Source organism: Catharus ustulatus, chromosome 14 (assembly GCF_009819885.2).
Source record: "Catharus ustulatus isolate bCatUst1 chromosome 14, bCatUst1.pri.v2, whole genome shotgun sequence".
Lineage (NCBI taxonomy): Eukaryota > Metazoa > Chordata > Aves > Passeriformes > Turdidae > Catharus > Catharus ustulatus.
In genome coordinates, this window is record NC_046234.1 from 7,080,238 (window position 1) to 7,147,999 (window position 67,762).

The 67,762-nt window shown below is 47.0% G+C and overlaps 3 protein-coding genes across 6 annotated transcripts; 1 reads left to right on the forward strand and 2 right to left on the reverse strand.

Annotated features, from left to right (window-relative positions):
* Nucleotides 1-885: 885 nt before the first annotated feature.
* On the reverse strand, nucleotides 886-8,211 carry LOC117002996 (G-protein coupled receptor 12-like). Of its 4 annotated transcripts, none has more exons than XM_042779729.1 (3): nucleotides 6,928-8,211; nucleotides 4,260-4,486; nucleotides 886-3,401 (listed from the first exon to the last, which is right to left on the reverse strand). In XM_042779729.1, the coding sequence occupies exon 3, from the start codon at nucleotides 3,397-3,399 to the stop codon at nucleotides 2,350-2,352; it is 1,050 nt and encodes a 349-aa protein (XP_042635663.1). In that variant the 5' UTR covers nucleotides 3,400-3,401; nucleotides 4,260-4,486; nucleotides 6,928-8,211; the 3' UTR covers nucleotides 886-2,349. The 4 variants fall into 4 exon arrangements, with proteins under 4 accessions (XP_042635663.1, XP_042635661.1, XP_042635662.1 ...); XM_042779727.1 differs by lacking the exon at nucleotides 6,928-8,211 and adding an exon at nucleotides 5,445-6,249; XM_042779728.1 differs by lacking the exon at nucleotides 6,928-8,211 and adding an exon at nucleotides 4,633-5,420.
* Nucleotides 8,212-16,916: 8,705 nt separating this feature from the next.
* Nucleotides 16,917-44,610, reverse strand: LOC117002943 (ubiquitin carboxyl-terminal hydrolase 12-like). The gene is made up of 9 exons (XM_033072491.1): nucleotides 44,519-44,610; nucleotides 31,850-31,930; nucleotides 28,414-28,627; nucleotides 27,426-27,652; nucleotides 26,173-26,249; nucleotides 25,333-25,416; nucleotides 24,360-24,557; nucleotides 22,529-22,607; nucleotides 16,917-19,262 (listed from the first exon to the last, which is right to left on the reverse strand). Exons 1-9 carry the CDS (start codon nucleotides 44,564-44,566, stop codon nucleotides 19,161-19,163), a joined length of 1,110 nt encoding a protein of 369 aa, XP_032928382.1. The 5' UTR covers nucleotides 44,567-44,610; the 3' UTR covers nucleotides 16,917-19,160.
* Nucleotides 44,611-49,948: 5,338 nt separating this feature from the next.
* Nucleotides 49,949-60,418, forward strand: LOC117003050 (ras-like protein family member 11A-like). The gene is made up of 4 exons (XM_033072674.1): nucleotides 49,949-50,758; nucleotides 52,051-52,107; nucleotides 54,320-54,402; nucleotides 58,210-60,418. Exons 1-4 carry the CDS (start codon nucleotides 50,614-50,616, stop codon nucleotides 58,675-58,677), a joined length of 753 nt encoding a protein of 250 aa, XP_032928565.1. The 5' UTR covers nucleotides 49,949-50,613; the 3' UTR covers nucleotides 58,678-60,418.
* The last annotated feature ends 7,344 nt before the right edge of the window (nucleotides 60,419-67,762 follow it).

Sequence of the window (67,762 nt, forward strand, 5' to 3'; positions counted from 1 at the left end):
AGAAATTTTTCATTGATCCTTATTCGGCTTTGGCAAAATTTATCAGTGTATCCCTCAAACTGAGACACTTTTTACCGAAGCAACTAAACTCTACAAAGAACATTGTTAGAAGCTCTTCAGCAATAGGGAATTGACTGGAAAGCCAAGAAAATGCAACTTTTTTTCGTGTCAAGGTTCCTCTAGAGCTGATTAGTTGAACTACCTTTCATCTAAAGATACAAAATGAGCTGCCCAGAGAAACAAGTCCTTCTAGCTAGGGTGGTTGTATAAAAACATTTCAAGTGTTCACAATGTTTCAAAAAGGGTTGAAGCTGTTGAATTTTTACACCGAGGAACTGCAGGGACCTGGCTGCACTTAAGAAACCAGAAGAAATAGAATGAGTAAAGTGTTTGTATAAACATTAGTTTTTCTTACATATATATTTACTTTAAAACTTACATTGATTCCACATTGTGCCAACTGCCCATTCTCCAAGGTATTCACCAGAGAAAGGAAATTTTAAAAAACCAAACCAAATCCCACAAAACATTAAAATGCAAAGACTGGCCACCTCTCACAGGTAGACAATAAGTCCAAGCCCCAGGCACACTTGGGAGATTCAGAACTTTCTCATGTGCACTTAGCTCCGAGGAGCAAGAGATTCATTGCACAGATCCAGGGGCAAAACCCACCTGGATCTGTGCATCCATAAAGTGACTTTGTACCCCCTGCAGCCACCCAGAGCAAGAACATTTCTTCCACTATCACAGACTCACAGAATGTTATGGGTTGGGAGGGACCTTAAAGTTCATCCAGTGCCACCCCTGCCATGGCAGGGACACCTCCGCTGTCCAATCCCCATCCAGCCTGGCCTTGGACACTGCCAGGGATTCAGGGACAGCCGCAGCTGCTCTGGGCACCTGTGCCAGGGAACAATTCCTGCCCAAAATCCCATCCAGCCCTGCCCTCTGGCAGTGGGAAGTCATTCCTGCACACCCCTGCCAAACTCCCTCTCCAACTCCACAACAATTTCTCCGGAATATTCGGATACCAGACTCAGCTGCTGGAGGGTCCCCCATGCCAGGACCCCGGGCAGCGCCCTCCTGTGCCCCGGGTGTCCCAGCCCAGCCCTGCCACCTCTCTAGGGGTGGCTTGGCTTCTCCTTGCTTCATCAGTGAACGCACGATTCCCCCTCCCGGCCAAAAGCAAGCACAGGACCAAGGACACTTCATCATGGGCTCACAGCACCACAGAGCACAGCACAGCAGCGTCGGGACCTGGCGGGTACAGCGGCTGCATCAGCAGTGACACGTGTGGTGACAGAGGCTTCCCCTCGGGGCCTCCAGCAAGCCGGGACCCCTCTTTGGATGAAAATCCCACCCCTTGTAAACAACTCGTGTGTGAGAGGGGACGGCAGCACCCCAAGGAGAGCCCTCCCAGCCTTTGGGGTGCTGGCCAGCTGCCCTCACCACCCCCACACCTCCAGCCCTGCCCCAGCCACATTTTTGGGGGGGTTTTGGGAAGGAGGGAATGGATTCCCTGGGTACCCCCATCCCTGCGACAGCCCCAGCATGCCTCACCTAAAGTGTCTTTCACCCCGCGGTGCTTCTGGGGCCGGGGAGGCACAGGGAGTGCCCGTGTCCCTTCTACCATGTCCCTGCTGCCGTGTCCCTGCTGCCGTGTCCCTGCTGCCGTGTCCCTCCTGCCATGTCCCTGCTGCCATGTCCCTTCTGCCGTGTCCCTGCTGCCGTGTCCCTGCTGCCCTGTCCCTGCTGCCGTGTCCCTTCTACCGTGTCCCCCCGGCCGGAGCTCTCCTCCCCGCGCCCCCCCCGTTATTGCATAGCATCGCAGGCCCTGATTTCAGGGATGGGCACAGCCACCCCACGCGTGGGGACCAGCCCCGCCGGGGGTGCGACACCTCTGTCCCCACCCCCCGCTCCTGTGGCCTTCCCATGGATGTGCCCCCGAGGCGTGGGAGCACCCGGATGGGGCCCGCTGCTCCCCTGGCTCCTTACCCCGAGAGCAGACAAACGCCATCGTGCGAGGATCCTTTTCCTTTTTTTTTTTTTTTTTTTTTTTATTTCATTTTTTTTTTTTTTTTTTTTTGGTGTTTTGTGTTTTTAAATAAAAAATAAAATGTGTAAGAAAATAACATTTCTAAAGGAAACCATTATCATTCTACTCTCTCTCTTTCTTTTTCCCTTTTGCTCTTTTTTTTTTTTCTTTCTCTCTTTTTGGCCATCTTTCCATGGAACGAGATGTGCTGACCGGGGAGGGGGAATCCTCCCGGTAGGAAACAATAACGACAGAGGGGAAAAAGAGAAGGAGGAGGAGAGCCAGGAGAGCACCTCTGGCTCCGTGCTCAGTCCTCACACGTCGCTGGATGTCCTTGGTCTGGAGGAGAACGTGGAAGGGATGCACCCGCAGCAGGCCAGCCACAGCGACTTCTGGATGTCCGGGTTTCTGAAGGCGTAAATGATGGGGTTGATGAGCGAGTTGCAGGTGGCGGGCAGCGCCAGCGAGTAGGTGTAGACCGCGGGGTAGCTGGAATCGGCCACCAGGGAATAGATGGCGAAGGGGATCCAGCACAGGGCGAAGGTGCCGAGGATGAGCGACAGCGTGGAGAGCCCTTTGCGGGTGGAGGTGGCCTGCGCCGTGGCGATGAACTGGTGCTGCACGGCGATCTGCTGGGCGTGCCGGAAGGCGATCTTGCAGATCTGCAGGTAGAGCTGCATCATGAGGGCGAAGAGCAGCAGGAAGGTGACGGCCAGCACGGCCGCGTTGTCCTTGGTGACGGGCCGCAGGATGCTGCAGGAGCTCTGGTCCCGCAGGCAGTTCCAGCCCAGGAGGGGCAGCAGCCCCACGCCCAGGCACAGCAGCCACATCAGCAGCACCATGGCGCAGGTGAAGCCCAGCGTGCGCTCGCTGTGGTAGGTGAGCGCGTTGTACAGCGACAGGTAGCGGTCCACGGTGATGGCCAGCAGGCTGCAGACCGAGGCGGAGAAGGCGGCCAGCAGCAGCCCCGCGGCCGCCAGCTCCGCCGCCTCGCTGGGCGGCCGCAGCAGGTAGCGCACGGCGAAGTTGGCCACCAGCCCCAGCCCGGCCAGCAGGTCGGCCAGCGCCAGGCTGCCGATCAGCAGGAACATGGGAGCCCGCAGGCTCGGCGTGTAGAACAGCACGGCCAGCACCAGCGCGTTCTCGCCCGCCACCGCCGTGCCCGTGGCGCACAGCGCGATGTCCCAGGGGCTCACGGAGCCCGCGGCCGCGGCCCCGCCGCCCGGTGCCGCCGTGCCCGGCCCGGCCGCCGCCGCCGAGGGCCAGGCTGGGGGCTCCGAGGCGTTGCCGAGCCCCGGGAGCCGCTGCTGCTGCTGCTGCTGCGGCGGCCACGGCTCCCCCATGGCGGCGGGGCCGTGCAGCATCGCTGGGGAGAGAGGGAGAAGGGGGCGGTGAGAGACCGACCCCGAGCCCCCCGAGAGCCGCCAGCACCGCGCTCAGCCCGGGCAGCGCCGCGCCGAGCCCGCACCTCGATCCTCCTCTCGGTGGGGGAGATCCTCACCTCGATCCTCCTCTCGGCGTTGGGGACAGACCCCGAGCCCGCACCGCATCCCGGAGCCCCGGGACACCGCTCCCCTCACCCGGCCGCCCCCGCCCGCCGCATCCCCGCCCGCTCCCCCCCAGCCCCACTGCAGCTTCCCCGGGATGGAGCCCCCATCCCCCCCGCCCCACACGCACCCCTGGCCCCGCTATCCCCCGCCGGGCTGAGGCCGAGCACAACTCATGGCCCCGCTGCCCGCAGCCGTCTCCATGCGCTGGGCTCCATGCAGGGTCCGCAGGCACTGCGCACCCGGTGAGGAACCGGCCGCCCCCTCCTCCTCCTCCCCCGGGCACGGCCACCTTTGCTACCTATTTATAGCGCAACCCCTCAGCCCCCCCCCTCCCGCAGCCCTTTCTTTTTTGCGTGCAGTGAGTAAAAATAAACACTATTAATAGGCCAGCGCCTGTATGCGGAGCCGCTGATGGAAGGAGAAGGCAGCGACAAGGGACAGCCTACGTTAAGTTTCTCCTTCCTCCCTGCCTCTCCCTCCTTTGGAAAAAGGCTGGTGCAAGATGCTCCCAGCCGGCGGCAGCACCCTGCCCTGCCTGGCGGAGCAAATGCCCCGCCCGGGGTGCGCAGCCGAGGTGTGAAGGTCGGGGCTGTGCCCGCAGCCCGCTGCCATCCCCCGCCGCCACCATCGCCCCTTCCCGCATGCAGCCGCGACGCCGGGGCTTGTTGTTTTACCTGGTTTTAATGCTCGAGGATCAGCTTGCTCCCCCCACCCCGTTTTTTATTTTTTTCCTCGCCGGTCCTTCCAGCCCTTGGTGCGAATCCTCATTCCTCGGCGAGCATCGCTAATAGCGTTGGCAGAGAGCTGGCATCGACTTGCACTTAATATTCCTGCCCCATTGGATCTGCTGATAAATCTCAACTCTGACGTCAAAGTCTTCACTTATATTCATGATCCAAGTCTGTGAATCAGAGCCGCTGTGATCAGAATAACAACAAGGCTGGCTCCCCGCTCCACATCCCCGTGCGCACCCGCGGGCACGCGGGGGGTGCGCGCACCCGCCCCGCCGCCCGTTCATTCATGAGCTCTCCCGCCACCCCGACGCACCTCCCCAAGGTCGGGGCTCGCTGCACCTGCGTCCTGCGGATGCAGCTTGGGCATCAGCCAGGCCCCGGCTCCTCGCAGGGTTTATTTTTACCGCTTGTGCCGAGGGACGCGGGGATGCGAAGGGAGGGCGGCGATCCGGCGTGGCGCGGCTCCGCTGCCGCGCTCCTCAAGGACAATGTCCAGGACAGCGGCACCGCTGCCCTGCGCCTCCGGGAGGCTGCTCGGGGATCCTGTGCAGCCAGGCTGGGTCAGGGACATCCCTCCACAGGGGAACACCGCGCCCCAGAGCCTTCGCCCCACACGGGTTCCCTCCAGCCAGTGAAAAGCTGGGATGAGGAGGATCTCGCTGGGATTGGAACCTGCCCAAGGACGCTGAGCATGAGGGTCTGTCACCCACCCATCCATCCCCAGAGCTTCCTCCCCGACTGCTTGGGAAAGGAGCAGCCTGGAAAGGAACAAATCCCAAAGACACGATTATTTTTTCCCAGCTATAAATGGCTCCGTGATTCATCTTGGGAGCAGGATCATCAAAGCAGGGATGCTCAGCTCCTGGATCCACAGGATTTCAGCTACACCTTCTCTCCTTTTTGCTACTGGTTTCATAACCCTCCAGCTTCCCTCTTTCATCCCCCTCTCTCTCTCTGCTTTGCGGTGCAGCCGGCTCAGCGCTGGGAAGGATTCCCAGCTCCTGATGTGTAGAGATATTTAGTCGAATATCAGTGATTTTGGCTGAACCCAACCGCCCCAATTTGGAGCATTTGGGTCTCTAACCAGGCCAAGCCCCATCCCAGAGGACTGGAATCGTCATTTACCTGGGGGCGCCGTGAGCAGAGTGACAGCAGAGCATCACAAGGGGCGGAGGAAAGCCGAGCGAGGAGCTGAATGAATCCGCTCCCGCTCCCGGTAATTACGCACCGCCCGGGAGTGGGGAGGAGGGTGAGGAGCTGTGCCCGCTCCTCTCCGTGCCAGCAGGAGCGGTGGAGGCAGAGGGGATGTGCCGGCCGTGCCTGGCCGTCCGTGGGGTCAGAGCCCACCCAGGAGCAGCCACGAGCGGCTGCGGGGCTGGGCAGGGATGTCCCTGCTGTCCCTGCTGTCCCTGCTGTCCCCAGCACCGGGTACCAGGCGCAGCGAGCTGAGCGAGGATGGGCACACTCGGCAGTGACCCGGTCTGGCCCTTGTCACCTGGAGCTGCCCCTTGTCACCTTGCAGGGACACGCACGCTCCAGAGGGTCCCAGCTGATCCCAAACTCCGTGGCTCGCTGCAGTTGCCTTGGCCCTCCTGCTCCATCCAGCATCCCACCCTCCCTTCGCTCTCCCTGCAGAGACTCTCCCAAACACCCGGTGCTCCCTGAGCAGCTCCTTCCTTCCCACCTTCAGTTCCTCTCCTCGACATCCCACCACAAGTTTGCCACAGTCCCAGGATGTTTTTCCTGTGTCCTACAGAAATACCAGTCCCTGGTAGGTGTTATCCAGAAGTGCCCCCCTTCCATACACGCATCCCAGTGGATTTCAGCTGCTTGTCCTCCTGCCCAGGAGGAGCAGCCCCATATCTCTCCAATGAGGTTTTTCTGGGGTTTCACCTCTGCAAGGGGGTGCATTGCATGGCAAAGGACCCCAAGAATGCTGAGATTTTCTGGTGACAAATCTTTTAAACCAGGGCTTGCTGTCCCCAGAGCAGCCCTGTTGCACGTGAGAGGATGGGCCACTGCACACCCAGTTTCCAGTGCTTGAGAATCTACTTTTTGAAGTTGTGTTCAATGTTCTGAGCTCCCTGAGAAGCTGCAAGACCATTCTGGCAATATTCATGTATTAGATCTGCTTTATCTGTATTTAAATTACAGACTCAATAGAGAGGAGCAAAGATCAAAGCTTAAGCAAAGACACAGACCTGATGCTGTAATTACAGAGCAAGAGGCCACCAACCTCACCTGGGAATGCTGTTCGGCACGGGAAAAGCCTCCCACCTTCATTCCTCATCATCCTCCTTGGATTTTGGCCCTTGGGAGGAAGTTCAGTGCTGAACAAGGCAGGATTTCCTACGGCACTGCCCTGTGGGAATGCCAGGTGCTCCCAGCCCACAGCAGGGCTCCACCTGGGGCTCATCCTGCCTTAGAATTTGTGCTTTTTTGGGTAAAACAGCTTAAAACCAGGGTGGCAATCACTAATGACGTGGCTGTCCCAGGCCCAGCCTGCTGGGAACAAACTGGAACAGGGGCACACTGCTGGTCCAGAGCAATAACCACAACTCCAATTCTCCATCACTTTTACCTGCAGGAGTATCAAAATCAGCTTTACCTCTTTTCTTCGGGGAAACGTCATCACCTCCCGGCATCCCATCAGCTTTCCCCAGCGCTGTGGGAGCATCCTGTGGCTGGGCTGACAAATCCATGAGCTCAGCGCCTCGTGACCCCCGAGCCGGGCTCAGAGCCCCGCTGCCGGAACATTCCCCCGCATTCCGTTTATCCCGGTGTCTTTTCCGCAGCGAGCGGATCCAGCCCCGTTCCGCTGTTCCCTGTTACTCCAACGGTGCTCGAGGAGCTCTGAGGAGGAGAAGCACAGCTATAATTAGCAGTGCTGACTAATCAGGGTGCCAAACGAGCGCTCAGCCTCCCCAAAACGGGGCCGTCGGGGGCTGTGCGCCGCCGGGGAGAGCGTGAAGCCCTACATTCCACAGCTTTGCATAATTCCTGGTGGAAACGAGGCCATTTTCTCGCTGCTGCCACTGGAAAGATGGAAATTCTCCCATCTGCAGCATCCCGGCCTGGTGGGGGGGAAGGTGGGTTTGGGATGGTTGAGGTGCTGATGCCAAAGGCACTGGAGGAGCTGGAGGGTGGCAGGCAGGAGTGTGGCTGGTAAAATCATCCAGCTCTGTGGAAAAACAGCGGGTTTGCCCGAAAAGCCTCTCCCCAGGTAGCTGGAATGGGCCCCTTCAGGTGCTGGCTCGCAGGGTGAGCTGTGCCATCACCGCAGCAATCCGTGTTACCTCTCCGAGCCACGGGCGGGTCTTTGGCACCAGGGAACACCTGAACACCTTCCTGCCCCGGGTGAGCTCTCCCTGCCTTGTCCAGCCTGGGGACGGTGGGGACACCGTGTCTCACTGCCCTGCTGCTGTTACACCTGCAGGGAACGTTTCTGACTTGTGGGGACAATGCCTGGCTGTGCCAGGAGGGAAGGAACGATTCCAAGGCTCGCTCTGACTTCTCCTCCACCAAACAAACACTCAGGCCAAGCCAGGGGGAGGATTTTTGCTCCTTCCATCAGTGATATCATCACCACACGAATGGTTTTGCTCCAAGTCCTTTCCTGAGCCAGAGGGACACGTTTTGGAGCACCTTTGCTGGCACATGCTGTGTCACCATATGTCACTGAGCAAGGCTTCTGGGAAAAGGTTGGGGTTTTTTTCCAAATTAAAGGGGTTTGCACTGTGTTTTACTCCTTCTCCCAAGCTGTATGTGCTGCTCTGGCTGAGTGCCTCATCAGGAGTGACTGTGTTTCCCTAAATTGCCATTCAGCCACAGGGAACACTGGCAGCCTGCAGAATATGAGGCAAAATATTCGAGCATGTGAGTGTGATACTTAATAATTAACAATAACCCAATTTACCTGACGAGGCACAGAGGTAAGGAAGGTTTTCTGGGGGTTTGGATGGGGAAAAACAGGAAAGATCCTTAAAAAAAATAGAAAAGCTGGAGGTTTTGCATCCAAGTGCTGGGCAGCCATCCCTCCCTGCTGTGCCCCTGCCACCTGCTGCCACCAAGGTGAGTTTTCCAAAACCAGGCTTGGAGAGAGCTGCTCTGGAGCACCAAACTCTGGAGCCACAGCACAGAAGCAGCTCTGAGCAGGATGGTCTTGGCTTTGTGTAGAAAGTCCCTGGCTGCCCTGAGCACCAACAGGAGCCCACAGTGTGCCAGCAGGGATGGATCTGCTGCTCTGTTCCATCCCTGAACCCCCTGCTGATCCCTCCTGGGGCATTGGCACAGGGGGAACACGAGGCAGATGGGGGAAAACACCCTGTGGTGGCACTGAAAGCACCTCCAGCCCCCCCAGCTCCTTTCCTGCTGAGCAGGAAGGATGTTGGGTTCCACAAATCCTGGGGAACAAATTCCCAGCTTTGAAGTGCAGCTCGACACCCCCACACTGGTCCTTTCTATTTATTGATTTTAACTCGGGCTCCTGACATTTAAACAGGATCCTGTGTGGAGTCACAGCACCAGCACACTCCCGGGAATCAGGCTGGGGAACCACAATGCCTGGATCCAGAGCCCTGGTCTCCAGCACAGGCTGGGTCAGGACATCACCCAGACAAGGTCACAGCTGATTGCTGGCAGTGAAATCATTTGTATAAAGCAAGTGCTTGGCTTGGAAAAAAATCTGAGTGGGGCTTGCCAGCAACGTGGTCACATCCCAACCCTCAGCCTGAGTTGTGCCCACCTGCATTTTGGGGTGTGGAAGTGTTTTTCCCTTCTGGCCATTGCAATTTCTCCTTCAGCACCGCTGTCCAGAGCTGTGTCAGCACTCAGGGATTCCCCAGGATAAAAGAGACATTTCCAGGAGTGTGAACACCCAGCCAGGGCGTGTAAAAATCCTGGGAATTTGCCTGCTCCATCCTCCAGGCTGGGGTTTGAAACAGGGAGGTTCTCTGGTCCCACAGGAATTCCCTCTGCCCTGGGGATTTCACCCCAGAGCTGTGCTGGGCCTCTCCCCCGGTGATGCTGCGCTGAGAAACATCCTCCCCCCGAGACCCCCAAGGATGAATTCATGGCAAAAACGCACTTGGAGGAGGGAATGGAAAAGCAGCAACAGGGAAAAGCCTCCCAATACTTTCAAACTGCCAGATTCAAAGGGTTTGGGGGAGATGAAGGCAGCAGGATGGATGGGGAGGATGAGACCCAGGACTGCACCTTCCCACCCAGTTTTGAGCTGTTTCCCTGGGGTTTTCTGAATTATTTTTTTCCTCCTGAAAGGTCAGTTCTCTTGTCAGAGCTCGAAGTCACAAGCACCGTGCCTGACATGAGTGTAATCGTGTTTGATGAGTCACTTGTTTAACAGGAAGAGGCTCTGGTTGCTATAGGGATGGCAGCACAGGGAGGGGATCCCTCCCCTACCCTGATCAAACAGAAAAACGCAAAATTCCGGGCCAAATTCCCCTTTGCTGTGACTTTGTGACACAGTTTGCTGTCCTGGCTGCAAGGATGGCCGGGCAGGTCCCCGAGCATGGGACATCCTGGAGTTTGGGGACATCACAGGGCTGGGAGATGAGGGAGGGCTCTGGATGAGCTCACGGGGAGCTCCAGGGGTTTTGGGGTGACCCTGCTGAGCTCCCCCTCCCTCCTCAAGGCTTTCCCTCCATCCCAGAGAATCACAGCGCTCACAGGTGAGATCCCCGCTGGGCTGGAGCAGCTGTGGCTTTGTCACCTTTGGAAATGAGGCCACCGGGTCACCGCGGACACTCGGCAGTGTCCCCGTGCCCGCTCTGGTCCCTGCCAGCCTTTATCCCCCGGGCTTTCAGCACCCCCGGGCTGCTCTGTCACTCCCTGCACCCCTCATTTCCCCTTCCCCTCTCCCGTGTGTTATTCCCAGATCCAGAGGAGGCTCCTGGCCACTTTTCAGGGGCGTGGTGGGGGAATTCTGCAGGTCCATCCCTGCAGACCCTCGGGAGATGCTGCTCTCCCCCGGTTCTTCATTAGGGACCCGCTAATTACCCCGCCTTTGTTCCCTGAAGCCGTTTCAGCGCTTTGTGCACACGGAGCTCAGTTCAGCTCCGCTGTTCCTGACAGGGATGCACTTTTCCCACTCGCACTTTTTCCTGTGGATCAGGAAAATTTGGTGCCTCTTCGTGACGGGGAGGAGAGAGGGATGGAACTTCCAGCCTTCAGCTGTGATCTGCAAAATTGTTTGTATTCAATCCCTCCCGCACGAGGGGGTTTAAGAGATCCTTACTGAGCTCCCCGCAGCCCTGGGTTTCAGAGAGGAGCATCTTCTCCCCTCCATAAATCCACCGGGGAAAATAAAAGGTGGGAAAAATAAGAAGATGGCACTGGGAGAGACCCAGACCTCTGTGGGGACATCACGGTTTTGGGAGCTCTGATGCCACAGTGGCATTGCCAGTACTGGGGAAGGCTCTGTCCCACATCTCCGTCCTCTCCAGGCCACCACGGCCCTGCCAAACCCAACCTGGCAAATCCCCCAAGCGTTTTGGGAGCTCCTCACACCACCAACACCACACCCATGGAGGAGAATTCCCTCTGCTCCGTGAATCCCCACGTGCTCCATGGGGTGTCTGTGCCCCATGGGTGCCTGAGTTCCCCAAACCCTGCACTGCCGGGTCCATGTACCCCAAACTCTGCCCTGTCGGGTCCCCACATCCCAAACCCTGCACTGCTGGATCCCTGCATCCCAAACCCTGCCCTGCTGGGTCCCTGCATCCCAAACCCTGCCCTGTCGGGTCCCTGCATCCCAAACCCTGCCCTGTCGGGTCCATGCATCCTAAACCCTGCCCCGCTGGGTCCCTGCACCCCAAACCCTGCCTCGTTGAGTCTCTTCTCCTCAAATACCACCTTGTTGAGTACCAACCCCCCAGCCCCTGCCTCCCTGGCCCCCAAATCCTGCCCTGCTCTTTCCTTGCACTCCAAAGTGCACAACCCCAACCTTGGGCAAGGGAGAGATTCTCAATGCCCACCCAACTAAATCATGCCAGCCCTGTGCTTAATTAAATCCGAGCCGAAATCATCCATCTGGGGATAATCCGAGGCCAGGTGGCTCCTTCAGCGAGGGAAAAAGATCTCGTTTTTCCCATCAGGTGTTTCTTGAGGCGCACAAGAGGTTCTTTAAATAGCGCAGCACAAGAGGCAGTTCTGGGGTGGGGTTGCTGAAGGTCGGCTCCGCACACGGATTCACGCCGGGACACCGCGGGCACGGCTATTTTTAGCTGCGTGGCTTTTAAAGACAACAAAACCCCATCCAGGAAAAACATCGCGGGGATATCGGGAAAAATAAACCGAGTCCAAATTCCCGGTCCTTGGGAGCATCCCTGAATCCTGCAGGGACCCGACCCCCCAGCCCTGGCTCACCGCAAATTTAGGGGAAGATCAGGGATTTCTCCCCAGAGCACGGGGTGTTGGCATTTCCTGACTCTTTAAACCAGAACCAGGGAGATCAGAGCATCCTCAGCGCACGGCTGGGTGCTGTGCCATTAATTAGTGCCTCAGCTCAATTAGCGGTGGGAAGGGCAGGCAATGGGGTTGGTTTGCACTCAGGGCAGGTGGGGACACGGCTGTCCCCGAGCCCAACCCCCCCAGAGCCTGGCCCGGCCCTCGGGGGCTGTTTTGGGCTTGGAGCATCCCCATGGGCTGGGCTCTGTCCCCGAGCTGTCCCTGTGAGCACCTTCCTGCTGTCACTCCCCTTGGAGCAGGCAAATCCAGGGGGGTGTTTCCCCCTCTGATCACCGCATTTTCATCCTCAAAAACCTTTCAAAGTGTCCCAGGGCCACGCAGGGGGTGTGGCAGTGCCTCCCCTGTGCCCTGCAGTGTGATGGGTGCTGCTGCCTCTGCTGCCCAGGCAGGAGGGACTGCCAGGAGAAATGACCCCAAATCAGGGGGTCTGGGCTACCAGGAGTGCCCTGGCAAGGGGTAAACCCTGTGGGGAGCAGGGCTGTGTCTGGGTAGGGCAATCTGCTCAGCAGGATCCATAAAGGAGAGTTTGTGCACAACAAAGCTGCTGGAAAACTCAGCCAGCCCATCCCACCCTGGGCTGCTCTGCACGGCTTTTGAGACAGCCCGAGTCGAGCTGGAGTGAGGGAAATGGGGAAAAGAAGCAGCCCGGCTTCTCCCAGCACTGAGGGAGAGGAGATGCCCCTGCAGCAGGGCTGGGGTGTGCAGCTGAGGAGAGCAGCAGCTCCAATCCATCGAGGATGCACAGGGAGAACTCCCTCAACATCTCCAGATCAGGCTGGGGATGGATGGGGTGAAACCCGAAGCAGGGGGATCCATCCATGGAATGGTTGGGTGGGGCTGCAGCAGCCTGGGACAGCCAAAGGTATCCCTGATGATCTTTAAGGTCCCTTCCAGAGCATTCCCTGACGATAATCAGTGCGGAGATGGAGGAGGGCTCTGTGGGCACCCAGAGTTTTGGGGATCCCTCGGAGCAGAGCCCTCCCAGCAGATTCACCAGCCCTGTTCTTCTTTTCAGTGCTGAGATAAAATTATCCAGAAGCAGCCGGCTCTCCAGGAGCTGTCACTCAGCATCCCGCAGCGTCTGCTGTTCTCGGGAATGTGACTAACAGGCAAACGGCTGAACACGCCCGGGGAAGGTGCAGGAAGAGTGAATATTTGCTTTCCTCCCTGGGGAGGAAAAAGAACCCAAAAAACAACTCCAGGAGCCACTTGGCAGCCTCAGGGAGCAGAAGACACGCGGCACAACTCGAGAGGGATGAGGGAGCCACCTCCCAGTCAGCCACGGCTCCTCCCAGCCCGGGATACTGGGAGCACTGGGAATGGGATCACCCAGATCCGGGAGTCCCGGGACAAAAAGTGCCCCCAAGCTCTTGTTTTTCCCTTCTCGTTCTCCCACCGCTCCCAGCTCCTCGGAGATGCTCCTGCTGCCGCTGCCTCCCTTTTGTCACCTCTCTGCTGTCACATCTCCTCCCCTGCTCCAGTTCCTGCCCCGCAGCCCAGGAGCGCATCTCGCTCCTTCCCGGAGTTATTTCGGACAGCTTGGAGCGATTTTGGAGATATTTTTAGGAGATAACGCGGCTGCCAGCTCTCCTGGGAACCCTCCTGCCCCCGAGTCACTGCTCTCGGAGCACTTGGCTCCAACTAGGTGGAAACAGCGTGGAGAAATTGGTTTTCCCAAATTCAGCAACCTCCTCCTGCTGCAAACTTTTATAAAACCAAAGCTTGGCTTTTCTGCTGGGACTGAGGTTCAAGAAATTCCATTTAAACCCGGGTTTAGGTTCAGTTTTAAACCATCCATGAGAAACCAGGGGGAAAAAAATGTGTTAAATTTCCATTCATTTCTTCACTTTACTACTCCCTAGGGGTGAATTAATGAAAATAATTCTATTCTGCTCTGTCTGCTGGCTTCAGACATCCCTTAATTCCCCTTCCTGATCCTCACCAAGCCACATTTGTCCCCACATCTCCCCTGAGCACCTGGCAGGAGGCTCTGGAAGGAGATGAGCACCCTCAGCACCCTGGAGGTGTCAGGGCTGTCCCTCCACCCCCATCAGCAGCAGGACCCAGCTCTGTTTGGCTCTTCTGTGCTGAAATGATGGCAGAGAATTCTAAAGGAATCAACTGGATTTTTTCCAGACTCATGGCCTTTTGCTTGGAGAAATATTGTGACTCAAAATCTGAAAATGAACAGTTTAACGTTCAAAAAAAGAAAAAAAATGAAAATAAGAGGACTTGGGGAGAATGGCCAAGAAAAACCCTTTTCCCTGATCACCCCCATGTGCTGCCTCCTCCACTTCCCTGGGAATTTGCTGAGGAGGAGGTGAGGGTGGGAGAAAAATGACCTGGAACAGTTTCCAAATGGAGCAAAATACTGAAGTGTTTTACCTCAGCTTGTCCAGGTGATGGGAAAGGGAGGATTTTACAGGTGTGGGTTGGACCTCCATGGGACTCACCACCCAGGGATTCTGTGGGATGCAGGGATGGAATTTCCCACCTGCCCCAGTCCCCACGAGCTGCAAGGACACTGCTGTGCAGCTGATGCTTCCAAAACACCCAGAGAATTTCAAATCATCCAAAAGAATTAACAGACCCAAAGTGGGGGGGATGCAAAGGAGCCCAAACAGAGAGGTCAGAGCAGGTCTGAAATCTGAGTTGGAATCAGCATGAGATTCCTGGCCAAACATATTTTCCTGCTGGCTTTAAAAGGGGTTTATCCCACAAACATCTCTGAGATACCAACCCTGTGGTGCCAAGTGCCTCTGGACAGAGCAGGGCCTGAAACAGATGGGATTTGCCTTCCTTTGGGGCATCCATCCCATCCCCATCCCCATCCCATCCCCTCAGCACTTCCCTGCTTTTCCACTGCCTGGCACTGATTTGCTGGAGTAGTTGTGGCTGCTCCTCAGAGAAGGAAACAAAAGCACTTCAGTGCTAATTAGGGCACTTCATCACCACCAAACTCAGCTCCTGCTGAACTCCACCTGTGATTTCATGGACACACAGAGTTCAGCTGGCCTCAGTCTCCCATGGGCTGGCAGCAGGCTCAGTGCAGTTCTTGGTGGCTTGTCCCTTCCAATTCAGGCCTTAAATCCAAGTAAATCTCTCTTTTCTGCATCATAATTCTTCACACAACACCTTCTGCTAAAGCAGCTCGCTCCAGTTAAAAACCACCTGGAAAATAAAATGAACTCAGGCAGATCTGGGGTGTTCCTGACTCCAAACACAGCTCCCAACCCCATCCTTGCCCTTCCCCTGCCCTCACACTGCCTGGGACTTGGAAATCACCAGGGAAAACCCAGCTGGGACTAGCTGAATATTTTTAATTGATTTTACACGAGCTGAAGTGTTGCAACCACTGCAATGTTTTGTATTTGTGTTTGTTATTTGTATTTAGAAGCTTTTAAACCAACTGGCAACCACTAAATGTGCTCATTATTAGCAACTCAAATATTGAACAGGCTGCTGCTACTGCTGTGTAATTAATTCATCCTTCCCTTCCCAGCTTTCCCTCTCCTGTGGGTGCAGAAACATCCCCCACACTCCAGCAGATCCCAACAAGCACCAGCAGGGAGGGAAGGGACCTAAAGGATCATCCCAATCCACCCTTGCCATGCAGGGACACTTTCCACCACCCCAGGCTGCTCCAAGCCCCATCCAGCCTGGCCTTGGACACTTCAGGGATCCAGGGACAGCCACAGCTGCTCTGGGCACCCTGTGCCAGGGCCTCTCCACCCTCACAGGCAACAATTCCTGCCCAAAATCCCATCTAAACTGCCCCAGTGTCACTTTGAGGCCATTAATTCTGACACAAACCATGTGTACAGGTCACAGCCTTTCCCTTTGCAGCTCTGCAGAACAAAAGGACAGGGTGACCCTGGCACCACCCCAGTGGCACTGCCTCATTTCCAACCTCCCCTACCCTGAGCTCTCCCTCCCAGACATCTCATCCCACCACAAAAATTCCAGGCCTGGCTTTGCAGGAGCAGGAGGGAAGCAGAGCAGAAGCAGCCCCGAGGTTCATTAGTGCAGTGAGAGCAAACAGCAGCAGGACTTTACATGTTGGGAATTAATTACATTTCAGGGATTGTTTCCTTTTGCAAAATGCCCACAATGGGAAGGTCTCACTTATCTCAGGGGCCTTTGTCAGTCCCTTTTCCTTGCTGAAACAATCCCATGGGATTTGTTTTAAATGTCTCCTAAACTGAGCTGGCACAGGAACTTCACAAGCTCCTGTGGCAACCAGAACATGCTGAGCACAAGCAGCAGGTCAGAGAGCACCTCTGTGCTGCAGAGCCTCTGCACAAACACTGCAGGAGCCGTGGAATCTGAACCAAAATATTTCACAGAGCAATAATAACCATGGGATGGTCTCCACCCTCGCTCCAGCAGAGGTTCTGGAGCTGACCAAGCCAGCTCCCAAATGCCCTAGTGGCACTCTAAGCTCAAACCATTTTGCTTCCAGCCCTTCTAGATTTGGTTGTTTTCTCCCAATTTCCAGGGAATGCTCTTCCTGCAAGTCCAACTCATGTTCAGCAGAGTTAAAATTAGCTGAATTTATTTATTTCTTGCTAAGGTGTGACCCAATGTGGTTTTACAGAGTAGCTGCCATCTTCCAATCTCCCTTGCTCCTCCTGCATTGTACTCCCATAAATTCCCACTCCCAGGAGCACAACTGATCCCATTTTCCCTGTGCAAAGGTGAACTGCAGTGAACACAAAGAAATGAAAACCTGTCCTGCAATGAACCCTAACAGCTCCAAGCACAGGCTCCTGTTTTTGCTTTTAAATGTCTCTGTTCCAAATCAGTCAGATGGTATTTGCAACAAAGTCTTAGGGAGCTCAACACAGAGGGGGGAAGAGGGAGAAGAAATCCCAGGGACAGGAGCAGCAGAGCTCCAGGGGTGATGGAGGGACAGAGACCCTGGGTGACCTCTCCTTGCTGTACCAGCACAGCACTCACAGTCTCTGACACTGAATTATTAAATTCTCCTGCTCTGCCCCATTTCTGCACAGGTCACAGGGATGCAGACACAGCAGGATCAGATCCTCAGCCAGCCAGCAGGGTGGGAGAAGTTAAGGAGTGAAATCCAAGGAAAAGCCTCTGGGCACTCTGTGGGTTTGATCATAACAACCTTTATTGGAGACAGGTGGGGTCATTTATTATACAGAAGTAACATCACACCATTCTCTTCCCATTTAATTCCTTTTAGTCTCCTTATAAATCTGTAGCAAAAGTGCACTTTGAACAGTTTTTAATCTATAGTATATATCTTTCAATATTATCTCTCAGTCAGGTATTTCATTTGTAAAAAGGTATCACCAGATATACAAAATACATGTCTAGTGTACTACATTACTTTTTGTATTTACTGTTTAGATTATTTTTAACTCAGTGCTCTCTTTTTTTTTTTCATTTTTTGCAAGACTCAGTGATGACAGTCTTCTGGTGGCATCACCAGGAGAGGACTCACAGCTTGTGTGTGGAGAAGGGGAGAAGACTCTTAGCCAGGAACAATTGTCACACAACAGGAACAAGATGACAAGAACATTTGCTGCTCTGTTGAATGTGTCTCTTAAAATGACAGTACTCTGTATAATAAAAAAGAATTACAAAACCCAATGTCCATATTTTATCCTCTGGAAGAGATGTGCCAGGAGAATGGAAGCTGTACCCAGCTGGAATACAATGGCAATGGTTCATTTGCATTTTGAAGGCAGGAGTTAATTGCTCAACATCACCTTTGTGGTCATGAGAGGAAGGAACAGACACAGGCAGCACGAGGAACTGGGAGATGTTGCTTTCCTGAGGACAGAGTTTTGGTAAAATATTGAATATCCTGCACAAGCCACAGAATTGCATAAGTTAAAGATCCTCAAGAACAACAAGCACAGGGGACAGATGAGGGGCTGTGCTGGGGACAGCCACACTGAGGACACACAGCTCAGGGACCCAGCAGAACACTCACTGCCACTGGGAGGCTGGAGCCAGCTGTCACAGGCTTTGGCACAGCAACAGGATTTCTCCAAAAGAAACTTGCACAAGATTTTCTGAGATTTCTCACCAACTTCCTTAGTCCTTTCTTCCTAGTTATCCTTGAGATTAGAATATTTAAACACATAACAGATAATTGCTTCATTTCAGTCTTCAACAGACCAAGAATTTCCCCTGGGAAGCAAGGCCTAGAGAGGTAAAACAATCAGAAGCATTTTAAGAGGTGTTTTGATTCCCAGATGGAGACAAACATCACCAGCAATGACTGCAACACTGACCAGGTAATGGCTGCTGGGTTGGCTGGTTTTCCTTCTCACCTTCATTACCCTGAAGACTCAGAACTCCTGGATTAGATCCCTAAAAACCCCTTCCCTCAGTTACCCCTTCCCAGTTAGTGCTGTTTCTGTGGATTAGCATAGATTCAAAATGCAACTTGCATCAGATTGCTTGGAATTGAGTGAAATGTGGAACAGATCCTGCTTCAGAATGAGGGCACTTTTGGTTTATGCAACAGCTCCAAGAAAGGCTGGAATTCCCAACTTTTCTACAGCAGAGATGGTCTTTGACAGGTCAGGGCTGCTCTGCTCCCCTGGAACCTGCAGCAAAGGGGCCTGGAGGCAAAACTGCTGCTTGCAAAGCAAAATGCACAGCAGGAGAGGCTGGGTGTGCAGACAGTTCTCTGCCTTCTGCAGGAGAAACACAACAGCACAGAGTACAAAAAGAAGCAGTGCTGTCAGTGCTCTCTAAACCCAGGAGATGCAGAATGGGGAGGTTTACAATGCTGCAGAGAGAGGGGTTTGTCTGCTTTTTCTTTATAAAAATTACAGACTTGACATTTCCAATATGTCTTAGCTTTGTACTGCTTCTCAAGTCTGAGTCACCAAAAATATCCAGCAACCAGCTGCTGCTCATATCCTAAAATATGCCTTCAGCTGACACTGAATATTGAAATCATTCTGCTAAAATACAGAAAAATGATGGCAGAAACCAAGGTATAGCCTCAGGCCAACTTCAATGGTAAAAATCCTACAATGCTACTTTGAAATCTCTTCTTGAGTTCATGAACAAATAAGCAGCCGGGTTTCAAGTAGAGGTAACACAGATTTTGGAAGATAGCACTTAAAAAAAAAAAAAAAAAAAAAAAAAAAAAAAAAAAAAGGCCCAGAAAGGAAACTGGAACAAAAGCTCTTCTTGTTAGGGCAGTTCAGCACTAATCCTCCAACAGGGGCAGGGGGGAGCTCTCTCCTCCCCCTGCACCTGGCCTGGTCCTGCAGCAGCACCGAGGAACTGCACAAACTCTGCTGGCACAAACGGGTTCCACTCGGGCAAAGCTTGATCCCTTTTTCCTTGTGTCCATGTTCTGGCTCAGTCCCTGGACTGGTAGAAGAGGATATATCCAGATTCAGAGTTTTTGGAAATGTCTGATGTTAACCCATAGAATTCTTCAATAGCCTGGGCGTCAATTTTCTGAAAATGAAGGGAAGTTTTAATTAGCTGCAATCACCACCACCCCAAAAGCCTTTTCCCAGACAAAGCATTATTCCCAGCTCTTGGAGGTGATCTGGAAAGCCAAGCAGTGTTGACACAATGACACTTCATCATTCAATCCAACAAAACATTTTTTCCCCACTTAATAACTCCTGGACTATTGAAAAAACCAGGAGATCAGAGTGAAATAATAAACTTCTCAGAAGGGGTGCAGTCCTAAGCTGGATCCATGAAAATGTATCCTTAAAGGACTACAGGACATTTTTATATTTGCTTTTCTCCCACTGGTGGTGCCTTGCTTGAATATTTTATAATTAAATTATTTTATAACTGAAAAAAATAAAAGCAGTCATTAATCAGGCAAGAAGGTTTTTGTACAGCTGCAATTACACGTTGTGCAGATTGAAAATTCAGCTAAAATACCTCCAGATTTCCAAGTTATTGTGACCCTTTTAAGGAGAAAAGTGCTGCAAGTGCTTCATGAGTTCTGTGGGTCTCATTAATGATGATCTTTGGTCATAAGACAGCTTTCCTACCAAAGTCTTCTGGAACATTACCACAGGGTTAAGAAAATGATGATTTGCTGTACTAATAGAATTAAAATCTGCTATGTGCACAAAAGCTGCTTTGCTCTCACAGTGCAAGCAGCAACTGGAGGGAATTTTAAAGGGTTTTTAGAGATTCCTGATGTCCTGATCCAGATCCTGAGCACAACTGGCCTCCCATCAGTGAGCTGGATCCTGCAGCCCAGAAACTGGAATCAAACATTCCATTTAATACCTGCAGGACTCTGGATCCACAGAAATGAGGAGCTGAGGAGCCTCAAGTTTCCCTTGATTCCCAAGGAATACAGCCGAGGAAGTAAAGAAATGTTCCAAACACAAGAAGCTCTGCCCTGCTCAGGAGGAGCAGAGACCAACCTGTGATTGCACCTTCCAAGAAAGGGACCCTGCTCTGCCTCCAGCAGAGCTCCTGAGCTGCAGAACCCATTTGGAGAATGTGAAATCTCTGCTCCTTGAGAGATTTTGGCATCTCCAGCAGCTCAGCAGCGCTGGCTGCTCACTCCCCAACAGCAGAGAGTTGGGAGCAGCCTTTTCCCAGCACAAGAATTATACAGGAGTTTTCAGAAGATGCATCAACTGCAGAAATTCTCTCTTGAAGAGTTTTGTTAAACACCTTCTCTTAAAAAAATAGAGGGGGGAAAAAATCCCCCCAAACAGATATTTTATCTTTTCTCCATTCAAGGAGTGAGGGGAAGCTGAAATCTCCTGCTGAGGCTGGTGCATTTTCACACCATTTATTAACAGAACGTTACTACAGGCTGCTAGAGGCACATTTAACAGAAATAGAGTGAAAGAACACTCCTCAGCTCCTGCAATATATTTAGCAGACAAGTCCAACATGTTTTATTTTAAGTGCCAACTCACTTGCCATGCAATCAAGCCTATTTCCACTACTCATTCTGAATGCAACTCAAACATTTGATCCACATTAATTCATGCCTCAGATATTTTTAGTTTCAGCACAGCAAAACTGACTTCCTTCTTTAATTTCCCTATGCACAGAAAACAGAGTGGAACTGAAAGGGGATTCTATGGATTTTATTCTTCCCATTCTTACTGACCAGATAATAGCTTAACCAGTGGATGGTTGGTACAACTTCTAGGATTCTGCAGCCTCACCTGGCATTAAAAATGATGTTTCTTATGAACTGAGATCAACCATCCTTCACTCATTTCCAGACATCAATTCTGGCTCTCCAAACCAAAGCCAATTCTGGAATGCCACTGCCAGCACTCAAATCTCTGAGGTATTTTTTATGCAAAGCCATTGTGTGCCTCCCTCAGTGTGGAGAGCTGCAGGGATGGATGTTCCAGGTAAACTCTGGCACTGGGATGCATCCCTGGCTGCTCTGCTGACAAATGTCACATTGAAATCAGCTTTCTCAATCCATTTTGCTTGGCTCAGGATCCCCCTTGGACTGATTTGCCCCCTGGATTTGCTGCAGGATGTTTGGGGATCATCAATCTCCAAATGAATTGAGTTGGTCCTCCCATGAAATCCTAACAGACAAATGAATCTGCCTTCCCCACTGCTGACATTTAGTGGGTAATGAGGACAAACTCCTTCCCATTTTCAGTGTGGAGGTCTAAATGCATATCACTTACAAAAATGCAATGAAGCTTTTTGTATTTCAGGGGGAAAAATCTTTTTCCTGGGCTTTCAGCTGCAGTATCTGTGAACAAAAGCTTTGCACTCACCTTTTCAAGCCTGTTTTGTTAGGTGGCCACACCTAGAATGTAAACCCTCCAAAGAATTTGGGTTTTACAGCATTTGAAATAAATTCTATTAAAAAAAAGATGAACTTGAAAAAAAAAGGCAAGCCAAAATTAAAAATAGAAAGGCAACATGAAGGAAAAAAAAAGTGAGGTTTTTTTTTTCCAGAAGAGAGGAACTACCTGACAGCTCCTTGGATTCACTGCCCAATAACAGCACACATTTAAAAGCCATTTTTGGCTCATCTATAAAAGTGTCAACACTGTTTGCAGATAACCAGAAATTTGGTTTTGCCCTAAAAATGAAGATACAACATAAAAATGACTGACAGAAAACACATACAGAGTAAGAGGATGGTTATTTCACATCTTTCAAAATGTGAACTTCATCTCCTGGATGGAAAACACAGAATACTTGCATTTTAAAATACTGAAGTGAACACTATTTCCAAATTAGGTGACACAATTCTGTTCTGAAACAGAGGAAAATGACCCCAAAAATATAAAAATGGGAGAAAGGGAACTTTTGACAGGCACACACACTGGGAAGCCACCCCTGATGCTCAAAGCTAAGCAAAGATTGAAAAAAAAAATAAAAATGGGGAATGTGCTACATTTTTATTTCAACACAAGCATGGATTTTGCTATTTAGACACTTAATCAGGCCTTGGCCATGGGATCTCCAAAACAAACAAAGAATTTTCATCCTTACAAAAAGCAGCTCTGCTGTGCCATTTGATATTTGCTAAATAATTCTGTGAAATCCAAGGATATATTGTGGATATCAGCCTTTACAGATAAATTGGCAGAAAAGGAATAAAAAAATTGCTGGAGCTGCTTCAAAATCATCACTAAAAAGAACTTTTTTCTACAATTTAAGTGAAGCAATGAAATGCAAGTTGGGAATGGAAAGGAGCCTGAAAATGGGCTGAAATGAGAGTTTTGGGTGGTTTTTTGTTCCTTACCCACCTCCACAATGTCATCATCAAACAGTAGCCAGAAGCCATGGCTCTTCACAATGGTGATATAGTGCCCTCGGTTTGGGCCGCTGCAAAAAAAGGGTTCAGTTTTGAAATAAAGGAATTTATCAAGAATTAATTACATTTATTGATTTATTTAGCCCTGAAAATGTAGTATCCAGGAGTCACTTCCATCCCCAGGATCACCTCTGACTGTCTCAGCTTTTCCCTGCTGAGGTTTTTAGATTTGTGCCAAATTGCTTCAATTAAAATTTGTGTTTGAGAATAGAAAATATTCAAAATGCAACATCACAAATATTAGATATCATCATTCAGAGATTTCAAAAACCAAAATTAAAACTATTTCCATCTCTGTTATTTCATATCATCATAGATTTTAAAAACCAAAATTAAAAATATTTCAATCTGTAATTTCATATCATCATTCACAGATTTTAAAAACCAAAATTATAAATATTTCCATCTCTGTTTTGTTGCTTTGACCACTGTGAAGTTCGGAATGAAATATTTTTATTTCCCAGTAGGAATTCCTTTAGTTCTCAGTGTGCTTTAAGCTGTGAGAGCACTTCCCACTTTTCTGGTGGAATGGAATTCCTTTGTCGAGGGCAATTAAATAAAAACTAAATTTAAACTTCATTTACATTTTAAACTGAACTAAAACCTATGTGCAAAATGTTTCAAACAAGTTCTGATAACTCAAAATACTGAGAAAATCTTGTTTATCTCAAGCCTTTGGGAAGTTCCCAGGAAAAATTGGGAGCAGGTGAGTTACAGAAATACCAAAATCTCCACATAGGATAAAAGTCTAGAGAAAAAAAAAGGAAAACCATTTAATAATCTGAATTATTAATCACCATTATCCAAACTTTAAGTGTAGGCACAGGCATGGCAAATAAAAATTACACAAGAAAATGCATTGCATGAGATCCAAAAACGATAAAAATGGAATAAAAACTGTAACTGCACCACAAGAAAAATCTTCTAGAATGAAGTTTATTTATATTAAATCTATGCATTATTAGCATTTTTCTCATCACAAAGATATTCCAAAACATTTATGTGCTGTAATAACTGATTCATTTAAAACTCACACTTCCTGAATGCAGTCAAAAATATTTTTCCCTTTCCATGAGGGTTTTTTTTCCTAAAATACTTAAAAGTTTTTTTCCTCTTTGCTTTTAAAAGCAGAATTGAAGCTGCTAAAACTAAAACTGAATGAAGAAAAGAAGAATATTTTAAAAACCCAGCAGTGCACAGTTTATTCCACATGATGGCACCAGCTTCTAAAGAAACTTCAAGGGTTTAGGCAGCAGCAAGATGAAAATCAGAATTTAATTCTATTTTAGTAGGTATTTTCCAAGATTTCTTTTTTTTCCATTCAGATATGCTGGAAAGCAGGGTTAGGGATGGGGGGAGTTTTATTCTTTTGGGGTTTTTTAATGATTGTTGTTTGTTAGAGCTCAAAGAAAGAACTTTGAAAAAAAGTGATGTGCTGAGAACACAAAATGACAAATCTCAGTCTGTAAAGTAAAATTGAAAATAGTAAAAATGTAAAATTTAAAAAGCAAAAATATCAAATTGAAAATAGTAAAACTGTGGAATTTTAAATAGTAAAAATGTCAAATTGAAACAGTAAAAATGTAAAATTGAAAATAGTAAAAAACCTTGTAAAAAAGACAGTTTTCTGTTAAAAAAATCAGAATTCTTCCAGCTAACCAGCTCTGCCAGTGCTCCTGCCTTGCCCAGCAGTGCCATAACCCATCCCAGGGATGAGAAATCCCTTGCAAACCCCAAGGAAGGGCAGGGCAGGGTAGAGGTACCTGCCACAGTGAACCACCACGGCCACCAGGTCGTACATCCTGTCGGGGTTGGTGGCATCCCCCGAGGTGTTGAAGAGCCGCAGCTCCAGCGGGAACACCACCCTGTAGGACAGCTTGGTGTAACGGTGCAGCTGGTCCATGTACTTGAACCTCTTCAAGTGCAGAGCCAGGATCATGGGCAGCTTCTTCACCCTCATTCTGGAGCACAGAAATGGGGGAATAAAGGGTGAGGGTTAGTGAATCACCCCAAAGAATGATTTGGTCGAGAATGGTTTTGTTACGAGGAAGCGTCGTAAAAATAAAAAATATTGGGAGGATTTTTGAAATGCTGCTTTTTTTTTTCTTAGAATAGGCAATATGACTGTGCCTACAATCAGCCCTACAATCATTGCTACTACAGTCATCCCTACAGGAATTCCCACAACCATTCCCACAACCATTCCTACAGTAATTCCTACAATCATTGCTGCTAGTCATCCCTAGAGTCATTCCTACAACCATTCCCTACAGTAATTCCTACAATCATTCCTACAACCATTCCCACAATCAACCCACAACCATTCCAACAACAACAACAATTATTATTATTATTATTTAACTGGTATCTGAATGCAGGACAACATCAATTTTTCACCCATCAACAGGAGTAAATCTGTGTTGCTGTTCTGGCTGTGAGGTATAAAATCAGATTGTTTTGTCCCAGACAAAGCAGATGGGATGTTTTGCAGTGGGTTTAAGGTGATTAATGCTAACTGGGGAAAATGGGGATGTCTGTTAAGAGCAGATAGAAACTCTTCTGGGGGAAATACAGAATGAATCTCCTCATGATGAGGTTGCCATGAAGTGACTTATCTCTCCATTACCAACCACAGACCTACAGAACCTTATTTTTTCTTTTCCCTGAATTCACTGGGTGTGTTGGCCCAGAAATTTTAAGAGAACATCTCCCTGAGCCTGAATATTTGGCCCTTACCTCTTCTGTGCCTCCTGCTTGCTGCGGCACTGCTCACAATAATATTTGTATTCGCTGCATAGAGTTTCAGTGTTACTAAATCCCCTGTGGAAATCAGAGAGTGGTGTAAGCAGGGATATTCCAAAACCCCAAACAACACACAGAAGATGAAATTCCTTTCATTTATTGTGCTCCCAGACCTGTTTGATGTGTATTTGTCTCATTCCTGGCATGCACATCAATGTTCAGCTGGAAAAATCTGGAATTTACACTATTAACTGTTTTCTGGCTAGGAAAGATAATAAACACTGAGTTTTGTTTCCCTCATTAGCCATTCCATGTTGTCTTTAGTGGCAGAAATTAAATGTTCACATCTACAGCCATTAAGTAGCAAAGTCTGGATGATCCTTCAGCTCCCAGCAATTACAGACCCATTACCAGCTATTAAATAGCCAGATGCTGGATGCAAATTAAATATCCAAGCAGCTGATAAGCCTTGGATCCAGCAGACACATGGAGCAAATGTCTGTCAGGAAAAACCAAAGTGACTCTAAACATCAGGGCCAGACAACTGAAATTTAATAAGAAATGAAAATAATTAAGGATTTATTGTGAAACCAAACACTGCATGTTTATTTTTGATAAAGCCACACTGTGTGATGTAACAAATTCAAATCCCCATAAAAGAAAGAGAAAATCTTAGCTACCACTAGTATTTATTAACTCCTAAAACCCACTAAGAAAGCTTCCAAAACTCACAATATTTTACCACAGCCTACAGCTGTTACACCAGGGAAAAATGAATCCAGGCTCTTTCCTTCTGACCAGGTATTTTTCCCATTCCCAAAGAATTCTGCTTACCTTAGACAATGTGTAATTGATGTATTTTGTTCCACATCAACCGAGAGGTCCAGAAAGTCCTCATCTTTGCTACTAACCTTGAAAATAAAAATAAATAATAAGAGATATTTGGTAACAATTTAGGGTTGGCAGGTTTCTTTTAACCATCTCTGGAATGGTGCAATGTGATTAAAAATCAATGTACGTGCACACAAAGAGGTCTTTGCTTGAGGTGAACTAAAAGTGATTAATCTGATGTGGTGTTAAAATCTGAAGTGGAGCATTTAAAAAAAAAAAAAGCAACAACAACAAAATAAAAGCAAAAACCCATGGAAAAAAGCACAAAACCCCAAACCCTTTCTCATGAAACATCTCTCCCTCTTGAGACTTTGAGGCACATCTGATTATTTCACTGGCAAACCCAGATTTAACCACCCAGAGCTCTCACTGGAGAGGTTTTAACCACATTCCATTTTCTCTGCAGCTTTGTGCTGCATTTCAGGGTGTAACAGTCCAAGGCAGAAACAGGCAGATGGCTCCTCAATTAAATGGGTTAGCAGGGAGGAAAACCATCTTTCCATTTGTGGAACAGTCACATTTAATTGCAAAAACCTTGAGACAGAATCCTATTAATGTCATTTTTTAGAGCTTCTCCTCACCACATAGCCATAACTTTACATTTTAAATGTCAAGAACAGTCTTGTCTTTTCTGTTGTAATCACTTCTTGGGTTTTTTATTTCTCTCCCCATCTGGGTTTTCTTTTTTTTAAGCACTATTAAATCAGAGCACATGACTAACTACAGATCCCTGGTCTGAAGGTGGTGTGGTTCCAATTCTAGACTTCATGCCACTTTTTTTGCTCTCAAATAGAGTGGCCAAGGACCAGCACCAAGCACACAATTCCAGTTCAAGCAACTCAGCTCATCCCAGAGTTAAATTAAGAGCAACCCTCATGTAGAAACACAACATAAACTCTCAATCACTGACACAGGGAATAACATGGAGACAAAAAGGCAGCTTGGATCAGCCAGGTGCAGCTGCCTGGATGGAAACAGGGAGGAGGAACAGGGAAAACACTGGGCTTTTTCTGGGCAACATACCTTAATGAGCACTGGTTTGAACATAGAATCCTAAAATAGGCTATGCTCCATATTTTAATAGAGACAGTGCAATTTCATCTAGCCTAATGAATGAAAAAGGGTGCTCAGTGTTAGGGGAAGCAATCCAGAAGCTGGGAGAGAGCTAAAGAGGTGTGGTTTGGGGGTGCACGTACAGCCTCACAGTTAAGACATCTGGTTTCATTGGTTAGTGTTCCTTGGAAGATTTCATGGACCCACGTCAGATCGGGCTTGTCTCCTTCTTCACTCTCAATGCTGCCATTCTGGAGCTTCCCATTCTGCTTCTCCTGCTTTTTCTCCTCTTGCAGTAAGTCAGCAATAGTGTTCAGTAGGTAGTTTAGGAATTCGTGTGCATCCTGCTGCATGTAATTATCAAATAATTCTGCAAAGGAAGAGAGGGAGGAAATGAGCAACTACAGAGCCCTCCCAACACCAGCTCACTGGGGGGTTTTCTCTCCTCTCCCCTGTTACACAGCTCTGCTGAGTTTGGGCAGAATTGCAATTTGTGGTTCTCTCAATGGTTATCTTCAGGTTGCAAGAAACAAACAGCTGAAAAATACCATTCAGGAAATATAGCTTGGCCATTTCTCAGAACTGGAGAAAACCATGATTGGTTTGGGGTTTTTTGTAGGTTTTTTTTCTTATTTTCTTTGGAGAGGGAGAGAAATAAATTCAGATGTGTTGGCTTGGGCCACTGGGTCATGAAGTCCAGCAGCAAGGGGCAAAAATCCCCTGCTGGAAGTCTGGTATCTTTTCAAGTTCAAGCTGAGAGGATAAATCAACAGCCAGAACTTTTCCTCACCAAACAGCCCTGGGAAATAAGCACCAGTTCTGATCCTAAGGAATTTATCCACCACAAATGCAAGAGAACAGGCTATGAGTGGCTGGGTCTCCTGTGAGAGCTCATGAGAGCCTGGAGCAATGACCTGGAGTGTGGAATATCTGGACATGTCCAAAACCATCCAGAAACACAGACACTGAGCTAAGGACAAGCTCACAGGACAAGCAGGGAGGTGCTGAACTTCACACCACAAAAATCTTCAAGAAACCTCTTAAAACCCCACAATTTAAACACCAAAAGAAGCCAGAATTTAACATTTTACACCCTCAAAAACGCATTAAAAACCCCATTGATTCATTTACCATTTTCTTTCCTCAAGCGGGAAATGAATTTCTTGGGTGGGATGACTCCCACCTTCTTCTTTTGTGTGGCAATACTGTTGAAGAGATCAGAGAGGCAGGTCAGGAGGCTTTCCTTCTTTCGAGGCTGCACCTTGTATGCCAAAACTTTTTCCCGAAATGGCCGGCAAAAATAAAGTGCCTGTAAGACTGAGTTGCAGTAGCAGGTATTGCCGAACTGGTCAAAAAAAAAAAAACAGAACAGAAGGAAAACAAAGGGCTTTGGATTAGGGCTGTCAAAAAGGAGTGACAGGAAGAGAGTTCATTAAGAAAGTCACACAGTGAAACTGGAGGTGTCACTTGGCAGAGTTCATTTACTGGGGAAGGGTGGTGGGAAGGGGAAATGCTGGTGGGAATGGGGAAATGCTGGTGGGAATGGGGGAAATGCTGGTTGGATTTGGGAGGGAAATGCTGGTTGGATTTGGGGGAAATGCTGGTGGGAATGAGGAAATGCTGGTGGGGATGGGGGGGAAATGCTGGTTGGATTTGGGGGAAATGCTGGTTGGATTTGGGGGAATGCTGGTTGGATTTGGGGGAAATGCTGGTTGGATTTGGGGGAAATGCTGGTTGGATTTGGGGGGGAAATGCTGGATGGATTTGGGGGAAATGCTGGATGGATTTGGGGGAAATGCTGGTGGGAATGAGGAAATGCTGGCGGGGATGGGGGGGAAATGCTGGTTGGATTTGGGGGAAATGCTGGTTGGATTTGGGGGAAATGCTGGTTGGATTTGGGGGAAATGCTGGTTGGATTTGGGGGAAATGCTGGTTGGATTTGGGGGAAATGCTGGTTGGATTTGGGGGGGAAATGCTGGATGGATTTGGGGGAAATGCTGGATGGATTTGGGGGAAAGGCTGGTTGGATTTGGGGAAATGCTGGATGGATTTGGGGGAAATGCTGGATGGATTTGGGGGGGAAATGCTGGTTGGATTTGGGGAAATGCTGGATGGATTTGGGGGAAATGCTGGATGGATTTGGGGAAATGCTGGTTGGATTTGGGGGAAGGCTGAGCCTTGTGACAGCAAGGGAAGGGAGAGGACACAACACTCACAGGGTACTGGGAATACACACAAAAATAATAAAGCATTCAGCAAAGAATCAAAATGTGTGGAGACACAACACCACTCATCATCCTGAGAGGGGAGAGCCTGCTGGGGGGAGGTACCAAGGACACTAATAAATAAATAAATAATGCTTTTCACAGAATATTTTAACTTGGAAGGGACTCCCAACCACACAGGGATCAAACCCACAGCCCTGGCATTATCAGCACCCTCCTCTGACCACCTGAGCCAATCCCAGTGGCAGAAGGTGTTATAAATTCCTAATAAAATCAGTATTTCCTGTTCATCATGGAATGCTTTGAGCAGCACATGATGCAGGGCCATGCACAGAGCAGCTGGTTTGCATCTGGCCTGTGTGGAGGCAGTGCCAGGGCACAGATAAGGCCTTGCAGGGGCTGAGCAAGGAGGGACAGCAGATATCAGCTTATCACCCACAACAACATAGCAGGGCTTCAGAGCTGCTGCTCTGCCATTTACTGTGCTATTTGTGAGACAAATTCTGCAGTTGTCAGTCCCCAGATATTCTGGTAATGAGGTTCTGCACCCCAAGGGCAACATATTTTAAATAAACCAAAAAAGCATAAAAGTCTGTCTACAGAGCAGGCTGGTTTTAAGTGATGCACTGAGACAAGGCCACTGTTCACCCAAATTTGGTGTGATTACTGCAGCAGAATGGTTTCAAGCTAAAAATCACTTTGACTTGAACAGAAAATGAACAGCTTAGCTCATACAGCTCAAAAGGTCACAGATTATAGCTGCAGTAACATTGATTTACACCATATGCAAACAACAGGGAATAACAGTTAAAACTTCTTGACACAAGGAAAATAAATATGGAAACTAAACAAACACATGAATTAGGAGAGAGAATCACTCACATGCTTGTTAGTGACCTAGAAAAACAAAGAAACATCATGCTAAATAAATCTGCACACAACACAAAATAGGCATCCTAAGTCTGAAGGTTTATTTGAAGATAGGAGCTTCTTAAAATGAAAATTGAGATGAAATTCTGGAATTGTTCCATCCCTCTTGGGCTTTAGTAAACACAAACTATTTTATAGTTTATTCTGCAGTGGCTTTAGGCACAGTTTAACAGAGTCAGGTTGATTTAGCTCACTGATCCAAAAATTAAATAATTATTCAACCCAAAGTTTTGGCCTCCATTGCCACGAGTTCAGCACCTGATTGTATTTGCAGTGCAAGCACACATTTAACAGCATTGATGCTGAAGCCATGAAACTGCCCTCTTTAAAATGCTCCAATTAATTCCAAATCATGAAAGAACCAGAAGTAACTTCAGAAAAAACACAGCAGAACAGTGGTGTGAAAACACCACCCTCGAGAAAGAAATGAAGCAAGAAATGAAGCACAACAGTGCTAGTCATGTTTTGTCCTTCAAAACCCAGAATGGATGGGGTTCTAACAATTCTGGTTATTTTTAGGATGCTGTTTTTCCTCCTCACACCATTCAGTGCTCTGCTATTTCTGTTACAATTCCATTTTTGCCATTATGGTGCAAACCTCAGCAGCTTTGGAATGGCCACCAACAGCCTACTTATGGAACAGAATTGTGTGTGTTTGGATAGCAGGGTGGCTGAAATATAAACTGCTAAAAACCCACACAAAGTCAATTAATTGGGTCTCTAATGAGCTCAATAAATAGCATTTAGTTGGCCTTACTTGGTGTGTGAAGAGATGTTTCTAATAATTCTCATTTCTGTCACTTCTGCCCAAACTGCATTTTCCCATCATAAATAGGATGCCACAGAACCACTGCTGCTCTGAACAAACCAGCATCAACATCCTCTGCACAGTTAATGCAGCCAGCCCAGAGCCACACAAACTGCAAAAATTCAGCTTTTTGGGGGGTTCATGGCTACACCAGGCTGCCAAAAATCCACAAGGAGTATTACTACATGAGTAATCCACCCAGTCCATGTCATTCATCTCCTGCACAAAACTTCCACTCCTCCCACCAGAGGGGTGTTTTTAGAAAAGTAACACATTTTCATTTTAAAATGCAGCATCAGTGGAAAATCTTCTCTGCAACAGCACAGAACAATGGACACACTTTATTATTCCCAATTTTCCAGCTAAATATTAAAATCTTAGAATAAGAAATGCACTGGAGGAAGAAGAGTTTCTCCCAGACTTCACAAGAAATCCATTTATTTTTCTGTGTTTGAGATGAAATGTCTTGGTTAATAACCACACTGCAGGATGTGGTGTCTGTGCTCAGTCCCACTCTAAGTGAGAAGTTCTCAGAGAATCCTGTGAAGCTCCAAATTAGGATGTGAATTAAAACCAGCATTTTAAGCACAAAAAATGCACTTACATTGACCAAGCCAAAATAATGCTCATTCACAGGGAACTGCTCAGGACCAATCTCTTTCTCCAAAGCAGAGGCATTGGCGCCCTACAAAAAACAATGTTTATGTTAGAGAAAATACAAATTTCCAAAAAAATCCCAAAGCTGAGGAAATTATTTACTTCCACTGAAAATCAGTATTTTGTGTTTGCTGTGCTCTTCAGGATTAAATGCTTTATTATCCTAAATGTACCAAGGTTTTATTTAAAATCTCAACTCCATCAGCCAAAATTAGTCACCTGATTTAACAGGAGGGTATTTTACATTTGAGTTTATTTGGAAATTACCACAATCAACTTTTCTCACTTAAAACACCAGGTTGGCCACAATGACCTAGAAACAGCAACTTAATTCAGTCAAGAATGCACTGTAACAACAAAAAAACTTATCCTGCATTTTTCTAACTTGATTTTGCAGAATACTATAGACAAGTGAAGTTTTTGATTACAAACCCCCAAAATGGAAATGAGAGTTTTGTCACATCTCAGATCACCTGGGAGTGCTTTGGCTTTGCCACCTTTAATTTCAGGCTGATGCATGAAGCTCACAGTGCATTTTGACATGTCCTTGAGTTTCCAGCAGTACAATGAGGATGGAATTTGCTGCTTTAGATACAACTGAAAAACATCTCAGCTCTGATTTGGCACATAAAGCAACAGCTAAAGCATTCCAGTGTTTTATTTTCAATTTTAACTTGGTCCACTTTATATTCAAAGTGGTTTCTTCATCTCTTTCCATTTTCAGTCCACTAACACCTTATGGATGGGAACATCCATATATAATAATATATATTTCACCTTCCCTCATTTCTCTCCCTGTTCTTTCATGTTTCTTGCTGATGCTCCAGCAATCCCGAGCTCCCCTGATGCAGAATCCAAACACTTTGGATTCCTAATTCTGTTTTAAATTCCCATCTCTAATGTTGTCCAAACAGAAATCCTTCTGCACAGGTGAGTCACCTTCAGACACCTCAGAAAAGCACTGAACCAAACATTACAGTCCAGCAAAACTCAATTAATTTATTCCCCTGAACGCTTTTTAATCACTGAGCAAACATTTCCATCATCTCCCTATTAATATAAACCACAAGTAGAGACTGTAAGGACAGGTCCATCCAGATTGTCTTTAACAGAGAAATAACTGAAAATTTCCTAAAAAAACCAGGAGAGAAACCAAGAAATAATCTGGTTTAACAGTTGTAGTTGGATGTCCCCCATCAGATTTACAGTGAGTTCCATTTCTCAGAACAGATAAAACCAGGCAGGCTCAGAACTGGGCACTCCAAACCCCACAAAACATTCCCAGGGTGCTGACAGATTTACAAGCAGAGCTCTGCTCAAGCAGCAATTACACACAACATTTCTGAGGCATCACTCCAGTTCAGACAGCTCCTTTCATTTGTTTCCTTGCAGTCATTCCCTGCTTCAAGGAGCTCTTTTTCCTCTAATATCTCCCCCCAAAAAACCCAAATCAAACCTAAAAAAAAAAAAAAAACCATTAGCAGGGAGGATTTGCTGACAGGAATCTCTCCAATTCCACTGCTCTGATCCACACTACCTTTGGGAAATGGTGTAATTGGAGGTGAGCATCAAAATTCCAGATTTTTCAGCATGGAAATCAGAACCAGCTCCTGCTGAGGTTGTTTTGCTTTTCCATGCTGCAAGTTTGGAGATTAGGAAAGCAGGATTTGGAAATCCTGTGAGTTTGTGAAAATCAGTTTTAATTTCTCTGCAGTTTCCCTGCCCCCTCCATGATCTCAAATATTTTATTATGGAAACACTGGAGAAAATCCCATTAAAGAAGGCACCGAACCTCACAGAACCAGGGAAACCTGAGAGCCCAAATGCTCCACTTGGGAAGCAACAGATGGAATAAATATCTGAACAAATAAATAAAACCATAAGAATTGTAATTTTTAATAAAACTATGCTATAAATAATTTAATAACCCACCATAAACCAGGATTGTCAACCAAGCCACCAACTTGTATCCATTTGACCTGACAGGTTACAGGTGAGTTTTTTTCCAAGAGTTTCCTTGCATTTATTGCCCAAACTTTATAAATTTGGGTAAATTAACTGCAGAGGCAGATTTAAAACTTAAGGTTTCCTTAATAAATTAGATTCTATTTAATGTATTATTTACAATTGAAGTTGCAGATGCCTCATCCCTGGAAGTGTTCAAGGCCAGGATGGAGCAGACTGGGATAGTGGAAATTATCCCTGCCCATGGAATGGGATCAGCTACAAGGTCTCCTCCAACCCAAATCATTCTGGGATTCTGTGATGATTCTAAAGTTTCTTGCCAGAAAATATTTTAAATTCATAAAATCATAAAAAACCCCAAAACAGGACTCAAAGCACTCATGGGAGGAATAAAAAAAATAAACCATGGATTAATCATAAATAGTTCTGAAGATGCAAACTTGCAAATTAAACAGTGAAAAACCTCCAGGAAATGCAATGCCCAGCATTCCATGGCAAAATAACTCCCCTGAGGAAGCCCAGCTGATTGCCATGGAGCCAGTGCCCAGCAGAACTGCGCTGAACAGGGATCCAGGGGAAAATTCACTGCATGGTGAGGGCACCCCTCGGCTCAGTCACGTTTTGGGGTAAGGTCCAGAACTGCAGCCAAAGTCCAGCTCCTCCCAACCAGGGATCTTTGCAACTCAATTAACAATTGGCCAATTAACCCAGTGCAGATGAAATCTGCTCCAGCCTGAGCCATGCCCTGCTGCAATGAGGCTTTGTTGTCACACTGACACCTTTTCTCACCCCAGCTATAGGATTTTTCCATCTGCCACAGATCACAGGAATATTTCCCCACAAGAAACAATCCACACTTCATCATTTTGGGAATATAAAAGTCACTTCCTGTCTAGAATTAAAAATCTAGCTGAAGTGTCAAGTGTCTGTAATTATTTTATTATTTAGGGAATTAAGAAATGCACATTATTTGGGGTGAAACAGCCTAAGTGTTCTGCATCCACTTAAAACCACAAGAAAATCAAAAGTTTTGCTAAACTCTGTCACATATTGTGGGAGCAACAAGAAATGCATGAAAAAAATCCCTCACCCACAGCAACTGAGCTTGCTTGGCATAGAACAACTAAGCAAACACCAAAAACTGAAATCCAGCAGAATATAAAGATTAAAGCAGGAGATTAGAACTGACTTCTCCCTGCTAGGGCAAGGCAAATAAATGAACGTTTTAATAACCCCAGAAGTGCATCCTTGACTTCTGAGAGGTGCAAGGAAATGCCCTCAAGGAACTCTTCTGCTGCTCTGCTTCAGGACCATCAAACTCAGGAATAAACTCAGATTTACACAACACACAATTACTCCAGGAGGAAAACTTCCTCCTCATTTAACTGCATGGTAATAATGATTTACTTACATAATGAGATGGGAATTTAGTGCTTTCATAGAGGTGGGGGAGGCACAACAGGAGTTTCAGCACTTCTAAGCAGGATTTTCAATTTTCTGGAAATTCAAGAATTGACTGGGACTTCAAGTGTTGTCTCAGAGCTCCCCTTTTCTGTTCACACCCCCCTCACAGAACTGGCTGTGCTTCCACACTTCTGGAATTATCAGCCAAACAGGAAAATGAAAAACTGCCTGGTCCATCTCAAGTATCACCACCTTAGCAGGGATATACACAGCTAAAAATGGCCAAGAAAAACCCCAAAACACAACAATAAAATATCCCCTGTCATAGCTGCATTTTACTTTGTGCATATCAGCTAATTAAAAGAAGGGTCTATCCAAGAATACCCTTAAAAAAATTGAATACACCAAATATTAAAGTGTCAAACAACAGCACAGGGAATTGTTATTATTCAAGTTTCCCTCAGTTTTTCATACCAACACAGGGAGGGATATCACACCAATATCTTGATTTCAATTTGTAAGAAGAGTGAGGATGTGGCACTCAGTGCTCTGGGCTGGGGATTGTCAGGTTGGACTCCTTGACCCTGGAGGTATTTTCCAACTTAAATGATTCTGGGGTTCTATTCCATGCTCAGAGCTGGGTATGACATAGAGAAAACAGCATAGGGGTAAACTAATATTTACCCAGAGAACACCCAAGGAGAGTTTTGTTGAATTTTGTAAAGAAAAGGGATGTGAAAAGAGCAGTTTCAACCCCCTCACCTGAGGGAGCTGTCGAACCAAACCATACTGGTCCCACAGTATTCCTGACATTTTAACTGAATAACCCATCAAAACCAGAAGAGAGATCTATCAACTCTTCCAGCTTGTAAGCTCTGAGTGGTTTTTGCTCAGTAGAGAAGTCTTAAAGATTTATTTCCAGTTCAATGCACCTTGCAAGTGGAATAAATAGCAGCACACTTCTGTTTCTTAGCCAGTGGTAACTCACACAGAAGGATAATTAGGTATTATTGGCTCTTTCTAGCAAAAAAAAAAATCATCTATTCCTGCAAAGAAAATTAGTATTTTGCATAACCTAACTTTAATTGATTTTTGATTTCAGAAACTAGAAATGTATCAAGTTTCCAGGTGACCTTTATCTGGATTTGTAATTATTATTACAGACAAAAGGTTCATAGGGTGGAATCAGAGGAGTGCTCAGTTTTCTCTGTATTATATTTAATTAGCTTTATGATACAAATTTTAATTAGGCTCTGAGTTGAAGAGTTTTGGTGAAGCTGTGGATGAATAAAAGCTGGGAGTGATTAGGAACAACCCCACAGCTCAGAAGAGGAGAATTCCACATTTCCAGCATCCTCCTGGCTCCTGCTTCAAGTTCCAACCTCTTCCCTTTTTAGCAAAATGAGTTTTACAAAGTTTCAGTGAAATCCTGATCGACCTCAAACCTTGGCTGAGAATTAGTGGGTTGTTACTACAGACTACCCAAATTTTTACCCTGAACTAACATTTTCTCACTTGGCTGGAATCAACTTTTCCATTCCCAAATATCTCTTTCTGCAGAGGTAACCCTGCACATGTGAGGATGGATAGAAAAGCAGAAAAAAGGATGTGAGGAGACATTCTGAGCATGGAGCAGCTGCAGAGAAAAAAAGAAAAAAATACCAAAATGAGCACAACTCTGGGTCAGGATCCTCACTGTTATTCTGAGCTCTTGTCAAAATAATCAGGTCAATGCTGTGCTGCTGCTCAGCAGTGAGCACTGGAGCTGGAAAATGAGGGGAAAACCCCCAAAGCAGGGAAAGAGTCACAGAGGGGAGATCCCAGTGTCTGAGAGCTCACAGCATTCACCTCTGACAGGTTCTGAGGGGCTCTAATCACACAGGTTTGAACTGTCAGTGATTCAGAACCCTCCCATAACCAGCACCAGCTCCATAGAATGACAAAAAATATTCCAGATTTCTTTGGTGGCACTGACAGACACAGAAATTCAGAAACAATTGGCAAACAAATGCTTCATGAGGTTTTAATGTATGGTTTTTAATAGGGGTGAAGCAGCTGCTTTAAGTACAAGGGAATTAACTAAAATGGTGAAGTCCTTCTAATATTTTCAAAACTACAGCTACAAACTTAAGTTTGGTCTTTTTTCAATATTGATCCTGCCAAAATCTACAAGAAATAATTTAATTTTTGTTAATTAAAGTTTGCTGTGCTTATTTTGGGCACTCCACTACTTTAGATGGACACAGATAAATATACACACCCCAAAAAATGTTCCATTTACAGTTCATTAGTGGACAGTGGCAGATTGTCAGAAGAGAACTTTTAAAATCTGGATGTTTCTCCCAAAATTTCAGAAGAATTTCTATCTGTTCACTGTATCCTGTTGAAACTGTAGTTCTCTGTTTGCCTCCACCCTTCAGCTGCTTTAGGCCTGTCTAAAACACACCCAAGATTAATTAATTAATTCCATTAGCTCACTTTTACAATTTAAAGCCCTCTCCATACTGCCCATGCAAATGGGAAAATTCAGCCTTTCTTTAAAGATAATTACTATTATTTTAGCTCAGTACACAATATTAATTTCCACATCACCTGATTTTATGCATTTCTCTCTTTGCAATGAATCTAATTCAGTTCAAATGAAGGAATTAAAGGCTCAGGGTATCTCTAAGCTTTCACTGCAGCTGGATGCACACCCAGGAGTAAAAACCTGATGAAATAAAATCCCTGAGGATATTCTGCCTTGGACTCCACACCATCCTAACTCCTGGACTGGAACTGCTTCCCACTGAGCACCTGCCTGCAAAACACATTTCCCTTAAAGAAACACAAAAAAGGGAAAATACCTGCAGGATTTCAGTATCCAGAACATGCCTGGTGCACAAGCCTTGCTCTCTAATTACTCATTTGGCTTTTTCCTTCTAGCAAACGAGAGTAGGAGCAGATTTAGCCTTTAAAGCAAGCTGGGAAGCAGCTTTCAGGTTGTGCAGAAAGGCTCCAAGGGACATCAGTGCAGCACTCCAGATTAGAGGAGCTGCTTAAACCCACTGCTGAGTTGTTTTAAGAGTGAATAAACAAATCAAAACAAAAAAGGGGGAAAAAAAAGAACAAGTAGGCTAAGCCAGAGCTACTTAAAACCTTCCAGGAAAGAAATCTGCATGAGCTGATGCAGAAGTCTGCCTGCACTTGCTGTATTTGCTGAGATAATAATTCCAGCTCCAGGACTATTAAAATTACACTGGGGGAAGTGGAAATGGAGCAGATTGGGGCTGCAAGTTTACAGAACACATTGTCATGGTTTTCTAAACACAGATTAGATGTTGCTTTGCCCATCCTTTAAAACTCCTTGGCTGTGGAGCACTGGAGTCAGATAAAAGGAGTTGTCAGCTCAGGGTTTGAAAGGATCCCTTTTCATGGATCTGGGAAGGCTGTCAGCGTTCCAGGCATAACAAATTACTGTCAATTGAGCCTTGGGTTGCAGCACTTTGCCTGCATAAGCACTCCAAACAAACTGCTAATCCTGAAGGGAGCAGTGTCACAGACTGTCCGAGCTCCACGCTTCCCAATGCCACGGAATGTTCTTCCTGGAAAGGCTGTGCCCATTTCCAGCAGGGAGGAGAGCTCCCAGAGCGCTGCCATGCCACCCAGAGAAACTCCAGAGTGCCCCATTTCTGAGTGACTTTACTCCTGTGGAGCCTTAACTGGAGTGGTCTGAAATCAATGAATGCAGGGTGCTCTGTAACCCCTCCAAGCACGTGTTTGTTCCACCAGGAGCAGGTCCTGCAAGGTCCCCAGGATCCACACCCCCAAAGGCAAAGCAGGGCCACACTCCTGGGAAACCTCTCCTTTTATGTTCTTCCAGTGAGAGCAAAGCTGGGTTCCAGTGCAAAGGACATGGGGAAAGGAGGCTGGAGAGAGGGCAGGGAATACAGAACCACTGCTTAGTGCTGGCCTTTGTCAAAAGGCAGGAAAACAGAACCACTGCTCAGTGCTTACCTTTGTCAGCAGTTCATTCCCCCTCAGCCACTGCCTCCCACATCACCACTATTCCCAGTTCATCCCAGTCCATCCCAGCCACTGCTTCTCACATCACCACTGCTCCAGTTCATCCCAGTCTCCTCAGCCACTGCCTCCCACATCACCACTATTCCCAGTTCATCCCAGTCCATCCCAGCGTCCTCAGTTACTGCCTCCCACATCACCACTGCTCCAAATCCATCCCAGTTCATTTAAAGCCCAGCCACTGCCTCCCACATCACCACTGCTCCAGTTCAACCCAGTCCATCTCAGTCACTGCCTCCCACACCACTGCTCCAGTTCATCCCAGTCCATCCCAGCCTCTTCAGCCCTGCCTCCCACATCACCACAGCTCCCAGTCCATCCCCCTGATTTCTCCACCCACAAGACTCCTCCTGACCCAGTAACACACACAGGAGTGGAGGCTCTGCCAGGACAGCTCTGGGGGATCCTGCCGCTCTCTGGGCCTCGAGGAGAACAAACACAAACAAACAGCTCCCAGCTGTGCAAGGCCCAGTGTTTAGCAGCATTGTTCTTTTGTGAGCTGGTAGAGATTTTATCAGGAGCCTCACACATCAAACAGTGCAGAGACAATGCTGTGGACAGTGAGGAAGTGGATGCTGAGGGAAGGTGAAGATTTAGAAATAGGTTTATATTTCATTTAGAACTTAGGACTTTGTAACTTAGGACATTACACAGGCACAGAGCAGTAAAATTCAGCTGTGGGACCAATGGATCTGAATGGGCCAATATATTCACAGCTCAGTCTGTGAGAGGTTAAGTGAATAAATCATGGGAGAGTTTAGGTTGGAAGGGACCTTAGAGCTGATCCCCTGCCATGGCAGGGACACCTTCCACCATCCCACACTGCTCCAACCTCATCAAACCTGGCCTTGGACACTCCCATGGATCCAGGGGCAGCCACAGCTGCTCTGGGCACTCCTGATGGAAAAAAATCCTTCCTTTCTAGTCTAAATGAACCCACTTTTAGTTTAAGGGCATTTCCTCTTGCCTTTTCATAACAAAGTTTATCCCCATCTGTTTTACAAGCCCACTTTAAGTATCCACTATAAGAGGAGCTGAAAATATAAAATACAACATAGAAACAAACCATAACGATCCAGTGCTGCCCTTTATTTTGGCAGCAAGTGCAGGAATCCCCCAAACTGACATCTGCTGGAGCAAGCACTGAAAGCCATTTCTGTTTTAATAGCAATGAGCCAGCAAGTGATGTGCATGTAAACAGATGAATCCAAGGCAATAAAACCCTGATTAAAGAACCAAACAACAGAGATTTAATCACATAGAGCACATCTTGAACAAGCTACACTCTCTTATTTTAGCATCTTTCCCCAGGTATTCACACTTCATTTTTAAATGGCAGCAGCTCTGAAGTAGAAGTGCTCTAATACAATCAGATATTTTGGATAAATGAACCATGGAGTGCCCAGTTTTCTCAACTCCATGGCACAACACAGCTGGGATCCCTCATTTTCCTGAGGACAATTGAAGCATGAAATTTTAAAAGTTTATAGACAATGAAAGCAGACACCAGAACAGCACAAAAGCTCATTTCTGTGTTCAGGACTCCTGTAAAATCCTAAAGCTTGTTCCAAGGAACTTTGTGTGTGGTCCACCTGAACTGCAGCCTGGCTTTGCTTCCAGCCCCAAACTGTCAGAAGCCCCAAATCTGCAGCAATAAACACCCATCACAAATAAACACAAATCACACTCAGCATTAAACCAGAATACAAACAACAAAAAAAAACCTTCAAGTGATCTCCTCCCTGCTTGCCAAAGGGTTATGTATTTCTTTTCCCACTAAAACAATTATTCTGAGTTATTCTCAGGCTGGGTTTTAAATGCAAAGATGAATATTTTGTTTCTTTCAGCTTAACAAGTCAGTCAAGAAGCAGAGCACTGCAGGAGACAGAAATCTGCTTAATCAGCTCTAATTCCACCCTCCCTTCTTCCAGTGATAAAAATAAATGCTATAAATGTTAATTCTCTGATAAAGCCAAACCAAAGTCCTACAGCTACAGGTGACAGCAGGGAGGTGACATTACACACCAGGGACACCACAGCCCTGCTTGAGCTGCCCAGTGTAAATTATTCAGATGGCAAATGGAAATGTGGGACTTACAAATGCTGCAGCCACCTCCCCTCCAGCACTGAAGGCAATAATTATGTCCTGATTCAGAGGATGTAACACCACCCCCAATTTGTAGCCTGGACTGGAGCTCTTCAGGCATACCCTACTGGTTTAACAAACAATTAGACATTAATTTAGAGGAAGTGGCTCTAATTACTTGCAAAGTAACAATATTCTGCTCACAGTTTATTACAGACAAGCTGCCAGAGAGGAAAATCCCAGCTCTGGGCTTTGTACCTTGCTCCATTCTCAAGTTCTGGTCTCCTTTTCCTAAAGTTCTGTCAATTCAACAAAATCCTCAAGTTCTGACTCAGAAATTCAGTTCTACAACTGTCTCAGAGCACAGAAAACACACCTTGGCTCAGAGGATGCAGTCAGACCCAGGGAATTCTGCTCTCCCCAGCCAAGAGAGGATTCCCACCTGTTCACCCCATACCCACAGATCCCCCTTTAAACACTTCTGAAACAACAATTATAGGTTTTTAATTCAAAATACCCCAGCAGAGCTCTCTGTTTCCATCCCTGTTACCATTTCACTCAATCCTGGAGCTGCCTGCAAACAGAAGGAAAAAACCCCAAAGCCCACAGCACAGGGAAGGGCTGGGACACAAAAAAAAACCCAAAAAACTTTTTTGGGACACAAAACTGGTGCCAGGGAAGCAGAGTTGGGGCAGCAGCTCCTGGCCATGGCTGTGTTTGCCATGTGGTGTCAGCAGCCTCTCCAAGCAATGAATCACATCCACATGAACAATCCCTGCTCCCAGTCCTGGCCAGGCTGGAGCTGCCACACAAATGTGATGAAATCCTGGAAAAGGGAGGAGGAAATGGCACCAGCCTGAGGCACAGCAGAGCTGATCCACGCTGAAACACGGGGAAGTTATTTTAGGGAGGGGGAGATGATTCAAGTTCAACCTCATTAACTGGCTGCTAATGAGTTCAGGCTCAGAGTCTGATTTTTAAAGAGATATTGGAGAGGAATGGAATGGCTGAGAAGCAAAGGAACAGCAGTCCCTGTGATGCTGAGAGGTCTGACAATGTCACAAACCTGGGTTTCACTTTTCCAGCCTGGAGCACTGATGATGAGTGGAAATGTTGGTAAAAAATGCATATTTTACTAAAAAAATGTCAAGTTCTGTACAATCACTACAGATTAGCATAATCCTGAAGAAAGCAGTTCCCAAAGGGACTTTGTGTTTGTATTTCAGTGCTTTTTTAAAGAAGGCTCAGGTTTTTCACAAACCTTTATGACAAACCAAAGAGTATTTGTACTTGCTGGACATGCAAATAAATTGATCCAGTTTTAAAATACAGCACCCAGAGCTTAATTTCCAGAGCTAGATGAGGGAATAAATGTTAATATTGACAAGAAGTTTAGCCAAGCTACACCTGCACCTAAAACACTGATGCTGACAGACTCCACAGCATTTGATTAAACAATTAATTAAGAAATTTGGAAGTTTCATACAATTATTTAGTGCTACCAGCACTGCTCTACAATTTCTGCACAGAACTGAAACAGCAAATTCCCCACTTGAAACACACTGGGGAGAATGTGTCGCCCCAGAGCTGCAACACAGAAAAGTTTATTGGAAAAAAACACCCCCAGAACTTCAGGAGTGGGAGGCTACAAGCACCTGCCCAGCTTCCATCCACCATCCCAACCAAAATCCAGGCAAGCACAGGAGCAAAAATGCAAAAATCCCAGTGGAATGTGCTCAGGTCTGGCTGCACAGTCCCAGGGAAATGCTCTGCCCTCCATCTGCCCTCTCAGTCAGCTGCTCTCAGGAATGCATCCAAAATATTCCATGGATTGAGTCAATCCTTTGCCTCTGGGGTGCAGAACTCCACAGCAGAGCTGTGACTCACCTCCTATGGCCTTAGTCTCACCTGTGTCTGTGATGGGCAATTAAAAAATACAAATCATGTAGGAAAAAAAAAACATTTAGTGAGATTAGGGAAGGATAAAGTCCTGGGAAGTCTTCTCCCAAAGACTTCCAGTGAGGTCTCAATGGGCAGGGATTTGAAAAGAAAAGATTAATGTCTCTTGTCAGGGGTGTGAAACTGCAAATACCCAGTTTGTACTGGGTTCAGTTCTGCTGGGCCTGGAGTTAAACTGGGAGTCAGCACCTGCATGGAAAAGTAAGAAAACCTTTTTCCACAGAGATGAAAAGAGAGCCAGTGAATCGGTGAGCAACAGCCCCTCCTGAGACTGCAGAAAAGAGATGGAAACCTGCCCTTGGAGCAATGAAAATGCGGGATTATAGAAACCAAACTGCTCCACGTGGGCACCCCCAGCCTGATCCTCTGATGGATTTGGGAATTCCAGCCCCTGGAGCTCAGAAACTCCTCCCAGAAGGTCCTCTGTACAGTTTTTGGTGTTTCACCGGGGCTGCGATATTCCACTGTGAGTCAGCTGTGCTTCGGCGCCAGCCCAACCACTTGCTGGGCTCTATTTACACAGCAGCGTAACTTCATTTAAAATTCTGCATAATCATGCAATTACCAGCCTGCCTCTTCCCTGGCAGCACGGACGGTCCCTGGTACACGCATGCACGTGGAGCGATTGCAGAGCTTTGATAAACGAGTAGAACGAGCTTTAAAACGAACTCAGTTATCACAACAACCGACTACAACCCGGACACAAGGCCAATTAATGCTCGATAATTCCTTTCCCCTCCGAAAGGCAGCACCCACCAGCCCGAAACACATTTCAGGGCACAGGCGGCAGCAGACACACCCACCGGGAGCGCCGAGTTCGCGTTTCTGCCGAGCCTCCAACACCTTTCCCAGCGGGATTTCAGCCCGATTATCCCAAATCCCTGGGAGTCCCGGCCAGGCTGGCCCCAGCGCTCAGCCCGGCCGCGGCTCCCCGCGCTCCCCTCGCCCTTCCCCGGCACAGCCGCTCCGGCCCGGCCCCCTCAGACAGCCGGTGCCGCCGGCGGGGCCTCCCGCACCGCCGGGTCTGAGCCACTTCTGCTGCTCGCACGGCGCGCCCTCCCCGCCGCTCAGCGCGGGGCACGAGGCCGGCAGCCCCTCAGGAGCGGCCGTGCGGGGCCGGGCGGCCGCCAGAGCTCTCACCATGGTACAGACGGCGGCGAGTCTCCGCACCGTCACCAGCGCCTCCATCCGCCCCCGGCCGCCGCCATCTTGGGCCGCGACTGACAGCGCCAGCTGCGCACCCGCTAACCGGCCCGGCCTGTGCGCCGCGAAAAGGGCTCCGCCCGCGCCGCGCAAACACCGTTCCTGTGCATTCTCGGTCCGGGGGGAATGGGAGGGGGATCGGGATGGGAACGGAAATGGGATGGGAATGGGATTGGGATGGAAATGGGATGGGGAACGGGTTTGGAACAGGAACGGGATGGGAAAGGGACTGAGATGGGAGCAGGATGGGGATGGGAACGGGACTGGGATGAGATCAGGATCGGGACCAGGACTGGGACCAGGATCGGGAACGGGATGGGATCGGGAACGGGATTGGAACAGGATCAGGATGGGAAAGGGACTGGGATGAGAATGGGATTAGGATTGGGATGGGAACAGGATGAGGATGGGGAACAGGGTGCCCAGAGAAGCTGTGGCTGTCCCTGGAATTCTGACAGTGTCCAAGGCCAGGTTGGACATTGGGGTTGGAGCAGCCTGGAATGGTGGAAGGTGTCCCTTCCATGGCAGGGGTGGCACTGGGTGGGATTTAAGGTCCCTCCAACCCTTAACATTCTGTGAGTCTGATTCCATGATCCTTGTGGCCCCTTCCCACTCAGGATATTCAGGGAGGAGCCTGGTGGCCCTGCTGGGATGGGCACTGCCAGGGACACTGGTGACACTGGAGGAAGGCACCATCCCCACTGGGCTGGGAACTGGGGGATGTCACCAAAACCCCACCAAAGGACACTACGGCCACCCCAGAGCACCAAAACCCCTCAGAGGTGCCCGATGGAATTCTGTGATTCCCCAGACTCCTTCCAGTGGTTGTGGGCACCCACCACCAGGATCTTGTGGTAGATGGAGCAGTGGTGCTGTCCCACACCACACATCCCTGCTCCAGGGGTGACAAAAAGGCTTTTGGGAGCTCTGTGCTGTGAATGACAGCAGTGTCCATTGTAAATCCAGTGAGAGAAGGAGTGGGAAACGTTCCTGAGACACCACAGAGCTCATCCTGCAGTGCACACTGAGAGCAAACACATCTCAGAATAAACAGCCCTTGGGAAACAGCAGGGAATGGGCAGAAATTCGGGATGGGGCTGATCCTGATCCGGAGCTGTGTCCAGTCCCTCCTCATTACCCAGAGCTGCTGGTGAGGGCACTGGGAGCTCCCTGCTCACAATCCCAGCAGTGCCAGGGCTGTCTCCACACTCCAGCCCTGACCTTGTGGGAATATCTGTGGGGAAGAGAGGACGGTTCAGTTTCCAAAGCAGAAACTTTTTTATGAGGCCAAGATGTTTCCATTCTATTTGAGCTGCTCGCCTGCAGCGATGTTCTCGTACCCATGTTGGACTTCCCACGTCATCTACTACAGGCTCCCCAGGGACAGGCTTCAGGAACACAAAAACCCCAATCTTACAAAATATCCCAAAAGTGAAAAGGGCCACGTGCTCCTTATAGGGCTGCCATGAATGGCAGTGCTTTAAAATTGGGGACAGGAAATGCAGAAGTTGTGGAATCTGTACAGTGTTTGACCAGAATGAAGTGTGTGTTTAAATGTTCATCTCTCCTACATCCCAAAATAGAATCAAAAATGATTTATCACAGCTGCTGCAGCAGCATCTGAGGACATTTCCTTGCCCTGTGCCCTCAGAATCAGAACAACTTGGTGCTGAGTAGAATTGCAGGATTAAAATCGTGGTCTTGTCCCCAAATGTCTTCAGAGGTCACTGCTGGAGCACAGAGATGCACTTTGAATCCATTCAGACTCAGCAAGGTGGAATTCTGAGTACACAGAGCAAGGCTGGATCCTCGAGCACACCACACCCATTTCTGCTCCTTTCTTATCTCCTCCTCTTTGCCTTTCCCAGCTTGGAGGTATTCAGTTACTGGGAGCAGAAAGGTGCTTCAGAAACAATTTTTGTTGAGTGCAGTGTGAGAAGTGACCTTTGGGGCCCAAGTTTGCAACAAAGGGGCAGAGAGAGCTGCAGGGATCAATTCTTGTTTCTTGGAGTCAATTCAGGGGTCTCTGCATGAACCACCAGCCACAATCTTTGTCTCAGCATCTGCCACAGCCCCTGGTATTTCTCCACAGCCACATTTCCCATTTCTGCTCTGAAAAGAGCCCTGTTCCTCCTTCCAAGTCCCCCTAACATCAATATATTCATGATGTACCAGAGGCAAATGGAATGGTTACAAATCAACTTCTGCAGAACTAGGCAGAAAGAGAAACTTTTCCCAATGGTTTCCAGTCCATGCTGGGATCTTAGCAAGGCCTCTACAGCTCTGCTCATCTCCTTGCTCCTTTTGTTCAGTGCATGAGGAATAATTACAACCAGTTTTAAAGCACTCTGACATTGTCCTGTGACAGGCACTATGGTCATGGCAAATATTTTTATTTTTAGCAAGCTTCGTCTCTGAAGATGTGTAGGAGGGCCAACAACAATATAAATAGAAAATCTTCTAACAAACAGAGCCAAAAGAAACATAGACCAGTAAATAAATCTGTAAAAAATTTGGTGTGGAAATAACAATCTGTGTGCACCATGCAAAGGCACAGATCTTTGCATGAGCAACCCAAGGGGTGGTAAAGTAAAACCTCCAGAACCATCCAAATGTTCCCAAAGTCACTCTTAGTTTTGCAAACATTCCCCCTCTAATTTAAGCTATTGTTTTTCCAAGAGAATTTGAATTTAAAACATGGGTTTCTTAGCTAAATATAAGTCCATTGTGCACAAACAATGAATATCTGCTTTAAAAACAATTGTTATTCCACATGCCAAGGGTTATACAATCTCAGAGTGTGAATCCTTCTTCATGGCTTCTCTCCATGAAAAGGCTGCTCTGGCAATCTAGAAGATCAGATAAGGGCCATGTTAGAAAACCTCTGAGTTTGATTCTGTATTTTACTTGAATCCTGTCAGAATCAAAGCCTCAAAGTCAAGAGGAGGGGGGAGCTTGAGAGTAGATTGAAAACTCTGGAAGAATGCACTGCTTTTTTATTTGTACTCTAAGCCCTTCTCTCTGCACAGAGATTCCTGCATGGGGTGGAACAAGCTTTGGGGAGAAGCACAAGAAATTCATATTGAACCATATTAGCAAAGGAACTTGAACTCCACTGCTCTGCTTCCAACATGCAGCCTAAAACTGCTTTCACATTTGTTTTAAGCAACCAGAAGCCCTCAGAGCTGCCAAAAGCAGCAGTTCAACATTTCCTGCAGCACTGCTGTCTCATTGCTGCCCCCACACATCCCCTGTCCCGTGGCAGCAGCAGATCCAGCCCTGCAAGCAATGGAACAGCTTCCCTGTCCCTCCTCACGCAGCAGCTGCTCCATGCCCATGCTGGGACTCCTGATTTTCGACTGCCACATCCAAGCTCAGCATCATTTGAGCACAGTTTGCATTCTTTCTGTCTGCTTCACATTCATCCAGACCAAAGCTCACCCTCCATGTGCCTCTGAGTCCCTTCTGTGTTCCTCAGCACCACATTTGGTTACTCAAAACGATTTTAACTTTTATTTTTTTCCAGTTGAATGTGCCTCCCTCTTGGAGCTGTTTTCTTCTAGGAATGTCTTTGCTCATATAGAATATTCTTCATGGTCTTTCTGAACTTATCTGGCTTTTTTTCCTGGGCTGGAGCTCTTCTGGCCACCTAGGAGCTGACAGATCTATGACTGTTTGGTTTTGGAGGAGGACTATTGTGATGAATGTTTTTATATTACTCACTAACATATGCTTTTAATAGCAAATGGTAACAAAGGTTCCAGCACTCTGAGAGGCAGACAGTGACTTAGTGCTGCTAACTGATCCCAAATTTATCACTGTCCAGCTCAATAACACGTTTCAAAGTCCTGCACTGATAATTGACCACAAGATTTTGAGCTTTTTTTCCTGTTCCTCCTGTCATTTTGCCTCTTCTTACAAAACTTGTGGGGGATTAAAGCACCCCAGTAATGAAATTTCCTGGAAAATATATATAATTTCTTTTAGTGTTTGGGGTTTTGCAAAAATCTGGAAGCAAATTGACACTGGAAGATTTGCAAACCATTCCCACTGGAGCCATATCCCAGAAGACACAGGATCCAGCAGCTCTCTCCCAGTTCCATGAGCTGCATCAGCCTCCAGACATTTTTTCCTCCTCTTCATCAGCTGCCAAAGGAACAAAGCTGGGAGCTTGCAGAGCATCACTGCACAAATTCTGCTGCACAAGGAAGTTTTAGAGGGGAAACAGAGCCTTGGAAAAGTGACATGTCCATAAACCTTGGGATTCTTGTGCTGGTTTCCCTGCTGTGCCCCAGAGCTGGATTTCCCTCAGGCAGTGCAGCACGTCCTGGGTGATCTGGTGTGGAAACGGGGATGGGTGATCCAGAGCCCTGCCCTGATTTCCCATCCCCTGGGAAGCCACCCTGGCTCTGGACCCTGCTGGGGAGGCTCAGGTGTGTGCTGTGGGTCAGAGCAGATCCCTGAGAGCCCCTGGGCACACAGAGGCTTTTTGGGGGCTGCAGCCTCTCCAGAGTGAGCCAAGCCCAACTTCTGCCTGCAGAAAAACTGCATCCCAGGTCTGTGTGAGCTGAGGGGGATTTCCTTGCTCTCCATTCCCATCCATGTCTCCCACACAGCCTGACAGAGCCCATGTCCCAGCCTTGCCTCTGCTCCCTTCCAAGAAGTTTTCCAAAGAGAAGTGCTCCAACTGTGTTATTTTTTTTTCATTTCATTTACATCTGTTTCATATTATTTGCAGTTCTGCTTTATCTGGGTCACTCCCTCCCCAGTGTTCTTCCCTCCCTGTTATTCCAGAGAACTGAGAGCTGATTGTAGCCAGTGTTCAGTTCCAGGCTGTCATCCCACAGACCCTGCCAGCTGTCCTAAAACCCCACTCAGTTTTCCTAGAGAAGCCATTCCCTCTGAAAGACCTTCCTCAGCTTCCCAGGTCTGTCACCAGCCCAAAATTCACTTCCCCGTGTTTGGAGAGCCTGTAGTGTCCCACCCCAAGGCTGCCCTTCAGGACTCACAGCATAAAGCAGCGGATCAAATGTATCCCGGAGGATTCACGTGTCAGCTGGGATTTTGGAATATCCCACAGCTGCCTGAAAACTCCGGCTGGGGGATGGAAATGTGTTTGTAATCCCGAAGAGCAGGGTCCCATCAGCAGCTGGGCGGCACACAATGGCACAGGGAGAACAACAGAGCGTGGAGCTGGAGCCATTGAGAAGGCAAAGGGACTGGACAGGCAGAACGGGATTATTCAGAGCAGAATTAGAGCAGAGCACGGCGGGGCTGTGGCACTGGGAGCCGGTACAAAGCCCCAGTCCGGGTTGGAGCAGCCGGTAGAGCAGAGCACAGGGTGGATGTAGCACTGACAGCGCTCTGGTGCCGGTGCAAAGCCCCAGTGCGGGTTAGAGCAGCCGGCAGAGTAGAGCACGGGGGGGCTGTAGCGCTGAGCTCTCCTGTGCCGGTGCACCCCAAATCCGGGTTTGAGCAGCCGGTAGAGCAGAGCACGGGGGTGGATGTAGCTCTGAGCTCTCCCGTGCCGGTGCAAAGCCCCAAGGGAGGGTTTGAGCAGCCGGTAGAGCAGAGCACGGGGGAGGGTTTAGCGCTGGGAGCGCTCCGGTGGCGGTGCAAAGCCCCAATCCGGGTTTGAGCAGCCGGCAGAGCAGAGCACAGGGTTGATGTAGCTCTGAGCTCTCCCGTGCCGGTGCACCCCAAACCCGGGCTGGAGCCGCCGGCCGAGGGGCAGCGCGGATGGCTGAGCGGTGCTGGCTGCGGGCGCAGCTCGCTCCGGCCCGGCTGCAGGAATGTCCCGCTCCCCTCGTGATTGGCTGCGGGATGCTGGAGTCAGCTTTCACGGGGCTGATCAAAAACTTCCCTCGGCTCTCCCAAGGCTCTGTCTGAGCACAGGAATCGGCTGGAGGAGGCCGGGCGCTCTCACATTCCTCGGGAAAACTTCAGTGGGATGAGAGGGCTTTCCCAGCCCGGGCCAGGCGCTGCTCCTGCTTTTCTCCCGCAGATCGGCCTGAGCAGCCATCCCTTCTGGCATGCTTCTCATCCCTGAGGATACGATGTCTCAGTACTCCACCAACTTCCTGCTGCTGCCCATCCCGGAGTACCCCGTGCTGGACTGTGCGCCCACCAAAATCATCAAGCTGGTGGTGCTGGGAGGCAGCAGCGTGGGCAAGACAGGTAAGTGCCAGGTGTGTGCTCTGCTTCTTCTTGGCTGCCCAGACACACCCAGAACTGGGACTTTGTTACAGCTTAACTATTTCAATTTGCTTTTTGAGTATTTTTTTTAAAAGAAAAGGCACAGGAGAATTTGCGAGGCAGGTTTGCTGTGGGTGTGTGAGCAGCCAGCAGCGAGTTTTGTACTCACAAGTGCTCCTTCCTGGTCTTGTGCAAATTATCGAACTGTGGCTGAATTTCCACCCCCCAAAAGGTGGCTTTTATCCTCGTGCTGTAAATGTTTTATGCTCTGCAGACAAATCACAGCATACAAGATGTCCCTTTATTATTCTCCAAAGGAGAGGGGAAGAAAAGAGGGTGAAGGGAGCATTGGAATTGTTAAAAGCAGATTGATTTACTACATCTGTGGTTCCACAGGATTCAGCAAAATGTTTGATTGTTTTGGCTTTGAAGCAGCCACATCTTCATATTGTTTTAAAATACTTTGTTGAAGACTTTTTAAATAGTTTGTTGAAGCTGTATAGGTAATTTAAGGGTGCTAAAGGATGACCCAGTATCACTGTGAGGAAAGATTATTGCTTGAAATGAAATCTATTCTAAAATAATATTGCTTGCAGAATAAGACATTTTATTTACCTCTTAATTAAGTGGTTTTGCAAGTTACTAGGAGTCTACTGAGATCAAAGCACCACAGGAATATAAGTTACTGTTGCTACGATGGCATTTAAATATTTTATGCAGAAAAAGGAAAATGTTCTTATCAAAGAGTTTAAGAAAGCAGCTCAGGTTAAGGTGAATAAGAAGGCCCAGGGTGCTCCAGCATGACCCAAAGGTGCAGAGCACATGGAGTTTGTTTGCTGGCTGTGATTAGATATCACTAATGGGTTTTGTGAGCGGTTTTAAGGCTGCAAAGAACCATTCCATCCATCAGCCTCACTTCTTGCATGACATAAAATACTTAAATTTGGATTAGCTGCAGTTTACTGGCTTGTTAATTATTGCAGAGCAAAGGACAGATTGTTTAACCTGCAATCACAGGGAGCTGAGCTGTCACCCTGAATCTGAGGCTCATTTCCAACACAAGCTGTGAAAAACTCTGTGTTAGGCATCCCAGGCTGGCCCCAGATCTTTGTCTGGGAGTGCTGAGAGCTGAGAGCAGCACTTGCAGAATAACATGTGAGCAATCCAGAGATTAACTGGGTTTTGTGTGAGACTCCTTCCTGCAGGAGGATGAGCTGTGCCAAGGTGGAGCTGGGTTCTCATTAAGGACCCATCTTTTTGTCATTGTTTTGCAGCCCTGGTCGTGCGCTTCCTCACAAAGAGATTTATTGGGGACTACGAAGCCAACACTGGTGAGTTCTGCTCTCCCAGCAGCACTGCAGAGAGCTGGAAAAGAGATCCCCTCTGTTTTGTGCCTGGTGCACGTTACAGGGAAGCCAAGTGGTGTTAGATGTCCATAAGGTGCATATTTTCAGTTAATAGCCTCGAGCTATGAAAGCAATAAATCAAAGGCTCATTATTTATGATCCTTTCAGCTGGTTTTTTTTTTTTTCCCCAAGTTGATGGAAAAGGATCAGAGTAAAAGCTTTGCTTGGGGACATACCTCTACTGAAACACAGGCTCAAAGAACAAGCTGCACATCAACCAAACCATGGAAAACCAATGCTGCTCCCCCTGCAACCCCAGGGAAGGCAGAGGAATTCTGAGGGGTGGAAAAGGCAGTTCAGGACTTTTTCTGTGCATTCCCTTTGTTTCAGAGGCTATTATAACCAGGGAGACTTCAAAATTGAAGCCTTCTCTCCATAAGACAAGCAGAGCAACCATTCATTTCTTGTTGAATCCAGACAGTGTGTTCATGTGAGCTGTTTCAGGAAAACTCTGACTGATTTGGCCATTGTAGGATGGATCATGTGCCCCATGCTCACCCCTGCTGCACACCCCACACCTTGGCCACCTCACAGTTTTGGGGTGTATGTGGGCAGAATTCAGAAAATGCTTCACTTTGGAGATGCTCAGGATGAGGAGGGAGCAGCACAAGGCACCTTTGATCTGAGGAAATACAATCTGAAAGCTCCTCCTTCCTTCTCCCCCTCACTGACCCCGAGTAACCCCGATGGTTGGCTGCACTTTTGCTCCTTCTCTTGTGTCACCTCTTCCCTGGGAGCTTGTACATCAAGTGAGATCTGGGGGCTGTGCAGGGATTGCTGCCAGAGCCACATGCTTTTCCCATTAATCTCCCAGGTCCATGGCCATGCTGCAGAAGAAATGAATATTCCAGGCCCTTGGGGTCACCCAGCCCTGCTTCTCCTTGTGCCAGGCAATATTGGGCAGAGCAGGGCAGGGCCTGGCAGCATCTGCTCTTTGTTCTGCAGGGCATCATGGAATGGCAACAAGGGGCTGTCTGCTCCTGCTTCAGGGGTGCAGTGTCTTCTCATAAAACCACCTTTACAGCTTCAAATCAGGTCTGTTTTAAAATACAAACTAAATCCCACCAGGGCTGGATCCCCTCACAGTATTAAACCACACTATGAAATGTGGGATTCAGTGCTAAATTTCTTTGTGTTGAAAATGCTCTATGAGCTCAGACTCTTCCACTGGAATAAAAATACTTGTTTCCTTAAAACAAAGCAGATTTTCAGAAGTGAGGGCACTGCTGTCACTAGCTGGGCTCCCTGTTGATCTGAATTCCTGACTCTCCAGTGGGTGGATTTCTCCATGTTTGACATTGTTCTGCAGCCAGCAGTGACAATTGTATTGGGGAGAGACAGAAGGGCTGCATACAGCAGCTGTGGATTAGCATTTCTTCACATCCCCACGTGACTTGTGTTAAATTCCAAAGAAAAATGAGATTACATCAACCTCTGAAGCTGTCCTTGTCACAACCACTGAGAGTTCATAAGATCAAGACTTAAATTTTCATTGTTATTTAACTCAGCTGCAGTAACAAAATAAAGTTCAAGCCTGGGATAGGAGGGTTAGATCAGAGCTAGATCAGGCCTAGGTGGGTAGAACTGGCACTGGGCTGTGAATGTGTCCTCCAGATTAACCAAAGTCAGGTTTAAAGTGCCCAGTCTTTGGGGATTTCAACCAAATTCTGCTAAAATCACACAAACACCAAACAGCACATGGAGGATTTGTAGAGTCATTCACTCTGTGTCCTAAACTCTCCTTTTTTAAAAGGCATCCAGACAAATGCAGCAGGAAACACTCACACCTTTCACTGACCACGCCTGACTGTCTTCATTTGTGATTATAAAAAGTGAACTGCACTTACATTTAAAGTTAACAATGTGGACTGGAACCCTGAATGGGATTTATGTGCCCACTTTGAGGATGTGGCTCAGTCCTGAGGGGCCCTTTCCCAGTCCCCAGGCTGGCTGTACACTCAGGACATGTCCCTACACAACAAACACAGCCCCACTTTGCTGAGCAAACCCTCCAGGGCCACTCATTTTCTACAGGCAGCTCCACATCCTAAACCTCAAAACTCTGAATTTCAACAGTCCCATTTTACTTTTCCTTTCTAATTTTGGTCCCTGACTAATGATCTTCCTTCTCCCCCAGGTGCTTTGTATTCCAGGAAGTTCACCATAGATGGGGAGCAGATCTCTCTGCAGGTGCAGGATACTCCCTTTGTCTCACTGGAGGTAAAACAACTGCTCTGTGCTTTTCAACACACTTCTGTCTTATGTTTATTGCCAGCACTTCCATCTGTGATTAACTCTGCTTAGCAGCAGGAAAATACCTGGGCTCAAACCCAAGACTAATCAAGGTACCTGAAACTCCACCAAAATGAGCTCTTGAAGGTGTTAAATCAGGCTCCTTCAGGAGCAAGCCAAAATTAAACCAATTTTATTTCCAACACATTACTAAACAGCAGTAAAATCACAATCTGGTTCCCTCCTGCCAACAGCTTGTTTCATTTTCTGTCAAGTGGTTTCTGTCTCTGCATGGCAGAAAACTCACCTGCCCAGAGGCCCAGCTGGCTCAGCCTGGACCTTCCTCCACACCCAAAGTCTCTCAGATTTAGAGAAATGTTTCTTTTCAAGGGGCCAGGGCTCACAGCAGTTGTCATTTCCATCTGTGCTGCTTTACCCTGCTTTCCTTACTCTGGTTTGAAATGTAATTAGTTCCCTTTTTTAAGGTGTTAGCATTTATCACACTCCTTTTTCTAGCAGTGTTTTAGAGAGTTAGACTCAATTATATTAAAGACTTTTTGCAATCTTAATGATTTATGATTCTATTATATTCTGGATTTAATATTCTACCTCTTTCTAGAACCTTTCTAGAAATATTTTTCAAAATCCAAGCAGGATTTATGCTGTCACTTCTGGATAATCTCCTTCACATGTAGAACAAGAGGATGAAAATAGAAAGCAATAGAAAATGCAGTGACATTTGGGGTTACATGAATGGTGGAAATCTCATGAGTAAGAATTCATACAGAACAGCTGAGGTTTCATGATAAAATCAGCTATTCCCATTGCACCACCAAGCTTAAACTTCTGGGTGTGGCCTTAACCTCAGTCTAAACTGAGATTTGGCCAATATGGGCTGGGATGGGGACAGCACCCTCTCTCCTGGTGTGGCAGGAGCTGCCCTGGACAGGGGTAAAAAAAAAAGAAAAAGGGGTGCTTTTGTACCTGCACAGACCCACATGTGCATGTCTGTGCTGTAAATGCCAATTCCATCCCAAATTTACACAACAGGATAAGCAAAGCTCCTCAGTTCCCATTTCCTTCTCTGACTGGAGGGGGATTGAAGGAGAAACCTTTGCTGCAATCCCACCCTGCTGGGCTGGGGTGCACAGAACAGAGGGCAGGGGCTCTCATTTGCTCTGGACACTCAGAAGCAAACACAAAAGCTGCAGTGGAAGCTCTCCAAATATTCAAGTGGGATTTACCAGCACAAAGGGCTTTGCCAGCTTGTCCTGCAGAGATGAGCTGTGGGGGGAGATTGGGCACCACTGGGATTGCTGATAAACACTTCACAAAGGGAATCCCCTCTCCTGTGCCATGGAGAAAGGAGGGATTGCAATAATCCAGCTCCTTTTTCAGACCACTTGAATGTTATTTTCCTGTTTCAATTAATAATGCCCTTAATTAAGTCCAGTAACTCCAGAGCTGCACAAAATTAGTCAAGCCAATGGCTGAGGCTGCTTAGTCAGAAATTATTTTAAATTAGTTAGGAAAGAGTTGCATTTTCTTTGTCCCAGTTCAAGGCTTGTGCTGTTCCAAGATCTCCCCCAGGCACCTTTATCTCACCCTGTGTCTGTTTGCCTCAAATGATGCATCTGCAATAACTGAAGGGACTGTGACAGAGCAGGTTAAGACTGAGAAAAGGATGGATTTTTTATTAAAATCCTTCAGATTAAGACAGAGAAAAGGCTGGATTTTTTATTAAAATCCTTCAGGAAGAGAGTTTCCTGCACTTTGCAGGCTGAGCACAGTGTTTCAGGAGGAAATGATGTGGAAACCCTCAGGATTCAAGCCCCCAGAAATGTGGAAGTGTGAGAGAGAAACAGAAGCAGGTTTTGTTGGGTGTTTCTTTGCTGCTTGGCCTATACACTGCAAAGGCCTGTGTGTTTTAAAATCCATTCTGGAGGAGAGATTTCCATTTTAAAAACAGCCCATTAGCCTTTGATTTCCTGAATAAAGCATTCCACTTGGGATTATCCATCCATCCATCTCCCTGCTGGGTGGGCCTAGCTGGAGTGAGGGAGAATTTCTGCTGTTAGGGCTCTCTGAATGCCACCTTCTCCAAACCCATTTTCAATGCTTGCAAGTGCAATTAGTACCTTCTTTCTTTTTTTTTTTTCTTTTTTTTTTCTTTTTTTTTTTTTTTTTTTGCCATGAAAGGGTTTTGCTGGTGAAAAGAGGCTTCCAGGACATGGAGAGTGGCTAATTATCCCCAGATTGGCTACAGCCCAGACCCCAACAGTGCAAATTGCCCTTCTTCCCACAGGCTGCCCCAGCCTGGCTGGAGTTCACCCTCATTAACCTTTCCAACAGGGCTGAGAATCCTTCTTCCTTCTGTTCTGGGCTTTGGGGAGGAGTGATAAGAGCATCTGATAACCAATTTCACTGCTCACAGGATTTAGCTGGCAAGGGCAAAGAACCTCAAGGTGTTGCCAGTGCCTCTGAGGGCAATAATGAAATATTTACCAAGGGCACTTTGGAACTCCTGAGGAAAGTTTTAAGCCTAATTTACACTCTGACCCTTCAGAAATTCTGCTTCCTCCTCACAGAAGAGCTTGTCGTTCTTTTACTGTCTGATCTACCAGAAAAAAACTGATCAGTTTTACTCATTCTTTTCCCCCTCTGCTCTCTGAAATCAGGCTTTATAATTCTTATTTACGTCTAAATAAAAGTGGTCTGTTTGGGAAGAGTGCTGAGCACTAAATTCTGTTAGAATTAATGTGAATGGCAGATATGTATTCTATAGATTAATAGAAAATTGAATGTATCTTCTATTAGTCTTACTGAAGTTGAAAATTTCTTGGGTAGAATTTAGCAAGAAAAATAAATATTTGAGTTCTGTATTTGTGATGTTGAACTCCCCTTAAAATACACATTTTCTACCAGCTTCATGAAGAGCTGTACACAGAATAAGCTTGTTGGATATAAAAAAATTACAACATTGCAGGAATGTACTATTGACAGGAACTTTTCTAAGCAGTGTTTTGGCTTTTCTCTTCAACCAATTTGCTCTGACCCCTCTCCACTCCACGTTAGTGCTTTCCTGCAGTGTGGGATGGGAGAACCATGGAATCCGGGGGGTTGGAAAAGACCTCCAGGACTGACTGATCCCCACCTTGCACTGAGTGCCACATCCAGTCATTCCTTGAACACCCCCGGGGATGGGGACTCCAAACCTCCCTGGGCAGCCCCTTCTAAAGCCTGATCACCCTTTCCATGGTATCCAACCTAAACCTTCCCTGGTGCAGCTTGAGGCTGTTTCCTCTTGTCCTGTCACAGGGAGCAGAGCCTGGCCCACACCTGGCTCCTTTCAGGGAGCTTTAGGGAGTGACCAGGTCCTTCCAGAATCTCCTTTTCTCCAGTCTGGACAACCTAGTGCAGTGTTACCAACACTGGGAATTTCCCTGGTACACCCGGAGAGGTTTCTGGGAGTACAGGAACAAACATGACCACCCTTTCTGTGGAGAAACTTTGTAAATCCAACCTAAACCTCCCCTGGTGCAGCTTGAGGCTGCTTCCTCTTGTCCTGTCACAGGGAGCAGAGCCTGGCCCACACCTGGCTCCTTTCAGGGAGCTTTAGGGAGTGACCAGGTCCTTCCTGAATCTCATTTTCTCCAGGCTGGACAAACTGGCAGTGTGACCAACACTGGGAATTTCCCTGAGAGGTTTTTGGGAGTACATGAACAAACAGAGCAGTGCTCGAGTCCAGCTCTGTCTGGGGCTGTTTCCTGACATGCAAACCCTGTTGTTTTGCAGGATGACACGGACAGCATCTGCTGCCAGGAGCAGATAAACCGCTCGATCTACTGGGCCGACGGCTTCGTGTTTGTTTATTCCATCACGGACTACGAGAGCTTCCGCGTGCTGCGGCCTCTGCACCAGCACATCCGCAGGATCCACCCCAACGCCAACATCCCCCTGCTGCTCATGGCCAACAAGGGGGACCTGCTGAGGGCCAGGCAGGTGTCCTCCAAGGAAGGGCTGCAGCTGGCCACGGAGCTGGGCGGGACGTACAGCGAGGTGTCGGCGCGGGAGAACTGCGAGGGAGTGCACGAGGCGTTCCAGCAGCTGTGCCAGGAGCTGAGCAGGAGCAGCAGCAGCTGCAACGGGGAGAAGAGGAGAGGGCTGCACCTCGTGAGGCCCAAGTCACCCAACATGCAGGACCTGAAGAGGCGTTTGAAGCAGGCTCTGACTTCCAAAGGCAAATCTGCCACCACGCTTTGATGGGGTCGCTCGGGGTTTGTGTTGCAGAGCCCTGGGGATAAAGGCAGCACGTTGGGAAAAAGGGGCATCAATGCAGCCATGGGGTTGTGAGAGACTCCCAGGTTGTGTGAGAGATTCTTTCACATCTTTCTCCAAAAGCCCCTGCTCATTCAGCAAAGGAACTCCCAGAATCTGCTCTCTGGGGCAGGGATTTCAAAACTGTGGTTTAAAAAAAGAGATCATCCCGGATGATTTCATTTTTTTTTTAAAGGGGTGCACTCAAATAGCTTGGTGTTTGAAAGTGGGTTTTGTTGATGAGAATAATGAAATCCTACCCTTGGGAATGGTTGTGTTCCCAAACACAGGCAGGGAAGTACAGCAGGACATGAGGAGAGTGACAGGAGCTGTACGGAGCAAGGAAAACGGACCAGATCTGCTTCATTGCAAGACTGGAAAATAAATGAATTAATTCATTTAAATGAAGAACATAAATAGTGAAAAGTATGAATTGGAAGAAAGAATTCTGAGTAATGGGGAGAGATTTGTTCATATGCAAACTTCAGCCTTACAGTGTCTCTAAAGGGAGATTTTTTTAAAATCACTATTTTTTGAGATTATTTTTGTTTAAAAGCACAGTGACTGCTTCTGAAAGTGATTATTTGGGCAAAATACAAACTTGTGGCAGCATTTTGTAATCAGTTTCTCCATGGCATTTCTCATTTTTTCTGAAGGTTTCCTACATGGCAAAAGGGAAAAATAGATCAGAGTGGTTTAAAACCTGCCAAAAAATGGACTGCACTGATCAAGATCAAGGAGGTCACCTAAAAGTCTGAATTTTTTTAAGTTAGACTTCAAGTTCAAAATGCTTTTAAAGAAACAAAGTCTTCACATGAACCATATTTACATCATTAGATTGTCCAGGGTTTTTTTTTTTTAAGAAGAAAAGGTTTTATGATGCCTGAAATGTTTGGCTTGGGGAATTCTTGATTTTGTTGTTTGAGTTAAACCCAGGCTGCCCTGAGCAGCTCCCAGAGCATCCCAGCCTGTCAGGACCTATCCCAGCAGCAGAGTCTGCTTGTGCCCCAGCACATCCAAGGATTTGGGGCTGTATCCCAAAAAGTGATTTCTGGGAGCAATAAAACAGCACAGAGCTCCCAGCACTCTGTTCTCAGTGAGAGGGGAGGAAAGGGCTTGGGCCATGTCAGATTCCTGCACCAACCTCTCCTTCTAACACAGCAGATGAAGAATTCAAGGACCATGAAATGAAGTCAAGCTCAGTGATTTATACTCAGGGACACTGGAGGGAAACCCGAGTTTGATGGATATGGAAAACACTCCCAGCTGCAGTTTCATCTGGCAAGACTGAGCTAAATCAACCTTTTCCTCTTTAGGAGCAACAAAAATGGAAATAGAGTCTGATGAGTACTTGTATAGCTCAGGGCTTTAAAATGTACTTTGTATTTTTCATTTCCCTATATTAGACAGCTCTAGCCATGAGTTTATCACCTGGGTTTGCCTTATCTCCAGCTCACTTTCTGTTTTATTTATTGTTTTCCACAGCTGCTCATCTGAGAATGTCTTGTGTTCTCATTCATTTAGGAGTCTTTCATTCCCACAAATGCCCTGCACCTGGTTTAAAATTCAGTTTCAAGTGGTAGTAGGAGGGGAAAGGTTGGATCATGCAAAAAGGGACTCAAATCATATCAGGGAATTTTAACTTTGGCTTATGCTTAATTAATAAATGGGTGTTTGAGCAGTGTCAGTAATCATCCCAGGCACTTTGGTATTCGGAATTTCGATGTTTTAAATTAATAATAGCACAGCTCAAATATTGAATGTGAAGATTCAATAGCTCAAATATTGAATCTAGAGATTCAGTGGCTCAAATATTGAATCTAGAGATTCAACGGCTCAAATATTGAGTCTAAAGATTCAATAACAAGAAATAGAGCAGTTTGCAAGGCACACGGAATCTGAAGTATTTTTGTATTGGAAAAATGATCACCAATTTTGGACAGCAATTAACAATTTTGCCACTCCAGTACTGTGTAACAAGGGCTAGATTTGCTGAAGGCAATTTGCTGACATTGCTTTGAATTTGTGCTCCAGCTTGGTAGATTTGTTTGCAACTTCCTTCAGCTCAAATCCTTTCTGATTTGGGAAGAGATGTCACCAAAATTCAAACCTGTCAATGCTTTAGTTTCATTAGTGATGAATAAAAATGTGCAAGGTCTTCCCTTAATGGCTGCTTTATGTGTCACATATTTAAATATCCCTTGTTTACACTACAATCTATTGTTTTCCCTTCTTACAAACTGAGACACCCTGCTTTGGAAATATTCCTTATGCAAATAAGTATTCCCATATTCCTGTGGGGGAAAAAAAAAAAATCTACATTTTTGCTAGAGCCAAAAAATATTGAAACATTTAAGTCTTCTCTTAGGTACTAACATGTGGCAAACATTTATTCTGCTACAGAAACTTCAGTATTTCCTTTGTTCATTGACCAGGAATACAAATACTGGTTTTAAGCCAGGACTAACCATCTACAGAAGGCAATAAAGCTCAGGTTTGGGTTTTTTTGGGGTGCAGCAGATGAGCCCCAGGACACCTCCCTGTGCCCCAGAGGCAAGGCTGGATGGCAGCACGAAAAGCAGGGAGAAAAAAATGCTATAGAATTAAGTGCCTAAAAATAATCCTGTACGAGATCAAAGTTTAGTCATGTAGAACCTGATCCTGAATTAGAAACTTCAGGCTGCCAGGGGAAAACATGTATTCTACTGAGGGTTTAAAATTAACCCTCTAGAGAGAAAGTACTGCCATAGAGTCAGGAGGGAAGAGGAAAAATGAGGATTTGAGAGTGTGGGGTGATTTTTGGAGATCAAACAAAATTCTTCTCTCAGTTCTATTGATTTAGTTCAAATTAACTCCACTGGAATCAATACCAACAGCAGCAAGCTGCAGAATTCCTTCTTTTTAAATTTTTTTTCCCTCATCATTCTCCTGAGCATTTTAAATCTTTAAGCACCATCTGGTTTTCAAGATGGTTTTACAGCTGGGTTTACTTGGGCACAAAGCAGCTGAGTGATTTGCCCCAAGGTTACACAGCTGAGCAAGTACTTGAGAGGAACTCCAACCCTGTGTCCTTTGTAATTGATTCCCAACTCTCTCCAACAACTCACAGGCTGTACCCCTCCCTCAAGGTATGCACAAAGCACAGTGAGTTGTATGGCACAGGAATGTAATTAAAAGTTGGGAAAATCTCTTAAATCTCAGCTGTGTGAGGGACTGAGCAAAGTCTCAGTGCCAGGCTGGCACCTCACAATTACAGCAACACCAAGGCAGGCTTGGGAGTGACTGGAAATATTTGTTAATGGTTATTTCTGTGTTCCTGTCAGCTGCATTTCTCACACAGGTCCAGTGGTTCCCCATGGAGATGCAGTGTGATCTGGGAAAAAAGAAAATCAGGCTCTATTTTCAACTCTTCCTGTGACTTGCTTGATGATCTTGGCCAGATCTCTTAATCTGAATAACTCTGCCCATAGGTCACAGATACCCATCACACACTTCAGCATCCACAGAGAGAATCACCAAGGAGAAATCAAGGAATTGCTCCCATTTGCATAGGGATGGCTGAAATATTTACATCTGAACTCACATCTTGCTTCTGCATTCCTTTACAACTCTGTTGTTGTTTGTATCCCACATTTACACCTGGAGCAGAGGATAAAACCGGAAAATTCAGACCCTGATTTCAGGGAACAGCTCAGACAGAAATATTGGTATCCAGGGCACCTGGCTGTGCCCAGGATTTGTGTCAGGTGCACAAATGAAGAAGAAGGAATAATTTTCTGAGATACCAACAGAAAGTTGCTCTGTAGCAGCAAACAGTTGTCTGTTTTCCAAGGCAAGCTGGGTGGCTGCCAGCTGATTGTTACTGCTGGATTTCCCTCTGCCCACTGACAAAGTGGATTTGGGGTCAAAATCCCACTGCTGTGTTTGCAGAGCCAGCACATGGCCCTGAGGCAGCAGAACACTATGAAATACTTGCTAATATTTCATGTCCATGGATTCTCAGAGCTCTGCTGAGCTGTGCCTGTCTCCTCTGGGGCTCACACAGGAAAACCACGGAATTAAAGTTAAAATAGATCTCCAGCTTCACTTTAAAAGCTCAGAAGCAGGGACAATGGGGTAGAGAAGATGACCCAATCTATCACTAATGGAGACAAAGCAAGACTCTCCCTTTGATAATTTCTCACTGGCTCTGCCCTCCTTGCCCCTTTCCATTCATGCCTTTGTTCTCATTTAACTTAGCAAGCAAAAACTTCTGCAATTCTTCTTCCTTTGCCTTGGAAACATACTTTTGCTGGCTAGTTTAAAATTTATTTCCAAATATTTGAACTCCAAACTTTGGTTTATAACAAAAGAAGAGTGTCTACTTAGTCTTTTGACCTTATTTACCTAAAGCATTTTAAAGCACGGCTACAACTCTGTGCTTTGAATTCCTGCCACTTCTCCCCAAGAGCTTAGCCCGATATTTCCTCTCCTTGTTTTGTACTTAAAATGTTGGGCTTATTAATGTTGCAGAGTCATTGCTTACTTAAACCTGTTTAGTTCTTAAATTTTGCTGCTCTCCTCTGAAATCCCTTTGGTTTAATCAGACAGATTCTCTTCTCTAAGCAGCTGTGCAAGTGAAAAAGGAGCTCAGAACAGCTGGTGATTTTCTGCTCTGTCAGATTTTAGCCCATTATTGAAGGTTTTGGAATAAACAGGAGCATGGAAAATGATGCAGCAAACCCACTTCTCATCTCCCTTCATCTGTAGCTGGTGCAATAATTTTATCTGTCATGAAGTGGACAAAGTTCATCCTAGATGATAATGCTTTTTCCTACAGATGGAAAAACACCAAATATGAAGCAGAGAGCTGAGCTGATAGACTGTAAACCCTGGGATCCAATTCATTCAGGAGCTGTCACACCAATCCTCTCTTCTTTAGAAGATACATTTTTTACATTTTCCCTCTTATCCAAAAGGGTTTCAAGACAGAGCCTCTGCATCTCATCACAGAGACACTTCCATCCCCTCCAGCAGGTCAGGGGAAGCTCTGCACATTTTCCAGAGATGATGGGTGAAACTATACATGGCTGTGCTGTTATGAGGGATGATTGTGGAGACTGTTCCTAAGGATGTTTTTTTTCTCTCTGGGCAGTAATGCAGAACACTCACAATCAGCAACTGGTCATTTGGAAAATACATTAGGGGGGTTTTTGCTGAATCTGGAGACATTCTGTACCTTCTCTGCTGGTTAGAAAGCTCACCAGATAAGCAGAGGTTGGGTTTTTTCTGAGGTTGTCTTTGAACTCTCACAGAGAGAGTTGAATTATTTCACTTTTGATTGTGATCCAGGTTTCCAGATGCTTGCAGAGGCCACCACTCTTCACTGTTCTGCATTGTATTTCACTTCAAAACCCAATATTTTTCTATGCCATGATGAAAAAGCTGATTTGGAACATCACATTAATAATGTAACAGCCTATTCTCTTGATTCCCTCTTTTTGATGAAGGTCATGGCTTTGCACTTGCTGGGGACCTGAACTCAAACTCATGCTCTGTCAGTAAAGGTGTTTGCCCAGAGCAGCTGTGACTGCCCCTGGATCCCTGGCAGTATCCAAGGCCAGGTTGGACAGGGCTTGGAGCAACGTGGGATAGTGGGAGCAGGGCAGGGGGTGAGTCTGGATGGGATTTAAGGTCCTTTCCAACCCAAACCATTCCATGACTCTGGGTTTTGAATGAACAAGACTCTTCATCCTTTACCCAGCAGGGGAAGGCACATCCCTGAAGTTCTGTGACTGTCAGTAAAAAGCAGTGGGGTCAGGGAATAAAAAAGGAATCAAATCTTTAAATTACTCTCCAGTCTGCCTTTGATTTTCCATAAGGGACACTGACCCTCCCTCAAGCTCTGGGAATGGTGGTGGGCTGGATACAGAGGAAGTGATGGTGACAATTCTGCCTCGACAGTCTGTGTTCCAATCCCTCCAGCTGGGAATGGTGCCAGAGGTCAACATCTGTAGGAACCTCCCAAATGCCCAAAAAGGTTACTGGGAACTATCAGCTCTCTGAGGCTGAACCAAATTGTGTTTCTGTGAATTATACACTGGAGATGCTTTGCTGGAAAGGAAACCCAGAGTCCAGCATGGGAGATCCATTAGTGTTTCCCACTAGTGTTTCCCATTAATATTTCCCATTGGTGTTTCCCATTAATATTTCCCATTAGTATTTCCCATTAATATTTCCCATTAGTGTTTGCCATTAATATTTCCCATTAGTATTTCCCATGTTTCCCATTAATATTTCCCATTAGTGTTTCCCATGTTTCCCATTAATATTTCCCATTAGTGATTCCCACTGGTGTTTCCCATTAATATTTCCTATTAGTATTTCCCATAAGTGTTTCCCATTAGTATCTCCCACTAGTGTTTCCCATCCACATCCATTCAGAGCAGTGGTGAAAACCCCAGCTCCTCATCACCTTGCAGCCCACATGATTCCATCAGGGCCATGTCAAAGTCACTGTGCTCCTGAAGGACTGCTGTGGTGCTGCTGCTCCCTGGGCAAACACTGGGAATGGAGGGTTGGAGTTGCCATTCTCCTCCACCCTTTTATCTGCCAGGACCACCTATGAAGTGCAGAACCCGAGAGTTAGCACCAGATACCAAATATATCTGACAAGTGTTCATCAGTCTGTGCTGGAGAGCAGGAGCTGGCTCTCAGGAGAGGCCTAATCTGCCAAAAGAGCAGCTTTTAAAGCCCAGAATGCATATTTGTGTCAGGCCTCTCAAATGATACATTTTATATGTAAGCTCTGTTCTGTGGGAGTTATTTATTAGGCAGCTTTCAAGAAAGCAAGAAGTTTTGTTTCTAAATCCTGAGTGCTAATGGCTGAAAGTTCTCATTTTATCTATTTTTGTAGCTTTAATTTTAGCCATTTGCACTTCTGAACCTCCAACCGTGGAATGGAGTGAAACACATGGAGCCAGAGGTTCATCTCTTCATCCATTTGGAAATGCACATTTCCCTCACACTGCAAATATATTTCAGCACTGAAAGAATCAAAAGTCTTGAGTAAGGCTGAGAGTTTGCAAAGTCCAGACACTCCTGAATCCCAGTGCTTTGGCTTCTGGGAAGAGCCACTGGTAAGACAAGACATTTTAAAGGCATCAATGCTCATCACCCTCTTACACATGGTTTGCAAGGAGTTTGAAAGCCAAGGCATCTCAGGATGAGGGAAAAGGCTCTCAAAGGGTTAAATGCTTCCTGCCTTTAATCTAGAATCACGTAATGTGGAATGAATGTTTCAGCTCAAACTGTTTCCTCACTCTGACAGTTTCATGGTGTGAGGTCAAAGTGTGGGAGAGATGGGGAGAGCAGAGGGGGAGCATGGAGTGCTGAGCTGCTAAATCCAGAGAGACACATCCAGAGAAATAAAAAGGATGGATTCTCCAGCAGCCTTAACCCAGCTGGGATGCTGTGGTGGAGCCATGGGCAAATGTGTGGGACTTTAAGGATTTCCTGCTCTGGGCTCCCTCTGTGTCTCCCTCGTGCTCCTGCTCAGCTCCAGGCACGGTTCCCACGCCGCGCTGTAAAACACACCTCGAGTTTCTCACACTGCTCTGCCCAGACACAAAGTGCAGCTCCAGTCCTTCCTGCACCCTCCACATGCAGGAGATGGGATTCCTTTGGGATTCCTTTAGGATTCCTTTGGGGGTACTGCTGGCTATGTTTATTTTCCTTTCCTGTGGGGATCTTTTCCTATTTAACCAACTCTGTTCTGTGCACCAAAGAGCTCCACCCAGTGCAGAAAGCTTCAATTTAAAGCAGATTTCAAATTAGTTTGGTTTTTTGGACCAACCATCACTCCTTACACCACTTCTTACACACCTGGTTTGATTTCATTTGCAGGTCCTCCTACAAGGACAGAACACTCAGTCATGGCTGTCTCCATGTCAAAATACATTTCTACAGATCAGTGTATCACATTTGTCTTTTTCCTTGTAGTTTTCACCTCCTCTGCCAGGGGCAAAACTTCTCATTTGGGGGATTACTGAATTTTTTGCCCATCAACATAAACTTCTGATCACTGATACAAGGATTGAGAGAAAAAAAACCCATAAACAATTACACAAACAATTAAATTCACCACATGCCCTCTCTCTTAAGCCAAGCACAACAGTCTGGATCTCCCTGGTTTCACCCTGGGTTACTCAGCCCACCCCAAATCCTTGTTTTTCTTCTTTAAAGATATCTGAGCAAGGGCACCACGTGCTCCTTTGTGGGGCTGATGTTTTGGCATGTGATGGGGTGTGACAGGAACGTGGTCTCCCGCAGGGGTCACCTCTGCAGCCCCTGGCTGGCACATCAGTGCAGTGACCCCACAGTTTATGCCCCAAACACTCCTCCCAAGAGCAAAGATAAGGACATCCCCCTCCCCAACCCACGGCAGGAACACAGAGACATTTGGTAGATCAACCCACTGCTGAGAATAGTAAATTCTGCATCTTCCCACCAAATGATAACAAATGTCTGAAGGGAATCAGCTGACAAATCCTCTTGCTCAACACCCCTCGTCCCTAAGCTGCATGAAAAAAACAAACTCCTTTCATGGCAGGAAATCCTCAGGCCAGTTTGTCACCAGGATTCAGACAGATTTAAATAACAGAGCTGCTAACAGTGGATTTTGAGTGGTGAATGATACAGCCAGGAAAGCTGGACAGTGAGCATTTCTGTGGGCTGAGAGGTACAAATCCTATTTTTAAGGCGGACGTGGCTTCTAATGCTTTCAGGATAAAGATGCAGGAGGATTCTAGAACTCTTTTTAGGAGTGATTCAGGAAAAGGTCAAACTCCTGCCCACAGCTCCAAACATTCTATTTCTAAAATGGGCCACATAAAAATTCCCTAGGCCAAACCACCAGTTTTCAGCATCCAGCTGCAGCCTTTGAACAGAACTGGAAGATCCTCATTTATATCTCTTTTTTAGTGCTTCTCTGTGTGATTTGGAATGTCCTTTATGGGGCACTAGCAGTTTCTCTGATCCCATATCTTCACAT

What these genes read in the sequence shown, in the direction of transcription:
- LOC117002996 (XM_042779729.1), bottom strand. Translation starts at nt 3,399, where the DNA reads ATGCTGCACGGCCCCGCCGCCATGGGGGAGCCGTGGCCGCCGCAGCAG.
- LOC117002943 (XM_033072491.1), bottom strand. Translation starts at nt 44,566, where the DNA reads ATGGAGGCGCTGGTGACGGTGCGGAGACTCGCCGCCGTCTGTACCATG. An exon ending in AAGCAGGAGGCACAGAAGAG is followed by an intron (nt 24,558 to 25,332) that starts GTAAGGGCCAAA and finishes TCTGTGCTCCAG; the next exon opens with AATGAGGGTGAAGAAGCTGC. An exon ending in TTGATGATGACATTGTGGAG is followed by an intron (nt 19,263 to 22,528) that starts GTGGGTAAGGAA and finishes CTTCATTTTCAG; the next exon opens with AAAATTGACGCCCAGGCTAT.
- LOC117003050 (XM_033072674.1), top strand. Translation starts at nt 50,614, where the DNA reads ATGCTTCTCATCCCTGAGGATACGATGTCTCAGTACTCCACCAACTTC. An exon ending in GGACTACGAAGCCAACACTG is followed by an intron (nt 52,108 to 54,319) that starts GTGAGTTCTGCT and finishes CTTCTCCCCCAG; the next exon opens with GTGCTTTGTATTCCAGGAAG. An exon ending in CTCCCTTTGTCTCACTGGAG is followed by an intron (nt 54,403 to 58,209) that starts GTAAAACAACTG and finishes GTTGTTTTGCAG; the next exon opens with GATGACACGGACAGCATCTG.